Source organism: Tursiops truncatus, chromosome 12, assembly GCF_011762595.2.
Source record: "Tursiops truncatus isolate mTurTru1 chromosome 12, mTurTru1.mat.Y, whole genome shotgun sequence".
In the NCBI taxonomy this organism is placed as follows: domain Eukaryota; kingdom Metazoa; phylum Chordata; class Mammalia; order Artiodactyla; family Delphinidae; genus Tursiops; species Tursiops truncatus.
Genome location: NC_047045.1, coordinates 14,130,429 through 14,202,517, shown reverse-complemented (window position 1 = coordinate 14,202,517; position 72,089 = coordinate 14,130,429). Strand labels below are relative to the sequence as shown.

The following is a 72,089-nucleotide window of genomic DNA, read 5'->3' as shown; positions in this document are numbered from 1 at the left end:
GACTAGGTCATTAAAATTGATTTAACAGTAATTTGTATAGTCACTTTTATCCTAGGAAACCAGGCTGAAAACTGATCTGTTATGTATATGTATTCCTGTATGTGTCATTGTCTTAGCAAGAAATGTTATATATCACTATGACTAAACTTTGTTTAGTTTTTATGTGATCTATTGCTATTTGTGGAAGAGTTATTTTATTTATGCTCCTTTGTGACTTTGTTGATCAATTTTTATAGTTTACTATATAATGAAGAACACGGTCATTGTTCAGAATCTATTCCTATATGTTCAATGTCTTACTTCTCTCTATAAAAAAAATTATTTAAAAACTTGGAAGGTGAGTATGTGGGACAATTGTTATTATTTTCCTTTTCTTTTTTTTCCCCTGAAATGATTAGTACAATGTGGTCTTTTCTCTTTTGGACTTTTTCTTTTGAAAATTTTTATTCTGAAGGGCGAAGCTGCGGCTCCTACCTTCTCTACCATCCATACCTCTTGCTAAAGAAGTTAAGTAACCGTCAAGTGATTGAACAGTTAAGATCTTAAAAATTATCACTTAGATGTTGAAGAACTGATTGAATATATTAACATTTCTAGATTTTGTATTAAGATAATTAATACTCTAACAAAAATTATTGACACAGAACCTAATTTGTGGAAGGACTTTTTCCTTATAGAATAAAAGACCTAGAGGGACTTGCACGTTTTCTCCACCCTCATTTTTCCAGCAACCGACGATCCAAACTATATTAGTTAGCATTTCAGTTTTTACTTTTTGATATTATTTTATTTTAAAAGGTAGTACTCACTTAGACAATCCAGCAAAATACAGAGAAGAAAATGAAAATCACCCATCATCCCATCAGGGGTTACTCTTAATAGACGTCTAGAAATGGAAGTTAGTTCCTGACCTGATTTCAGGGGTTATTATCTTGAAAGTCATAGATTCTACTTTTTGAGTATCATTCCTGTTCCAATTTTGATCTTTTTTCCTCACTGAGAACAATAACTTAATTTCCTCTTAAAATCTTAAATAGTTTGAAAGAAGAATTTAAACATGACACTCGTGTATGTCCTATGTGAAATGAAGCAAATCCATTCAATCTTTGCTCCTAATATGGATATTCCCCATCTACTGGGCAAATCTGTACATCTTTTGGATCTTTCCAGTTTCTCTAAAACACATTTAAATTTGTGATACAATGAAATTAGGACTGGACACAAGCCTGTGGATAGAGAAAGATGAGTCAGCAGTATTCTGATAATTTGTGTCCCTTCCCCAGCCCTACATATCTTTCAGAATTCAGTTGAAAATTCACCTTGTTGAGGATGCTTTCCTTAGCTGATGCCCTTATGGGGTCTACTACACTCATCTTTGTGAGGATGTTTTGGAGAACTGCAGGGATAGGGAGTGTGTCTGCAATTTTCCATTGTATGACCTCTGCTCTTTACACCTTAGCTCTCTAAAATTCAGTTGGTTTTATATTGATTTGTTCTTGTAAATGACTCTGTGTCCTTTAGCCCTTTCATTTTTTTTCTCTGAAGGACATGTAAGCTCATTTTAGGGCCACGGGAGGAAAAGGGCAAGTCAAGTGTTCTGTTTCTTTAATATTTTTTCTTGTTCCCCTTTCTTAACTCCCCAGGAGCTAGTGTGGATTATGTTTTTGGTGCTTATTTATTAAAGTTGAAAGAGTCTGACAAAGACCAGCCTGCTCTATTAACAGTGGCTCCCTGGGCATGATTTCTCCCATTTGTTGTGCCACTCATGGCATTTCTTTGTGTGTTTTTCCTTATTTGCCAGCAACTTCATCTTTTGCAGCAATTATCTTCTGTGTGCTCTGGGTTTTGGAAGTGCTCCTTTGAAGAGGTTTTACGGATGCCAGTTACAGTGTACTACAAGGTTTACCCGTTCTAGACCATTCCCATTAGTTATCTACTTGGGATTTTTACTCTGGGTGGGTTGTGTGAGAACTCAGGCTCTACATCTGCATGCGACACAGGCCAGGTGCTCTGATTTCTTACAAAAGATTCTGGTTTGGCCTGGGCCTGGGATACACTGCCCATATCTGTGTGGGTCTTTACATTGCTGGGAGATGTTCTCCTGGCCAGGCCTCTTCTTGCCTGTGCATTGGGTCTGGCATCTCCACTTCTGCCTTCTGGGTATATTCATTCCAGTTACTTCTGTGAAGTGCTCATAAGCATTATTATTGGTTCTCTGTCTATGGCACTTGAAGATTTCCCTTACTTGCTTCAAGTATTTATTTTCTTCTCTAACATTTTACCTAGTATTATTATGCGTTTGGAGAGGGAAGCTTCCACTTTCAGCTTAACCTACCATCTGAACTTAAAGTCTTAATTATAGATCAATGTTAATCTCATTCCTTATGGTAGATATTGTTTGTTTCTTCCCACTACAGATTTCTCCCTTGTATCTTGCTAATTTTGTTCACAGTGACTGTGCTGAACTAAAAACTCTTCCCCAGCTTCCCTTGCAGCTAGAAATGGCCATGAGACTAATAATGAGAATATGGAGAATAGATGTATCTAGCACTTTCTTTTTTTACTTTGTTCCAATCTTGGCGCTATTTTATTGTTTGGAACTATAGCAACGATTTTGTGATCATGATGTGACAAGCATGAGGACGAAGGTCAGTGTACCAAGGATGGTGAAATGGAAATCTAGAAAGAACTTTAGGAAGTGATGACATTGTTGAGAAATAGAATCAAAGGCAATATATCCTGCTTGTGTAGACAAACTTTTAATTGTTTAAGCCATGGTTAATTGGCATTTTTATTGTTACTTGTGGATAAACACATTTCTACTTGTTATATTTCTCTAATAGTTGGGATATTGGCATTAGATAGTCAAATAAGAGTGGGGAGACTCTCCTACTGACAACTTTCTAAATTGCACTGCGTTATATGGTCTTCTGAATAGTAATTGACTAGTGATGTAATAAAAAAGAATTGTCAGGATTTATAGAAAAAATACAAATTTGCCTACTTGCATTGTTATTTTTATATTAAAATGCTGGCATATGTTTGTAATTACACATTAAATTAAAATTCTTCTATATAAAATTGGCAGCTTATTACTTGGCTGGTTTCAGGATAAACTTGTTAAAGTCTGTTGACTTCTGTTGCTTTAAAGGGTAGAACTGTGCTTTGTTTCTGCTTTATTTATACAATTTAATTTCCATCTTTTGCATTACTCATGCATTTGAATAATATATAATGCTACATAGCATTTCAGTTTACAATAAACTATATATGAGATAATAAATATGACCAGAATAGAATGTTTAAGAAATTAATAGGAAAGGAATTATAAATAATTTGCTAAATGACCAAACTTAAAAAAATTCTGCTGTAAATAAATGGGAAATGGAAAAATAGATATTTAATTTTTATGTGGAAAATGTGGTTGATATACAACTTCCAGAAAGTGCTTTTATTTTTCCTTAATGTATATTCCTCCTTTTGTGCAGTGACAAGACATTACATAAGATGGCAGTAGGAGATTATAAATGTTCCCACTCAGAGAGACACGAATCAGCCAGTGAAGTATAATAAACACAATTATATAATAGCTATTTTGGATTGCCAATTTTCTCACAATTATTATTTTCCTTGGCTGTTCATCCTCCTTTTTAATGGAACGTTATTAAAGGAATCGTATACTGTGTTATATTTTTGTTCACTTTTCTCTGCCTAACTCTCTAAAAATTAAAATTTTGCTGAATTTTGTGGAGCTGTGATTTACTAGGGTAAATCAGGATATCTTAGAATATTTTAGCATCTTAAAAATATGAGTATTTTATTGCGCACTGTAAACCCCACTAAAAGGGTATGTTTCCAGAGATTAACCATTTCCTTTTTGTTTTTTTCCCAAGCGTTACTGGATTGGATTATTTTTTAGAGTATACCATTATTTTAAATCTTAGAAAATTAATATGAGATGAGCTAGGTTTTCCAAGGTGTAGTTAGGTATGAGATTGACAATAGGCTTGATGTCCTTTGCTGCTTTCCAGAAGGATGAACAAATTGCTTTGTGCCACTCTGCATCTGAGAAGCCCACATGTGAAGATGACCCATAATGATTGTGTACTGATAAATAGTGAAGAAAAGTTGGAGGGAAATTTTCTAAAATTAAATTTGCACTTATCTTTTCTGAAACAACTTCAGTATCCCTAACATCAATCTGTAAGCACCAGGGCATCATCTGAACATGGACAACGCTGCACATTTGTCGACAAGCCAAGTTGGGAATGGAAACATTGTATCTATCTATGTAGAATCTTTATGTGGATTTGTTGTCATCCGTGGAGAACTGCGATCCACAATCCAATGAATAAATTACCATGGGAGAAACACTTCATAGGTGACAAATGTGATCTTGTTCAACTCTTACTTTTTGATTAAGCAAACTGCCTTTCAATTCTCCGTATTAACTTTCTAGAATACTAAGGAGTATGGCATTTCTTCTAAAATAATAAACACTGAGGATTTGGGATTCGGTGGACTGGTGCATAGCTTTGTTTTACCACATCATGTACGTTAAACCCAATAAAATGTGCAATTAAACATATGAATTTATAGGCATATTACAAACCTGATATATAGCTGGAATTTTTTAAATAGACTTTATTTTTCTTAGAGCAGTTTTAGGTTCACAGCAAAATTGAGCAGAAAGCACAGAGAATTCCCATTACCCCCTGGTCTCTCACACAGAACCTCCCCCACTGTCAACATCCTGCACAACAGTGGTGTATTTGTTACGATTTATAAACCTATATTGGCTTGTCACAGTAACCCAAAGCCCATGGTTTACATTAGGATTCACTCTTTGTGTTGTATGGGCTTTTTGTTGTTGTTGTTCTACGGGTTTTGACAAAAGTATAATGTATAATAACATGTCGTTATAGTATCATACAAAGTAGCTTCACTGCCCTCAGTAGGCTCTTTGCTCCGCCTATTCATCCCGCCCACCTCCTCAACCCCTGTCTCCAAAGTTTTGCCTTTCCCAGAATGTCATAGACTTGGAGTCCTATAGTATGTAGCCTTTACAGATTGACTTTTCTCATCTTAGTAATATGTATTTAAGTTTCCTCCATGTCTTTTCATGGCTTGATGGCTCATTTCTTTTTAGCGCTGAATAATATTCCATTGTCTGGAGGTACTACAGTTTCTTTTCCATTCATCTACTGAAGGATATCTTTGTTGCTTCCAAGTTTTGGCAATTATGAATAAGGCTGCTCTAAACATCTGTGTGCAGGTTTTTGTATGGACATAAGTTTTAAACTCCTTTGAATAAATGCCAAGGAGTGCTATTGCTGGGTCATATGTTAAGAGTATGTCTAGTTTTGGGAGAGATCACCAAACTGTCTTCCAAAGTGGCTGCACCATTTTGCATTCCCACCAGCAGTGAGTGAGAGTCCTTGTTGCTCCACATCCTACTCAGCATTTGGTGTCAGTGTTCTGGTGTTTTGTCATTCTAACAGTGGTCAGACTGAACTTTGAGACCTGCAAATTGGCAGTTATTAGAGCGTGTCAGTAAATAACTATAACAAGCCATAATTTAAGATGAAATTGTAGGGTATGATTGCTATTATTATTTTAAATTTGAATTTTGTAGTTTTATGTTCATTGCTTTCTGACCATTTAAACTTTATTATTAACCAATTAAAAAGTATAATAGAGTTTATTTCTATTCATTACATGTTTATTATTTCAAGTGTATGTATTAACATTTTTTGATCTTTTCTTTCCCTAGTTACTTAATACTTCTTTAAATATTTCATAGTGTTACAACAAAATTTTATTTTTAATTCAATAGTGTTATATTAACATTTTACCAGATTTTGTTAAAGAGTTAGCAATAAAATACTCTTGAATAGGGGTTTAAAAATATTTTTAAAAGAAACTGCATTATTATTCTGCTTGTGGTCCTAGTTTCACAATCTTTATATTCAGACCCCTGTCTTTTTCTATTGGACATACCCACAATGTACCAATACTTACCCGTGCAGCCTCAATGAGCAACGTGGCTCCACTCACAGTTCCCCAGCAAGCTTCCCAGTGAGTATCGTACAGTATCATTTATAGTGCTTTCCTGGGCGGCTTCTCATAGTGGAGGAATCTATCAATATTGCCTGTTACTTCAGTCTTAAACTATTTCCACAAATTCCGAAGGAAATCACTGATATTGGACAGTTTCAGCAAACTAATTATGCTTTCATTTTACTAGCTTTAAAAAAAGCAATTTCTCATATAACTGTGGAAAAATCTAAAAACTCAGTTTTTTGAGGTCTGAAACTCAAACTCAGCCAGTGCTATCAACCCTGAAAATATGTGAAATGATTAATGTGGTGTTTCCACAGAGTTTGCCTGGGAAGTAAGTAACACTAGGATGCCCCATCTGAAAAGGGCAATGATAAGTTGGTGGTTTGGGGAAATGACCCAGTGGGTGTTAAATGCCAGGTCCTTGATATGGATCTGAGGTGCAGAAAATTCCTCAGGCTTTTGGAACTACAAGGAATTGGGAATACTCCTGCTTCCTCAGTCTTCTACTAAGGATATTTCACCTTCTTTATGAGAGAAACCCAACTTAGGGAGCCATTTCATTGAGATCACAGGAGTCCTTTCTTGGGATTTTGATCCTTAGTGGACAGTTTTCTCTTTAGCTTCTGTTTACTTTGCTACACCTACCTCAGTGGGAACACAATTTGAGTTTTGCCAAAGGAAAAACCGGTGTAATCAAAAGACTTTTATTCAATTCAACTGTCGTATTTGGGTACTTGGCCTTCAAGGAGGAAGAGGTGTTTTCAGGCACAGAAAACAGCCTAAGGAAAAATTTGGAGACTTGAAAGAATATTCTATGTTTGATCAATGGAAAATAGTCTGGTTTGTCAATAATACTGGGGCTAGGGCCTTGGAAGGAGGCCAGTAAAAGGAAAGATGGACTTCTAGATCTCAAAAACAGAAGTGTCTTTCAAGTAAAAGTCACCTCCAACTCAAAGACCTTCTCAGCTGTGTACACTTTTGCTCTTCTTTTTCTTCACAATTTCTTCCTGTCAGTTCTATGCAGTTGGTAACTGAATTACTGTGGTAACTCTGGCCTCGAGGGACAGTCTTGACACGGACCAGAGTCCTGTAAATCATGCCTACACCTGCCTTTCTGTTCCTGTTGCTGTATCTTTCTTTTACTCTTTTACTTGAGACTCTCTTGACTGAATTCCACTTTGCTCCTCAGATACTTTGATTTCTTCTGGATTGGCTCCTAATGCCCTTCTGTTTGCTCACTAATGTCTGATTGTGTATACTAGATGGACTTTCTTTCCCTGGCTATCAGCCCTGTCTGGACCAGATTCTGTCTTCACTCTACCTGTACCTCCCCCGGTGCTCTAGCCATAATTCTCTCAGGCAGAACTAATTCCTCACATAACTTGCTATTGACTTTAACTCCCCGTTTCCTGTCTTAGAGTATAATTTCTCCCTCTCCTTCTCTTTCTTAATTTTTCTTTCTCCCCATTTTCTCTCAGTAAGTTTCTCTATGGCAAGACCTAATTTATCTTCATACTTTACAGGATTGCATATAAAAATATTCAGTAAGTGTTCATAGAGTTGAGTTCTATTTAACAGTTGAAATTTTAATTTCCTGTTCTACACAGTAAATTAAATTACCACATTGCTTTTTTCTCCTCAGGTTAATTAAGATATTATTAACAAATAAAAATTGTATATATTTAAGGTGTGCAACTAGATGTTTTGATATATGTATGCATTGTTAAATGATCACCATAATCAAGCTAATTAGCCTATCTTTCACTTCATATAGTTACCTTTTTCTTTTGGTGATAACACTTCAGGTCTATCCTCTTAGTAACTTTTAGGTATAAATACAATATTGTTAACTGTAGTCACATTGCTGTACATTAGATCTCCAGAACTTATTAATCTTGCATAACTAAAACTTTGTGCCTTTGAGACACCTTCCTATTTTCCCACCCCCCAGCCTCTGGAAACCACTATTCTGCTCTCTACATCCATAAGTTTGACTATTTTAGATTCCACATATAAATGAGATCATAAAGTATTTGTCATTCTACATCTGGCTTATTTCACTTAGCAGAATGTCCTCCAGGTTCATCCATACTGTTGCAAATGGCAGGATTTCATTCTTTTTTAAGGCTGAGTAATATTCCATATTGTATGTATATATCACATTTTCTTTTTTTTCTTTCCCAGTCTTACTGAGATATAATTGATATATAACACTGTATTATTTTTAAAGTATACAACATAATGATTACCACAATAAGTTTGGTTAACATTCATCACCTCTTGAAGTTACAATTTTTTTTGTTTGTTTTTGTTTTTGTTTTTTGCGGTACGTGGGCCTCTCACTGTTGTGGCCTCTCCCGTTGCGGAGCACAGGCTCCGGACACGCAGGCTCAGCGGCCATGGCTCACGGGCCCAGCCGTTCCGTGGCATGTGGGATCTTCCCGGACCGGGGCACGAACCCGTGTCCCCTGCATCGGCAAGCGGACTCTCAACCACTGTGCCACCAGGGAAGCCCCAATTTTTTTTTCCTGTGATGAGAGCTTTTAAGATGTACTCTCAGCAACTTCCAAATATACAATACATTATTGTTAACTATGGCCACCATGTTGTACATTACATCCCCAGAACTTAATTATCTTATAACTGGAAGTTTGTGCCTTTTGATCATCTTCACCCATTTCTCCCACACACCACCCCAGTTCTTCTGGCAACTACCAATCTGTTTTATGTTTCTATGAGTTCATTTTTTTTATTGATAGATTCCACATGTAAGTGAGATCATACAGTTTTTGCTTTCTCTGTCTGACTTATTTAACTTAGCATAATGTCCTTAAGATCCATCCATGTTGTTGCAAATGGCAGGATTTCCTTCTATTTCATGACTTACTAATATTCCATTATGTATATAACATCTTCTTTATCCATTCATACATGAATAGACACTTATGTTGTTTCTGTGTCTTGGCTATTGTATATAATGCTGCAGTGAACATGGGGATGCACATAGCTCTTATCGCTTGTCTTTTGGAATGATAGCCATTCTAATAGGAGTGAGGTGATATCTCATTGTAGTTTTGATTTGTATTTCCCTTATGATTAGTGATGTTAACACCTTTTCAAGAAACTGTTGACTATTAATATGCCTTCTTTGGAAGATTGTTCAGTTTTTCTGCCTGTTCTTAAATGAAATTGTTTGATCTTTTGCTATTGAGTTATATCCATTCTTTATATTTTGGATAGTACCCCCTTATCAGATATATAATTTACAAATATTTTCTCCCAGGTTGCTTTTTCATTTTGTTGATAGTTTCCTTTGCTATACAGAAGATTTTAAGTTTGATGTAGCTCCACTCATTTATTTCTTGCTTTTGTTGCCTTTGCTTTTGGTGTCAAATCTAAAAATCATTGCCAAGTCCTATGTCAAGGAGCTTACCCCCTGTGTTTTCTCCTAGAAGTTTTATGATTTCAGGTCTTATATTCAAGTCTTTAATTCAGTTTGAGTTGATTTTTGTGTTTGGTGTAAGAGAGTGGTACAGTTTCATTCTTTTGCATGTGGCTGTCCAGTTTTTCCAACACGATTTATTGAAGAGACTATCCTTTGCGTGTTGTATATTCTTGGCTCCTTTGTCATAAATTAATTGACTATATATATGTCAAGTATGTTTATTTCCGGGCTCAATATTCTATTCCATTGAGCTATGGGTCTATTTTTATGCCAGTACCATGCTGTTTTGATTACCATAGCTTGAAAATATAGTTGAAATTAGGAAGTGTGATGCCTTCAGTTTTGTTTTTCTTTCTCCAGGTTGCTTTTGTTATTCTGGGTCTTTTGTGGTTTCATAAAAATTTTAGGATTGTTTTTTCTATTTCTGTGAAAAATGCCATTGGAATTTTGATAGGAATTGATTTGAATCTGTAGACTGTAAAATGGACATTTTAACAATATTATTTCTTCCAATCTTGTTAATCTCTTGCTGTGTGCTAACATGCATGGCTTGGCCCAACACACTGTAGTGATACCACTAAATTATCCTGGTACCTATCTAAACTGGTACCTAGATCCTTCAAAAAGCCTTTTTTCAGCCTCCTAGTTTCAGCTAGTCATGCTCAAAATGCCATTTTTATGTTTCATTATGAACATTTGTCTCATTGCTTTGCAGTAATTTGCATACACGGCCACCACTGGACTTCTGAGGCAGGAGTCACAAACAGCCTGTCCATCTTTGGCCATCAATAACTCTTAGTTATCTGAAGTGTCAGACCTGCTGATTTTTAATTATCTGGGAAAGCTGATAGCTCCTGCATGTCCCTCAGGATCAGTTTTTGATGCTCAGAGAGTATGAACCAATATGAACATTTACATAAGCTACACTTGATAAAGTGATTCTTTTGGGAATCCTAGACATGGTATTTTATTAGCCACGTGTAAATGGTATCTAACTTGTTTATTTTAATCACCTTATTTCTGCTCTTCTTTTATGATTTTGAAAAGGAAGGAATAGATCTCTATGTGAAATTATAAATATGTTTTCTTCTTGGGTTAAATTAAACAAATGCAATAGGAATTTTCTACTAATAAACTATGACCACCTTTGAGTTCTCAAGTAACGTAAATGTGACACAAGAATTCTCTGGAACAGAGGGCTTCAAACTTTGTTGACTGCATACACATATCTGTAAAAATAGTTGAGCATATATCCCAAATATAAATTTCTTAAAATATTGATGTTTTAATTTAATTTAATGGTACTTATATAGAATTTACTATGTTGAATGCACCGTTAGAGTTTCACAAATTTTAACTAATTTTTCTTCGTAACAATCCTGTGAAATAGGTACTATTATTATTACCATTTCACATATAAAGAAGTTGAGGCAAAGAGAGATTAAATAAATTGTCCATGTTAAAACAGTAGTAAGTAGCAGAGCTTGGCAGTCCGGTTCCACGTTCATGTTGTTAATCAATCCATTAACCTGCCTTTATAATAAATAAAAAATAACTATAATGAATAATGCTATTATCTTTCATACATTAAAAAACAAAATAAAAATTTAAAAGCATAAGGCAAAGGGGAATGAAAATGTTTAAAAATGTCAGGTTAATTGTAAGAGCTGTATGTTATCAATGACTAAATATCATAAGAAAGAATATATACACAAAAACATTTGTAATTGAATGTGGATATAATTTAAATTGTTGATTGTTAATTTCAAATTTTTTGACCAACTCTTTATCTGATCTAATTATGTCATCTTTGTTTTTAACCTCATTATATGGCCAATGAAGAACTTATACCAGGAGTAGAACTTTCCATGATGCCATTTTCTTGTTCACTTACATCTTTGTATCACTAGTATTATCTTTAACATGTAGTGCCTTTGTGAGAATATTTTAAGGTAATTTGTCCTTCTTGTGATGGTTAGTTTAGATAAAACTCAACAATATAATCTGCAAATCCTCCTAACTGGTCTCTTGTAAACCATTCTAGGGTGTGCATACTTAAATCAGAGAATAAATGCACGAGGGCACCACCATTTAGCCCTCTGTGCCTGGATCCTTCCAGGACATTTTGCTCACTGTATGAGATTTGAGGCCTCTGACCCTACTTACTGAACAAGGATGCAGTGATAATCCATATATTAAATACAGACTCATTTTAGTTTTTATTTTTAGAAAAAATAGAAATTCTAATATTTTTCTTTACATATCCCCCAAAGGATTGTCTTGTGCTTTTCCTGGGGGTATGCACATCCTCCTCTTGGTTAGAAAACCCTTTAATGCAGATAAAGAGTTTACCTAAATGTAAGGACTCAAATATGAAATCATCTGAATATAAGGACTCAACTATGAAAATACTATTATGGCTCAGAGAGGCAAAGGAGGACTTGTAAACATGAAGTACAGTAGAGCTGCAGCAGAAGTCTGGCCTACAAATAAAGATAGATATTGTTAACCTACTAAAAAGTGAGAAAAGTTTAAGTTGCCCTAGCTCTTTCTGGTAAAAAATCTTTTTTTACTTCCTCCCTCCCTCCCTCTCTCCTTTCTTTGTTTCTTTCTTTGTTTCTTTGTTTCCTTCCTTTCTTTCTCTCTCTCTCTTCCTTCCTTCCTTCTTTTCTTTCTTTCTTTCTTTCTTTCTTTCTTTCTTTCTTTTTCTTTATTTCTATCTCCCTTTCTTTCTTTCTTTCTTTCTTTCTTTCTTTCTTTCTTTCCTCCCTCACTCTCTCCCTCCCTCCCTCCTTTTCTTCCTTCCTTTTTTCCTTGTCTGTCAATTCCTTCATGGTTATGTTTAATCTTCAATGCATATCTTTTGGTTGAGCTCTACAGGCACATTGTGGAGTTAACAAAATTGGACACACCCCATTGCTTCTCTCTTTACATTACTGGGCTGGGATCCTTCACTTACTTCCATGCACTAATGAGTCATCAAATACTAACTTCTGCTCATATAATGCAGGGAGGCAATTGGGGATTTGTCTGAACAATTGAGAGAGGAATGGAGTGCTTGGCTTACAAATTAGTTCACTGAAATACATGAGATTTTTCTTCAGGAAAAAAAAAAAAACCCAACAGTCAAAAAAGTTGTATGACAAGAAATAATTGCACAGTTTAAACAAATAATTTTTAGATAAGTATGATATTATTTAGTCACTATTTAGATAAAGAAGATACCATGTTTTAAAAAATAATAAAATGCTAATTTCTCTGTAAATTGCATGGTCTCTATAGTTTTTCTCTTTCTCACCAATCTGAGCAAAGAAATTTCTCCCTAACAGTTTGATGTTTTTCACTTTCCTAACTGAAGACTTTATTCTACCTTTTTGTAGTTCAAGAAATTTATCTCAGAGCAATGAATAAGTCTGTCATTATCGAAATGTAAACATATTTCCCTCTGTTTGGATAAATCAAAACTGAAAGTATCACAGGGAAACTGAAAATTCTCTTTTGTTTGTTTAAATTTAAATATGGGTAGATAAAATATAATTTCAAAAGGACACTTCCTTAAATCTGAAGTGTTATTACATCCTCTATAGTGCAAAGATACTTTTGATAGATGTTGACCAATGCAGAATGAGTGGCACAATTGAATAAAGTCACAAGTTATACTGTTTTTGTAATGTGTTCATCATCCATTTTCACTAAGAGCAAATGGCACAAATATTCCTTGAAAATACAGAGTTTGACTGCTTGATTCATACTCACATGTTTTTCAAAATAATTCATGCATGTGAAAAATCAAATAGTATAATGAACTGTTGTCCTCTACCTGCCCCCTCAAATCCCCAGTCTACTTTTTCAGAGTCAAACATTTTTATTTTTCTTTCAGCTGTTTCTTCTGGCACTTTCCTCCATATTATCTGTTGATTTCCCATCAAGCTAAGGCTCTTAGAATTGGTGTCTTAATTGTTTTCCCCATGCTTTATTTTCCAGCCCAATACCCTTCTTTTTTTTTACATCTTTATTGGAGTATAATTGCTTTACAATGTTGTGTTAGTTTCTGCTGTATAACAAAGTGAATCAGCTCTATGTATACATATATCCCCATATCCCCTCCCTCTTGCATCTCCCTCCCACCGTCCCCATCCCATCCCTCTAAGAGGTCACAAAGCATGGAGCTGATCTCCCTGTGCTACACAGCTGCTTCCCACTAGCTATCTATTTTACATTTAGTAGTGTATATATGACAATTCTCCTCTCTCACTTCATCCCAACTTCCCCTTCCCCCCACCACAGTGTCCTCAAGTCCATTCTCTACATCTGCATCTTTATTCCTTTCCTGCCCCTAGGTTCATCAGAACCTTTTTTTTGTGTGTGTGTGTGTGTGTTCCATCTATATGTGTTAGCATACAGTATTTGTTTTTCTCTTTCTGACTTACTTCACTCTGTATGACAGACTCTGGGTCCATCCACCTCACTATACAGATAACTCAGTTTCGTTTCTTTTTATGGCTGAGTAATATTCCATTGTATATATGTGCCACATCTTCTTTATCCATTCATCTGTCAAAGGACACTTAAGTTGCTTAGATGTCCTAGCTATTGTACATAGTGCTGCAGTGAACATTGTGGTACATGTCTCTTTTTGAATGATGGTTTTCTCAGGGTATATGCCCAGTGGTGGGATTGCTGGGTCATATGGTAGTTCTATTTTTAGTTTTGTAAGGAACATACATAGTGTTCTCCCTAGTGTCTGTATCAATTTACATTCCCACCAACAGTGCAAGAAGGTTCCCTTTTCTCCACACCCTCTCAAGCATGTATTGTTTGTAGATTTTCTGATGATGGCCATTCTGACTGGTGTGAGGTGATACCTCATTGTGATTTTGATTTACATTTCTCTAATGATTAGTGATGTTAAGCATCCTTTCATGTGTTTGACGGCAATCTGTATATATTCTTTGGAGAAATGTCTATTTAGGTCTTCTGCCCATTTTTGGATTGGGTTGTTTGTTTTTTTGATATTGAGCTGCATGAGCTGCTTATATACTTTGGAGATTAATCCTTTGTCAGTTGCTTCATTTGCAAATATTTTCTCCCATTCTGAGGGCTTTTTGTCTTGTTTATGGTTTCCTTTGCTGTGCAAAACCTTTTAAATTTCATTAGGTCCCATTTGTTTATTTTTGTTTTTATTTTCATTACTCTAGGGGGTGGGTCAAAAAGGATCTTGCTGTGATTAATGACATAGCATGTTCTTCATATGTTTTCCTCTAAGAGTTTTATAGTGTCTGGCCTTATATTTAGGTCTTTAATCCATTTTGAGTTTATTTTTGTGTATGGTGTTAAGAAGTGTTCTAATTTCATTCTTTGACATGTAGCTGTCCAGTTTTCCCAGCACCACTTATTAAGAGGCTGTCTTTTCTCCATTGTATATTCCTGCCTCCTTTGTCAAAGACAAGGTGACCAAATGTGCATGGGTTTATTTCTGGGCTTTCTATCCTGTTCCATTGATCTATATTTCTGTTTTTGTTCCAGTACCATACTGTCTTGATTACTGTAGCTTTGTAGTGTGGTGTGAAGTCAGGGAGCCTGATTCCTTCAGCTCCATTTTTCTTTCTCAAGATTGCTTTGGCTATTCAGAGTCTTTTGGGTTTCCACACAAACTGTGAAAAAATTTTTCTCTAGTTCTGTGAAAAATGCCATTGGTATTTTGATAGGGATTGCATTGAATCTGTAGACTGCTTTGGGTAGTATAGTCATTTTCACAATGTTGATTCTTCCAATCCAAGAACATGGTATATCTCTCAATCTGTTTGTATCCTTTTTGATTTCTTTCATCAGTGTCTTATAGTTTTCTGCATACAGGTCTTTTGTCTTCTTATGTAGGTTTATTCCTAGGTATTTTATTCTTTTTGTTTCAATGGTAAATGGGAGTGTTTCCTTTATTTCTCTTTCAGATTTTTCATCATTAGTGTATAGGAATGCAAGAGATATCTGTGCATTAATTTTGTATCCTGCTCCTTTAACAAATTTGTTGATTAGCTTTAGTAGTTTTCTGGTAGCATCTTTAGGATTCTCTATGTATAGTATCGTGTCATCTGCAAACAGTGACAGTTTTACTTCTTCTTTTCTGGTTTGAATTCCTTTTATTTCTTTTTTTTTTCTCTGCTTACCATGGCTAAAACTTCCAAAACTATGTTGAATAACAGTGGTGAGAGTGGGCACCCTTGTCTTATTCCTGATCTTAGAGGAAATGGTTTCAGTTTTTACTGTTAAGAATGATGTTGGCTGTGGGTTTGTCATATATGGCCTTTATTAAGTCAAGGTAGGTACCCTCTATGCTCACTGTCTGGAGAGTTTTTATCATAAATGAGTGTTGAATTTTGTCGAAAGCTTTTTCTGCATCTATTGAGATGATCATATGGTTTTTCTACTTCAATTTGTTAATATGCTGTATCACATTGATTGATTTGCGTGTATTAAAGAATCTTTGCATTTCTGGGATAAACCCCACTTGATCATGTGTGTATGATCCTTTTAATGTGGTAGTGGATTCTGTTTGCTTGTATTTTGTTGAGGATTTTTGCATCTATGCTCCTCAGTGATATTGGCCTGTAGTTTTCTTTCTTTGTGAAATCTTTGTCTGGTTTTGGTATCAGGGTGATGGTGGCCTCGTAGAATGAGTTTGGGAGTGTTCCTCCCTCTGCTATATTTTGGAAGAGTTTGAGAAGGATAGGTGTTAGCTCTTCTCTAAATAGTTGAAAGAATTCACCTGTGAAGCCATCTGATCCTGGCCTTTTGTTTGTTGGAAGATTTTTAATCACAGTTTCAATTTCGGTGCTTGTGATTGGTCTGTTCATATTTTCTATTTCTTCCTGGTTCAGTCTCGGAAGGTTGTGCTTCTCTAAGAATTTGTCCATTTCTTCCAGATTGTGCATTTTATTGGCATATAGTTGCTTGTAGTAATCTCTCATGATCCTTTGTATTTCTTCAGTGTCAGTTGTAACTTCTCCTTTTTCATTTCTAATTCTACTGATTTGAGTCTTCTCCCTTTTTTTCTTGATGGGTCTGGCTAATGGTTTATCAATTTTGTTTATCTTCTCAAAGAACCAGCTTTTAGTTTTATTGATATTTGCTATCGTGTCCTTCATTTCTTTTTCATTTATTTCTGATCTGATCTTTATGATTTCATTCGTACTGCTAACTTTGAGGTTTTTTTGTTTTTCTTTCTTTAATAGCTTTAGGTGTAAAGTTAGGTTGTTTATTTGAGATATTTCTTGTTTCTTGAGGTAGGACTGTATTGCTATATACTTCCCTCTTCGAACTGCTTTTGATGCATCCCAAAGGTTTTGGGTTGTCGTGTTTTCATTGTAATTTGTTTTTAGGTATTGTTTGATTTCCTCTTTGATTTCTTCTGTGATCTCTTGGTTATTTAGTAGAGTATTGTTTAGACTCCATGTGTTTGTATTTTTTACAAATTTCCTCCTGTAATTGATATCTAGTCTCATAGCATTGTGGTCAGAGAAGATAGTTGATACGATTTCAATTTTCTTGAATTTACCAAGGCTTGATTTGTGACCCAATATATGATCTATCCTGGAGAGTGTTCCATGAGTGCTTGAGAAAAAATTTTATTCTGTTGTTTTTGGATGGATTGTCCTATAAATGTCAATTAAGTCCATCTTGTTTAATGTATCATGTAAAGCTTGTATTTCCTTATTTATTTTTATTTTGGATGATCTGTCCATTGTTGAAAGTGGGGTGTTAAAGTCCCCTACTATGATTCTGTTAAGCCAATTTCCCCTTTGTGGCTTTTAATATTTGCATTATATATTGAGGTGCTCCTATGTCGGGTGCATAAATATTTACAATTATTATATTTTCTTCTTGGACTGATCCCTTGATCATTATGTATTGTCCTTCTTTGTCTCTTGTAATAGTTTTTATTTTAAAGTCTATTTTGTCTGAGATGAGAATTGCTACTCTAGCTTTCTTTTGATTTCCTTTTGCATGGAATATCTTTTTCCATTCCCTCACTTTCAGTCTGTATGTGTCCCTAGGTCTGAAGTGGGTCTCTTGCAGACAACATATATACAGGTCTGTTTTTTGTATCCATTCAGCCAGTCTGTGTCTTTTGGTTGGAGGATTTAATCCCTTTACATTTAAGATAGTTATCCATATGTATGTTCCTATTACCATTTCCTTAATTGTTTTGGGATTTTATTTTGTAGGTCTTTTCCTTCTCTTGTGTTTCCTGCCTAGAGAAGTTCCTTTAGCATTTGTTGTAAAGCTGGTTTGGTGGTGCTGAATTCTCTTCGCTTTTGCTTTCTGTAAAGGTTTTAATTTCTCCATTGAATCTGAGTGAGATCCTTGCTGTGTAGAGTAATCGTGCTTGTAGGTTTTTCCCTTTCATCACTTTAAATATGTACTGCCAGTCCCTTCTGGCTTGCAGAGTTTCTGCTGAAAGATCAGCTGTTAACCTTATGAGGAGTCCCTTTTATGTTATTTGTTGTTTTTCCCTTGCTGCTTGTAATATCTTTTCTTTGTATTTAATTTTTGGTAGTTTGATTAATATATGTCTTGTCATGTTTCTCCTTGGATTTATCCTGTATGGGACTCTCTGTGCTTCTGGGACTCGATTGACTATTTCTTTTTCCATATTAGGGAAGTTTTCAGCTATAATCTCTTCAAGTATTTTCTCAGTCCATTTCTTTTTCTCTTCTTCTTCTGGGATCCTTATAATTCAAATATTGGTGCATTTAATGTTGTCCCAGAGGTCTCTGAGACTGTCCTCAATTCTTTTCATTCTTTTTTCTTTATTCTGCTCTGTGATACTTATTTCCACTATTTTATTTTCGAGGTCAGTTATCCATTCTTCTGCCTCAGTTATTCTGGTATTGATTCCTTCTAGAGAATTTTTAATTTCATTTATTGTGTTGGTCATCATTGTTTGTTTGCTCTTTAGTCCTTCTAGGTCATTGTTAAACATTTCTTGTATGTTCTCAATTCTATTTCCAAGATTTTGGATTATCTTTACTATCATTACTCTGAATTCTTTTTCAGGTAGACTGCCTATTTCCTCTTCATTTGTTTGGCCTGGTAGGTTTTGCCTTGCTTCTTCATCTGCTGTGTGTTTCTCTGTCTTTTCATTTTGCTTAACTTACTGTGTGTGGGATGTCCTTTTCGCAGGCTGCAGTTTTCTAGTTTCTGTTGTTTTTGGTGTCTGCCCCCAGTTGCTAAGGTTTGCTCAGTGGGTTGTGTAGGTTTCCTGGTGGAGGGCACTGGTGCCTGTGTTCTGGTGGATGAGGCGGGATCTTGCCTTTCTGGTGGGCAGGACCACATCCGGTGGTGTGTTTTGGGGTTTCTGTGACCTTATTATGAATTTAGGCATCCTCTCTGCTAATGGGTGGGGTTGTGTTCCTATCTTGCTAGTTGTGTGGCATAGGGTGTCCAGCACTTTAGCTCACTGGTCGTTGAGTGGAGCTGGGTCTTAGTGTTGAGATGGAGATCTCTGGGTGAGCTTTTGCCTTTTGATATTACATGGAGTTGGGAAGTCTCTGGTATACCAATGTCCTGAACTCGCTTCTCCCACCTCAGAGGCAGAGGTCTGACACCCGGCTGGAGAACCAAGACTCTGTTAGCCACACATCTCAGAAGAAAAGGGAGAAAAAAAGAAAGAAAAAATAAAATGAAATGAAAGAAAGTTATTAAAATAAAAAAAAATTATTTAAAATGAAGAAAAGAAAGGAAGAAAGAAGAGAGCAACCAAAGCAAAAAACAAATCCACCAAGGATATCAGGCGCTAAAAACTATACTAAAAATACAAAAAAAAAACAAAAGAAACGGACAGACAGAACCCTAGGACAAAATGGTAAATGCAAAGCTATACAGACAAAATCACAGAAAGAAGCATACACACACACACTCACAAAAAGAGAAAAAGCAAAAAAATATATATGTCTATTTAGAAAAAAAGAAGGAAGCGAGCAATCAAATCCGTAAATGAATCTACCAATGATAATAAACTCTAAATACTAGACTAAGATAAACATAAAACGGGAAACAAATTAGATGTAGAAAGCAAACCCCAAATGTACAGTTGCTCCCAAAGTCCACTGCCTAAATTTTGGGATGATTCGTTGTCTCTTCAGGTGTTCCACAGATGCAGGTACATCAAGTTGGTTGTGGAGATTTAATCTGCTGCTCCTCAGAATGCTGGGAGAGATTTCCCTTTCTCTTCTTTGTTCGCACAGCTCCCAGGGCTCAGCTTTGGATTTGGTCCCACCTCTGCATGTAGGTTGCCTGAGGGCGTCTGTTCTTCCCTCAGACAGGAGGGGGTTAGAGTAGCAGCTGATTAGGGGGCTGTGGCTCACTCAGGCCGGAGGGAGGTAGTGTTACGGAATGCGGGGCGAGCCTGTAGCAGCAGAGGCCAGTGTGACGTTGCAACAGCCTGAGGTGCACCGTGTGTTCTTCCCGGGGAAGTTGTCCCTGGATCCCGGGACCCTGGCAGTGGCGGGCTGCACAGGTTCCCAGGAGGGGAGGTGTGGATAGTGACCTGTACTTGCACACAGGCTTCTTGGTGGTTGTAGCAGCAGCCTTAGCGTCTCTTGCCCGTCTCTGTCGTCTGCGCTGATATCTGCAGCTTGCACCCATCTCTGGACCTCATTGGGCGGTGCTCTGAATCCCCTCTCCTCACGCACCCCAAATAATGGTCTCTTGCCTCTTAGGCAGGTCCAGACTTTTTCCCAGACTCCCTCCTGGCTAGCTGTGGCGCACGAGCCTCCTTTAGGCCATGTTCATGCAGCCAACCCTTCTGGCTTGCAGTGTCCTGGGACCCCTCTCCCTGTGGTCTGACCTCCGAAGCCCGAGTCTCAGCTGCCAGCCCCTGCCCGCCCCGGCGGGTGAGCAGACAATCCTCCCGGGCTGGTGAGTGCTGGTCGGCACCGATCCTCTGTGCGGGAATCTCTCCGCTTTGCCTTCCGCACCCATGTTGCTGCGCTCTCCTCCGCGGCTCCGAAGCTTCCCCCCCGCCCACCCCCCATCTCCGGCAGTGAAGGGGCTTCTAGTGTGTGGAAACATTTCCTCCTTCACAGCTCCCTCCCAGAGGTGCAGGTCCCATCCCTATTCTTTTGTCTCTTTTTTCTTTTGCCCTACCCAGGTACATGGGGAGTTCCTTGCCTTTTGGGAAGTCTGAGATCTTTTACCAGCATTCAGTAGGTGTTCTGTAGGAGTTGTTCCATGTGTAGATGTATTTCTGATGTATTTGTGGGGAGGAAGGTGATTGCATCTTACTCTTCCGCCATCTTGAAGGTCTCTCAGGACAACTTTTAAAATTTAGTGCATATCCAAAATTTCCCTTTCCCCTCACATTTGAGTAACACTTTTGCTGGATATTCTATTTTAAGTTAAAGTAATTTTTCCTCAACATTTTGAGTGCATTGAATTTCATTTTAAATACAGGTGTTCTGTATGTGACCAGGTTTTTACTCTGGAAGATTTTAGATTCTTCTCTTTATCTCTGGCACTCTAAAACATCATCAAGATGTGCCATAAATAGGTCTTTTCTCCTTTATTGTATTGAGTAATCAGTGGGACATTGTAAACTCATGTCCTCAAGTCCTTGTATATTTCCTTATATAATTCTCTTTTGGTGAATTTCTCCTCTCCAGTTGTTTCTGTTCCACCTTTCTGTAACTCCTATTATTCAGATATTAGACCTGATGGATTAATCCCGTAGGTCCCTTTTCTCAAATATTTCCCAACTCTTTGTCTAATCATTTTTATATTCTGAGAGATTTTGTTTACTGTGTCTTCTAGATTTTTAATTGGATTTTTTTATGACTCCTATATTTTAATTTCCAAGTGCCCTTTCTTGTTTTTGGGTCATTCCCTTTCTTGGTGGTTTTTGTTTTTATAGATGGAATAATTTATCTTTCTGCTAATATTAATAATAAAATTTTCTACCTGATTCCAGGTTTCCTTCTTTCTGTATGTTTTGATCTCTCTCTTTCAGAGTGAAGGCTTTTCTCAGATGTTAAGTGATCCCTTGCTGTCTGTTCATATTTAAGAGTGCAGCAGTAAGGAACTGTTAAGAAATGGCATGTGAGTCAGTGGGGCTGAGTGATTAAGTGGTGCTTTAGGCTTTTCATGAGGGGATCCTTAAATGTAAGTATCCTTAAATGTAAGTCTTTCCTTTTGGTTGATTGGTTTCTCCAGAGAAAGATCCTCCAGTCTGGTACTTGAGAAATACTTGGTTGCTTGCTCTGGAGATGGATAGAAGATGACTCGGTGGGGTGGGGGTAGGGCATGTCACATCTTTGCCCTCTATTGCATTTAAGTTCCCCAAGTCTACAGCCTTTTCCCAGAGAATTAACCTCTACTGTCCTGCGTAGTGTAGAGGTGTGGTGGCAGTGGGACTGTTCTGTTTGCCTGGTTAAGAAAGATGTTGGAAGGAACCAGTATATAGACTTAACCAGAATTTGTATTCAGCTTGTGTATTATATCTACCTTCTGATATTTCTGAAGTATCAAGTGTGGTGCCTCCAAGTCTTTGGTGTCTCAGGGGTTCCAGATGAATTCACTCACTCAGCTCTCATCAGCTGCCATCTCTGCAGAGACTTTGGATTGGGTCTTCTTTTCCCCTGTTAGATCAATTACCATTCTCCATGTGCTTTCCACCTGCAATATATTTGTTAAAATATCTCATCTACTGATGCATCTCCTGCTGTTCTTGTCCTTGTGCTGTTTTCCCTTTTTATTCCTTTGCTGTCTTTTTGGAGGTATCTCAGGAGACAGAGAAGAGTACTGCATGTGGTCATTCCATTCTGTTTAATTAGACTTTGACCCTTTTCAAAGGCTCTGAACTCTCCCCGCTCACTATTCCTGTACTTGTTAGAGCCAAAGTTAATGCCATTTTTTAAGTTCTAAGTTCTCCCTCAGTGGTCTCGCTCAGAAAGTTCATTATCCTATTTTTAAATTCCCTCAGGGTTTATTACTGTACCCGCAGTGCAATCTTAGGCTCTTCGAAGACAAGAATACAGTTTCCAATTATGCAAGATAAGAGCTCCCTAACTGGTATGCTGGGACATACTGGTATACCACAGATGAATATGGATGTAAGGTGTCTATCCTCTCAGTCCTTGGGAAGCCAGGCTGTTTCTGGGCCTGTGGCCTCATGCATTCCATGTATTGCTATTTGTCATACAAACAGTACCATTTTCTATGTGAGGTATGGGCTGAAAAACGTTGGGAGCACTGCTATAAAGAAATCTAGTTGGTCTTTTCATTTTAGGATTTGACATTTTGGACTATTCAGTCCATCTTTACAGACTATGAGGTTTATTCTTTGGTTAATGCATTAATAGAAGTGAAAAGACTCAAAGTATTCATAAAAAATGTATATATTTAAGTGGATTTTTTGGAGTGCATAACTAGATGAAGTTAACATTGATTTACTCTATAATCTTCTGTTTATTAGTATTGGAAATTCACTACAGATAAAGGACATATTTTAAGGAATCACGCTATGTCTTTTTTTTTTTTTTTTTTGCGGTACGCTGGGCCTCTCACTGTTGTGGCCTCTCCTCTCCCGTTGCGGAGCACAGGCTCCGGACACGCAGGCTCAGCAGCCATGGCTCACGGGCCCAGCTGCTCCGCGGCATGTGGGATCTTCCCGGACCAGGGCACGAACCCGTGTCCCCTGCATCGGCAGGCGGACTCTCAACCATTGCGCCACCAGGGAAGCTCACACGCTATGTCTTAAATCCCAAAGCTGGAAGTCTTTCCAGCCTGTATAGACTGGATCCAGGAACTGGAAAGTGGGGGAAAGACTGCCTTTGGTTCTTCTAGACCAGTCTTCTGCCTCTGCTGTTCTTTCTGTATATACCCTAACTTTTCTGTCTTCCATAGTCCTAGTTCAAGTGCCCAGTGGGGACTGGTAATCATCAACCATCTTTCAATGCCAAATTCAATCTCCCAGGAGAGAAACTGACTGGCCTGACTTAAGTGGATTTCCAAACAATGGAAGTAGTTTCTCTGCAGAAAATGATCAACCCAAAGTCAAAGAGTATGAACATGCCTGGGTGGTTTACCCCTTTCCATAAGAAAAGAGAGGTTCTCATAGTGGACATAAGGATTGGGCAAACACTCCAAACATGGCCACTACAAGCATGAAAGCAATTATCTTTTGCTTTATGACATGTAGGGTGTTGTATCACCACAAATTTCTCACCACAGTTGCCTCCGGATTTGAATTTATTCATTATTTTCATAGTATCAGAACTGGAAAGTATATTTTTGAAAAAAAAGATTTTTTGAGAGGAGAACATACTAAAGCCATTGTTGTAGAATGTGGGTGATCAGTCTGTGTGAAACAGTTTCTGGTTAAATTGTAGTGTGGCTATATACAAGGAAACTGATTATCTGTATGTGCCTTGTACAGGGCTCTGAAAGCAGTGAGCTGGATAGATTGGAAAGTGGTGAGATGAGAGGCAGGGGAGCCTTACATTGCAATCACCCATAACAAAAATAATGAAGTACAGGAATAAGCCAGAGAAGTGGGGAATGGAGGATAGGGGACTAAAATGATGGTATTAAAGAGGCAACTTGGTAGGAGATAGTGTTTATTGGTTTGGGCAGTAAAGAAAATGTAGAAAGAAGAGGCCATGTTTTTGACTTGGTCAAGTGAGTGGATGGTGGTGTCATTTGTTGAGATATAGAAAGTAGGAGGGGAGGAGGTAGGTTTTGGGGGAACAGTGAATTTAGTTTTAGACATTTTCAGTTATAGATTCCTGAAGAGAATCTAGGTTCCAACTGTGTAGTTAGGAATATATATTTATAGCTCAGGAAAAAAATTTTCTACCAGAAACAGAATTAGAATAAGTTATATGTATTTTTATTTCTAAGAATATTTGGAATACCCTATTTTCTAAGTGTCCTTTATTTAAAACTTGGTTAGCTATAGATTTAAGCAATGACATGTCAATAGCATTATTATTTTCACAAAACTTTTACTGATGTATAGCATATACTCAGAAAATTTTCAGTGGATTTTCAAAAATTTATACATCCATGTAACCAGAACTCAGATCAAGAGACAGAACATTGTCACTACCCTGCCCCCCAGAAGACCATGCCTCCCCCTTCCAGACATGATATCTCCCTAAAGAGTAACCACCATTCAAGATTAGTTTGGTCTGTTTTGAATTTTAATAAATAGAATCATATAGTTTGTGCCCTCTCATGTCTGGTTTCTTTTGTCCAACCTGATGTTTTTGATGTTTTTGAGAGTCAGCCATGTTGTTGCATGTAGCTGAAGTTGTTCATTCTCACGGCTATAAAATATTCCAGATAAAGTTGTGACTATACCCATTTTATTTATCCATTCTACAGGTGATAGACAATTGGATGAAGCAGCATTACTTTTAGGGAGGTAGGTTTTAGGGAGATAGGGAGATAAGTTGAAGCTACCATACTAACATTTTTGAGTGAAAAATGGTAAATGGTGGGCTCTGAGTGTCTTTGGAGTCACTGGAGAAGGGGACTGGACTTCTGCAAGTACGGAGGGTGATAGGTCAACCAGGACAGGAAAGAAAAGCTGACTGAGAAGGATTTAAAACCTGGCAACACTCTTGTTACTGTAGTTTACATTTCTGAAATCAATGCCAAGGGGTAAAAAGTCTATCAATAGATTTTCTCTGTCTCAAAACAGTAAATAAGCGAACCACAAATAAAAAAGTGTGAAGAGGCTCTGTTGTTCTCTTGTCATTTGGGACTCAATATTCCCCATGACTGGATAAAAATGAATTCATTTTGAAAAATAATTAAAAAAAATCCATCTGCTAGGTCTGGTGATAGACATCAGGAGGCCTAAGACAATGATAGTTTGGAATTAAAATAACTTTGGTTGTCTCTTTACTATTGGTCATAAAATCATTAAAGACCTGAAGGGATCACTTAAGCACTTCAATTTTACTACATTGCATTTTGTGGGGGATATGATAAGCTATAACTGTAATTGTGGATTGGGAAGTTGCAAAGGACTTGAATATCCCTCACACATGTAAAGATGTAAAGCACTAAAATCAACTTCTCTGGAGAGACCTCCCACAAAAAACCCCAAACCCTAGAAAGGATATGCCCATCTTTGTCAATCATGTCTCCTACAGGTATCCGTTGCTCTACTTACTGGTTGATGCCATGAATTGATTCAGGTCTGCCTGAGTTCTTGAACCATTCCTTTCCAAGGCAAGATGTATAGCCACAGTTCCAGTTTACCATCTGGTTGGACCTGGAAGGAGAGTCTTCTGTTGTGATGAAAACGTTTTCACTGCCCCAGCGATGATCATGGTTACCTCTGTAGATTTTGAGTCCAATGTTCCCAGCCATCTGTGTCTTTCTTCCCTCTTGGCATAGTGTTTGTGGGGCTAGGTAACAGTCTAGTTCAACATTACAATAGAATCTTTGCCTGAGAATCTGGTAGTCTGTCTGGTTCTTTCCCAAGATACACAATGGCCAGCATCATGCTGAGAGTAGACAAATTGCCTGGATCCCTGAAGCTACTATCCACATAACTGACTACTAGAGGGCTGGGACTGGAGTGAATGAGTGAGGTACTTGCTTCAGAGGCCAAATCTAAAGAGGCATCAAAAAGTTCAGATATCAAGATAAACAGTATTTTAATGCAATATTTGAATGATCAAAATTTTGAATAATCAAAATTAAAATTTTAAATATCCATAATGAACAAAATATTAAAATTTTAAATAATGACAGGATCATTATTACTGATTTTTATCTTTTGCCTTAGGCTCCAGTTGACCTTGATGGGGTACTGTTCAATGGTTTGAATTTCCCTTCCGTGAGGTTCCATCTGTCAGACTGAACTCTGCCTGCTTGGAGGTAAGAAATGTCCTAAATATCCCTTTTGGGGGATTAATTTCTTTTATTTTTATTTACTTATTTTTATTAATGTAGAGTTGACATACAATATTATGTTAATTTCAGGTGTATAACATATTGATCCGACATTTAAATACATTGTGAAATGATCACAAGTCTAGTAACAATCTGTCCCCATGCAAAGTTATTACAATATTATTGACCATTTTTCGTATGCTGTATATTATATCCCTGTGACTTATTTATTTATTGTATTAATTGGAATTTTGTAGCTCTTAATGCCTTTCACCTATTTCACCTAACCCCCACCCCTCTGGCAACCATCAGTTATTCTTTGTATCTGTGAGTCTTTTTCTGTTTTATTTAGTTTTGCTTGTTTTGTTTTTTAGATTCCACATATACATGAAATCATACTATACTTTCTCTGTATGACTTGCTTCACTTGGCATAATACCCTCTAGATCCAGCCATGTTGTCACAAGCGGCAAGATTTCATTCTATTTTATGGCTGAATAACATTCCATTGTATATATATGCCACATCTTCTTTATCCGTTCGTCTATTGATGGTTGCTCCCGTATCTTGGCTATTTTAAATAATGCTGCAATGAACACAGGGATGCATATATCTTTTCAAATAAGTGTTTTTATTTTCTTCAGGTAAATACCCAGAAGTGGAATTGCTGGATTATATGGTAGTTCTATTTTAATTTTTTGAGAACCCTCCATACTGTTTTTCATAGTGGGTGCTGCAGTTTACAGTATCACCAACAGTACCTGAGGGTTTAGTGGTGCTGAACTCTTTTAGCTCTTTCTTTTCTGTAAAACTCTTTACCTCTCCTTCAGTACTGAATGATAACCTTGCCAGGTAGAGTATTCTTTGTTGTGACTTTTTTCCTTTCAGCACTTGGAATATATAGTGCCACTTCCTACCGGCCTGCTAAGTTTCTACTGAAAAGGCAACTGATAGTATTATGGGAGTTCCCTTGTACATAACTAGTTGCTTTTCTCTTGCTGCGTTTAAGATTCTCTCTGTTTAAATTTTGACATTTTAATTATAATGTGTTTTGTTGTGGATTTCTTTGAGTTCATCTTGTTTGATACTCACTGTGCTTCCTGGACACACATGTCTATTTCTTTCCCCAGGTTAGGGAAGTTTTCAGCTATTATTTCTTCGCTTAAGTTCTCTGCCTTTTTCTCTCTCTCTTCTCCTTTTGGTACCCCTACAATCAAATATTAGTATGCTTGATTTTGTCTTACAGGTTTCTTAAACTATCATCATTTTTTTTTACATCTTTATTGGAGTATAATTGCTTTACAATGGTGTGTTAGTTTCTGCTCTATAACAAAGTGAATCAGTTATACATATACATATGTTCCCATATCTCTTCCCTCCTGCGTTTCCCTCCCTCCCACTAAACTATCATCATTTAAAAAGATTCTTTCTTCTGTTCGACTTGGGTGATTTTTGGTACTCTGTCATCTGGATTGTTGGTCCATTCTTCTGTATCATCGAATCCACTGCTGATACTCTCTAGTATATTTGTCATTTCAGTTATTGTATTCTTCAGCTCTGACTGGTTCTTCTTTATATTTTCTAACTCTTGAAGTTCTAAGTGTGCTCATCCATTCTTCTGAGTTCGGTGAGCATCTTTATGATCATTACCTTGAACTCTTTATCAGGGTTTTCTTATCTTCATTTTATTTGGCTCTTTTTCTAAGGTTTTGTCTTGTCCCTACGTTTGAAGCATATTCCTCTGTCTCCTCATTTTTCCTAATTCTCTGTGTTTATTCCATGTATTAGGTAAGTCCTTTATATCTCCTGATCTTGGAGAAGGGCCCTGTGTAGGAGAGGTTCTGTGCAGCCCAGCAGCACGCTTCCCTCTGACCATCAGAGCTGGAAGCTCCCGGGGTGTCCTTCACATGGGCTGTGTGTGCCCTTCTGTTGTGGTTAGACCAAGCACTGAGAGCACACTGGTAGGTGGGACTGGCCCCCGGCCCACCTGACTGTAGGCCCCCGCCTCGTGTGGTTGCTGCAGGTGTTGTGGTGGGTGAGCCAGGACCCCTGGCATCACTGGCTGTGAGGCCCAGCTGTGTGTTAGTCCTGCGGGGCTGCTGGTGGGCAGGTCAGGCCCTCAGCACAGCTGGTTGCGAGGCCTGGCCACTTGCCACTGCTGCGGGTGCTCTGCTGGGTGAGGCAGTCTCCCCACACGGCTGTGTGTGAGGCCTGGTTGTGTGTGACTGATGCAGGTGTGCTGTTCGGTGGAGCAAGTCCCTGGCACTAATAGGCTAGAGGGAGGAATCCAAAACGGTGCCTTCCAGTGCTGGTGTCAGCATGGTAGAACAAGATCACAAGACCAGCTGCCACCAGCTTCTCAGTCCCCAGGGGGAGTCCCAGCTGCCTCCTGCCTCTCCAGGAGGCTCTCCAGGATTAGCAAGTGGGGCTGACCCTGGCGCCTTTCAAACTGCTCCTTCTGCATTGGCACTCAGAGTGTGAGATTTTGTGTGCACCCTCTAAGAGCGGAGTCTCAGCTTCCTACAGCCCTCTGGGTCTCCCTAATGTAAGCTCAGCTGGTTTTCAAAGTCAGGTATTTCGGAGCTTGAATTCTTGGTACAGGCTTGGGAAGCCCAGCGTGGGGCTCAGATCCCTCACTCGCCAGGGAGGGCCTCTGCAGTTGTGATATCCCTCCCCCTTGTGGGTCAACAACCCAGGGGTGTGGGTCCTGACTAGACCCTGTCTCCGCCCCTCCTACTCATCTCATTGTGGCTTCTTCTTTATATCTTTAGTTGTAGAAATCTTTTCTTCTAGTCTTCAAGTTGTTCGCAGAAATGGTTGCCCTGTAAGTAGTTGTAATTTTGGCGTGTCTGTGGGAAGAAGTGAGCTCAGGGTCTCTCTAACTCTGCCATCTTTAGGGATTAATTTCTGATTCAACAAATACTAGTTGAGCATCTAATATGTGCAAAGCATGATGCTACGTTATATAAAGAGCTAAGAAAAATCTGTAAGTCATGATTCTTGCCTGTAATTGCTTATAATCTAGCAGAAGAGATATGTATTATAGACAGGACCCAAAGTCTTACACACCATGTGAAAAGTACAGAAGCAATGCTATAGTTCAGAGGGTGGAGAGTAAACTTTGAGCTGGGACAATCAGGGAAAGCTTTTTAGAAAAGGTATCATTTCTAGGGACTATGTAGATATGGTGAAATTTGGACATACAAAGCTAAGGGCAGCAGATATTTCTGTGGAGAAAAATACAACTATGGGAATACTTAATGTATACTCAGAAGTCGTGAGAAGCTCAATTGGTTGGAGTTGTGGGCTTGGAAAAGGAGATGAAGCTCAGGAGGTGAAATGACACAGTTATCTGGGACTTTGACTGGCTTTAGCTTTTAGAATTCCACACGCACATTTTTGAAGGCTGGCATTACCTCCTGATACGACATGTCTTAGTCTGTTTGGGCTGCTATAGACTGGGTGGTTTATAAACAAAAATGTCTTTCTCACTATTCTGGAGGCTGGGAGTCCCAAAGCATGTTCTGGTGAGGACTCTCTTCTGATTTGCAGACTGCTGACTTCTCGTCGCATCCTCACATCAAGGAAAGAGGAGTGAGCTAACTCTCTGGGTGCTTCTTTTAAGGACAATAATCCCACTTATGAGGGCTCCACCCTAATGACCTAATTATGTCCCAAAGGCCCCACCTCCAAATATGTTTTGGATTAGATTTCAAGATATGAATCTGGGGCGGGGAACACAAACATTCAGTCCATAATGGGACACTTTGTTCTTTAAGAATTTGAGACTAAATATCACAGCTACCAACAAGACAAATGGTAGATACAAATGAGTGTTATAAAGATCAATTAAATCATGTGTTATATCAGTGTCTCAATGGTTCAAATAGCTATTAGAAGTAAAAGCAGTGCTAAACAAGATGATAGAAATGAAGAATTAGCCCAAAGTCCCTTTGGCGTCTCTGGCAGTCCCTAGCTGATGTGGAGATCAAAGAAGTGGATGCACGGCATTATAAGTCCCATAATGTCTCAGCGTAAAAACCAGGATTCCCTATTCTGTTCTTTACTTGCACTTTGATACCATTAGCCATACAGATATGTCTTTGTTTAAATGCTGGCTAATAGGTTCTGACTAAAGCTAGGGACTGTAAGCCTCTAATTAGCAAGCTTAGTGAAAAAGCATTTTCTGGTATAATGCTTATTTGCTCAAAGGCTTCATTTTTTTAAAATAAATTTATTTATTTTATTTATATTTATTTTTGGCTATGTGGTGTCTTCGTTGCTGTGCACGGGCTTTCTCTGGTTGCGGTGAGCGGGGGCTACTCTTCGTTGCGGTGTGTGGGCTTCTCATTGTGGTGGCTTCTCTTGTTGCGGAGCACAGGCTCTAGACACGTGGGCTTCAGTAGTTGTGGCACGTGGGCTCAGTAGTTGTGGCGCACAGGCTTACTTGCTCCGCGGCATGTGGGATCTTCCTGGACCAGGGCTTGAACCCGTGTCCCGTGCATTGGCAGGCGGATTCTTAACCACTGCTCCACCAGGGAAACCCTCAAATGCTTCATTTTTAAGCAGTACAGCAATTAGAATCTCCTGTGATAAAACTGAAGTCTGAGCATATTCTTTAAAACGATTGAAAATAAATCCAGATCCAGTTTTAGGAAAGGAAACTGGTTGTCAGATTTAAATCTGTGCCGTATCTTGTGACTCTCCTGTTGTTTTTCCTGTAACCATAAAAAAATGCCTTTCTATATATTATTCCCCAAAACCTCTTGTAACACTCAGACTCCCAAAATATAACACTATCATCTGGGAAGGGCTTTTTATCAATATTTAAGCTCTACTCATTAATTTATGTAAAATAGTGTTCAACCTTGGGTTGGTATCCCAGCTGTAGCTTTTAAACATATATGTTTAAAAATCTTTTTATTTGAAAGAAGCATTGTCAGACTCTGCTGGCTTCTCAATCCCTTGGTTAAGAATTTATAAAATCACTGCTTCTAGCAAGATTTTTTTTTTTTGTCTTAAATTTAGTCTGTTTTTGTGTCTGGATATTTGGCTCTGGATATTCCACATGCCAACACTCCTTAAGAAGAAAACAGAAGGAGAGCAGTGAATGTGCGCTGCAGACAGGGCAGCGGGCAGTGTGGGTCTGCCCCCAGCCCCATGCAGGAGCCAACAGGAACTTTCTCCCTGGGTTATGAGTTCCTCAGTGTGAGTCAACTCTCCTGAGTGCCCTTAGGGACAGACTGGTTACATGAAAGGGGATTTCACACAGAAATCACCTTGTAGGCCAGTAAACAGAGAAACTCAGCGATGGAAGCATTATTTTCCTTTCTCAGCTAGCTATTCAGAAGATAACTTCACAGTTAGGAAGGAAACTTTATTATCAGTTTAAACAAAGTCATCCTTTTCTATTCTATTCTCTTACACATTCTTCATTTCCCACTACCTCTGAAGAAAGAAAACGCCACAGAATACATGAGGAAATAATTTCTTATATTGATAATTTCATTCCAAATATGGAAAAGAAAAATTGGACATGAAAACAACACTCCCCATCCTAATGTACCTACAAGGCCCCATTGGCAGGTTGCTAGGCCCTTAGGCCCCGGGCTGGGGAGCAAGAGAACTGTGAATATTTCTCTTTTGTCAGATGGTTTAATGGTGAGCTCTGTCTGTAGCGGGTGCAGGAGGGGCGCAGGAGGAGAAAGCGTGCCCCTCCTGCCGGGCTTCTGTGGGGCAAAGGGGTTCTCCAGCACCTTGTTCCTGCAGTGTGGGTGGTTCTCCCGGCCTGGTTCTGAAAGTATGGACGGCGTCTGCAGCATGCAGCTTCTCCAGACAATCCCACAGCACCAGTGGCTCCTGCAGTACCTGTTGCCAGGCTCCTGTAGTATGTGGCTTCTCTGGTGCCTGGCGCTGACCGTGCACCACTTCTTTGGCACTTGGCTTTTGTAATACCTGTTGGTCAGCAGCACCCAGTGGCCAGCCACTTCCCCTGAGTACTCTTTGGATGTCTTCTCAGTGTAATGCCACCAGCAAGACACCTCCCCCATTGAAAGGCTTCTCCTGGCGCTCTCTTCGGAAGCTTTGCGGTGAGTTTGAAGGCATAGCACCTCCCTGTGGATAGTCTCCCCAGAGGGTGGATTTTCAGCAGGTTCTGCTTAGTGTTACTTCTCAGTGACTGCAACATCCCATGAGCCATGCTCACGTTATGTCTTTTCCAACGAGGTCTGGATTTTAGTTCTGGTGCAGGGTAGGGAGGGTGCCTCTTCCTACCTCAGCCCTAAGGGTAGGGCCTGCTCTTTATAACTGCTATTCCTGTTTTCTTTAGAGTTATCTTTACTTCTTATGTGCCAATTCCTTATTACCTCAATCTTCTGTTATATTCATAATTCCCTGTATGAAACTTTCTGTGATCAAATTGTTGCATGGATTCTGTCCCTTGATGGACTCTGACCGATGCATTTACTAAAATAAATCTTGGCGGTGATCATTTTGTGTTATTTTTTCCAGAGACATAATGTACTTTTTCGGTTTGTAGATTCAAGTCTTATTTTATTTCTGCAAAGCTTTTTTGAATGATACTTTAATATTTTCCTATTCCCTTTATTTCCATTCTCTCAGGAATATCAATTATATGTATGTTGAATTTCCTTTGCCTTTCATAGCTCTCATTTTCCCTCTGATCTTTAATCATTTTCACTTAAGTTTTTTAAAACATGTATTCTTTCAATCCTGCTGTCTATGTGCCTGCATTTTTTTCATGACTCCTGTGGTCTTAATTTTTGGAAGGGCTTTATTTTTCATTGCACTTTTTTTTGTGTTTTTGCAAACTTATCTTTCACTAATTTTGCTGTTTCACTGTATCTTCCTTGATCTTGCATCCTTCTATTTTGAAGCTCTACTTTATACGGGCATTTGTTTACTAAGTGTTTTATATCTATGGCTTATATTTGGTTACATTTTTCATCTATTCACTGGCAACATTAATATGAATATTCTTCATCTGTCATATGTTTTTCATGCTTCTTTCCTCTATTTTTCTATTATATATTTATATGAATCTCATGCTGATTCTCATTTATTTTTTACACACCTTTAGATGAATTGAATTTTCCCCAGACCAGGACGTTCTACTTAATTTCCTTATAAAAGAACTTTGAATGTGACAGGGCGAGAGAGAGTCATGGACATATATACACTAACAAACATAAGGTAGATAGCTAGTGGCAAGCAGCTGCATGGCACAGGGATATCGGCTTGGTGCTTTGTGACTGCCTGGAGGGGTGGGATAGGGAGGGTGGGAGGGAGGGAGACGCAAGAGGGAAGAGATATGGGAACATATGTATATGTATAACTGATTCACTTTGTTATAAAGCAGAAACTAAGACACCATTGTAAAGCAATTATACCCCAATAAAGATGTTAAAAAAAAAAAAAGAACTTTGAGTGTATATGCCTTCTATAAACCTTTATTTTACTTCAGCCAACAGAGCCAAGTAACTTCAGATATGCGCATGATATAGCGTATATGTCTTCTACCCTGCCTTGTCATGAGGCTGCTTTGTATGAGTATGTGATTCCTCAGTCATCACTCTCTGTTGCTCTTCTCTGGGTGTGCCACTAACTTTGAACTACCAAGCTTTTTCAACTTTCTGAAATTTACAGACATAAAAGTACTTTCTTGAAAGCTTCCCACATTCCAATTTATCTTGTGCTGAACTTAGCAGCCATTTCTCATATTGGAGATGGAGATGGAGTTTGCATTCTTGGAATGACTTCCATTGGTAAACAGGTCTGTCTTTATGCTGATATTTTAATACTAAAGATTTAATGGGATTTATAAACTAAGAACTTTATGAAGACAACCAAAGTTTGTTGTCTTATATTTAGTCTCTGGAACAAGTAAAAATATTAATTTGAGCTAATTAACATGCTTTAATTTAAAAAATACAAATATTATTCAGTTGTGTTATCATCTTTCAGTTCATTCTAGATAGATGTGACCCGAGGAACAGTCTCTGTTCTGATCTGTTGTCCACATGTTACTGAACCAAACCTGGCTCCACTTGCCCTCAGGCAGTAAAGCCAATCTACTGAACCGGGTTGTGGTGAAGGAAAGTACAGCGTTTATTGTAAGGCACCAGACAAGGAGTCCAGGACAGTTAGTGCTAAAAAAGCCCCAATTCCCCTGTAGGTTTCATCAAAGCATTTTTATTTATTTATTTAATTTTTATTGGAGTATAGTTGCTTTACAATGTTGCGTTACTTTCTGCTATACGGCAAAGTGAATCAGCTATACATATACATATATCACCTCTATTTTGGGTTTCCTTCCCATTTAGGTCACCACAGGGCACTGAGTAGAGTTCCCTGTGCTATACAGCAGGTTCTCATTAGTTATCTATTTTATACATAATAGTGTATATATGTCAGTCCCAATCTCCCAATTCATCCCAGCTCCCACCTTCCCCCTTGGTACCCATATGTTTGTTCTCTACATCTGTGTCTCTATTTCTTCTTTGCAAATAAGTTCATCTGTATCATTTTTCTAGATTCCACATATAAGCGATATTATATGATATCTGATTTTCTCTTTCTGATTTACTTCACTCTTATGACAGTCTCTAGGTCCATCCATGTCTCTGCAAATGGCACAATTACATTCCTTTTTATGGCTGAGTAATATTCCGTTGTATATATGTACCACATCTTCTTTATCCATTCTTCTGTTGATGGACAATTTGGTTGCTTCCATGTCCTGGCTATTGTAAATAGTGCTGCAATGAATGCTGGAGAGGGTGTGGAGAAAAGGGAACCCTTTTACACTGTTGGTGGGAATATAAATTGATATGGCCACTATGGTGAAGAGCATGGACGTTCCTTAAAAAGCTAAAGATAAAGCAAAGCATGTTTAAAGGCCAGGTGAAGTGCGGGAGTTGCAGGGTATGTGGTCAGCTCACGCACAATTCTCTGATTGGTTGATGGTGAGGTAACAGGGCGGTGTCACATTATCAATCCTTAGGCTCCAGTAGGTCTGGGGGCTATGAGCTCATGGTCATCAAGTAGTTAACAGCTTCCATTTGGCGGGTGTTTTAGCACCTGTAAAAAAAACTCAGGAAATGTATATTGGATACTGTTATCTGGGTACTTCAGAGAGACGCTAAAGCAGAGTATATGGGCAAGGTGTTTGTCCCGGGAAGGCTCTATGGGGTCCTGCTTGGTTACACACATCTTGGGTTGTCTCAGTTATTCTGATATCCTCTGTGTATTCCATAAAAGTTTGCTCTGTGATGCTTGCACTGGGTTTTTGTTTTCTCATTTTAGATCCCTTACTGTTTGCAGTCATCCCTTGGACTATGATTCTGTCAGTGATCAAAATTCATGCTAAAAAAAGGCTTTGCTTCTTTTTGATATGGTCCGAGAATTTCAGGCAGTTAAATTCCCTGTTAGTGTAGAAATAGATTTTACAGCTTGCTTGGCCCTTCAGTTTTCTCTGCAGCCCAAGATTTATTGTAATAGAGAACCAACCTGACTCCATATTGGATCTATTCCTTTAGCTCTAACCTTTGTGCTCTGTTGCCTGTGCTTAGTCATGCTGGCTCTGTACCTTTTGTAAAAGAATGCTGCCTATAACCTGAAATATACATAATAGCACTTTCTCAAGGCTCTGCCTCCCAGGCTTGACCTTTAATGGTATAACACTTATAACAGAGAATAACATTTGTCTTGTTGGAGGTTTATAGGAGCATCATGATCAGACCTAGTGGACAGCTGCAAGAACAAAGAATTATCACATACCTTCTTGGCTGGGATGAAGAAGTTTGCAATAATCAGTCACACCCCCTCCCCTTTTAGTATAAAAGAAGCCTGCATTCTAACTCGGGGAAGATGGTTCTTTGTGACATTAGTCCACCATCTTCTTGGTCTGCTGGCTTTCTGAATAAAGTTGCTATTTCTTGCCCAGCACCTCTTCTTTTGATTTATTGGCCTATCATGTGGCGAGCAGTATAAGCTTGGACTTGGTAACATTATCTTTGTCTTGATCCTTCCTTCTCTCACTAGTGGCTGCATTTTCTGTGTTCTACCACAATCTGCACTGTCTGCTACAATTGAGCCCTGCAGGGGCTGCATCAGTGGGAAGATTATTTAAACCCCTCTTGGTGGAAATAGTCACTTCCTGTTTGTTATGTGAATTAAGTATGTGATCCCTCAACTTGCAGCAAGAAGATACACCCCTAACATCATTGACCTCTTCTGATTATCTAAGAGAAACTCAGGAAAGAGTGGAGGAGATCTTACTACTTAACTGTTTCCTGCTCAATATTATATAGATTATATTGTCTTTTCCAGGTATCAGTTTTACTTTCACAATCATTCTGATGATAATTCCTACTACAAAGGTATGACTCTAGAAGTTGGAATTTCAGACTCTTTAGCAGGTTAGCGGTAGAAATATTTTGAGAAGAATGGGAGTTTGTGTGTCATTTTATTATACAGGCAGGTAGTCAGCCACATCCATTTGTAAGTAGGAGGAACCAAAGTCCAAGGGTTGGATTTTTCTCCCTTATTTTGATGGGATGTGAATGGACTGTGGGGGAATGTTTACATAAGAGAGGGAAATAAAACAAGTACAAGGAGAAGCTATGGGAAAAAACCCAGTGAGCATATTTGTTGTTGCCTACCAGCAATAATGACACTTCCCGGAAATTCCCTTCCTTGGGCTTTATAGCCCCAGGAAGAGTGACAAAAATATTACACCAAGAGCTATAGGCATACCTCATTTTATTGTGCTTTGCTTTATTGCACTTCGCAGACACTGTTTCTTAAAATTGGAGGTATGCGGCAACCCTTCATTGAGCAACTCTATTGGCACAATTTTTCCAACAGCACTTGCTCACTTCGTGTCTCTGTGTCACATTTTGGTGATTATCGCAATGTTTCAAACTTTTTCATTATTATTTTATTTGTTATGGCCCTCTGTGATCAGTGACCTTTGATGTTACTATTGTAATTTTTTTGGGGTGCCATGAACCATGCCCATATAAGATGACGAACTTAATAGATAAATGTGTGTGTTCTGACTGCTCCATTGACCAGCTGTTCCCCCATATCTCTCTTTCTTCTTGGGCCTCTCTGTTCCCTGAGACACACAATATTGAAGTTAGGCCAATTTATAAACCTATAATGGCCTCTAAGTGTTCACATGAAAAGAGGAGTTTCACAACTCTCACTTTAAATCAAAAGCTAGAAGTGATTAAGCCTAGTGAGGAGGACATGTTGAAAGCCAGGATAGGCTGAAATCTAGGCCTTTTGTCCCAAAGAGTTAGCCAAGCTGTGAATGCAAAGGAGAAGTTCTTAAGGGAAATTAAAAGTGCTACTCCAGTGAACACATGAATGATAAGAAAGTGAAATAGCGATATTGCCGATATGGAGGAAGTTTTAATGGTCTAGATGGAAGATCAAACCAGCCACAACATTTCCTTAAGCCAAAACCTAATCCAGAGCAAGACCATAACTCTCTTCAATTCTGTGAAGGCTGAGAGAGGTGAAGAAGCTGCAGAAGAAAAGTTTGAAGCTAACAGAGGTTGGTTCATGAGGTTTAAAGAAAGAAGCTATCTCCTTAACATAAAAGTGCAAGGTGACACAGCAAGTGCTAATGTAGAAGCTGCAGCAAGTTATCCAGAAGATCTAGCTAAGATAATTCATGAATGTGGCTACACTAAACAACATTTTCAATGCAGATGAAACAGTCTTCTACTGGAAGAAGATGTCATATAGAATTTTCATAGCTATAGAGGAGAAGTTAATGTCTGGCTTCAAAGCTTCAAAGGACAGGCTCTCTTGTTAGGGTCAAATGAAGCTGATGACTAAGTTGAAGCCAATGCTCTCTTTTCTTTTTCTGTTTTCTTAAAAAATTTTTTAATTATTGAAGTATAGTTGATTTACAATGTTTCAGGTGTACAACAAAATGATTCATTTATACATATATACATCCATTCTTTTTCCGATTATTTTCCATTATAGGTTATTATAAGATATCAAGTATAGTTCCTTGTGCTATATGGTAGAACCTTGTTGTTAATCTATTTTATATATAGTAGCCTGTATCTATTAATACCAAATTCTAAATTTATCCCACCCCCCTCCCTTTCCCCTTTGGTATCCATAAGTTCGTTTTCTATGTCTGTGGGTCTGTTTCTGTTTTGTAAATAAGTTCATTTGTATCATCTTTTTTTTAGATTCCACATATAAGTGATATCATATGATATTTGTCTTTCTCTGTTTGACTTACTTCACTTAGTATGATAATCTCTAGGTCCATCTATGTTGCTGCAAATGGCATTATTTCATTCTTTTTTATGGCTGAGTAATATTCCATTGTGTATATACATATACCACATCTTCTTTATCCATTTATCTGTCGATGGACATTTAGGTTGCTTCCATGTCTTGGCTATTGTAAATAGTGCTACTATGAACATTAGGGTGTATGTATCTTTTTGAGTTAGAGTTTTCTCTAGATATATGTCCAGGAGTGGGATTGCTGGATCATATGGTAACTCTATTTTTTAGTTTTTTAAGGAACCTCCATACTCTTCTCCATAATGGCTGCACCAATTGACATTCCCACCAGTAGAGTAGGAGGGTTCCCTTTTCTCCACACCCTCTCCAGCATTTATTTGTAGAGTTTTTGATGATGGCCATTCTGATTAGCATGAAGTGATATACCTCATTGTAGTTTTGACTTGCATTTCTCTAATAATTAGTGATGTCGAGCATCTTTTCATGTGCCTGTTGACCATATGGATGTCTCCTTTGGAGAAATGTCTGTTTAGGTCTTCTGCCCTTTTTTTTTTTTTTTTTTTTTTGTCGGTATGTGGGCCTCTCACTGCTGTGGCCTCTCCTGTTGTGGAGCACAGGCTCCGGACATGCAGGCTCAGCAGCCATGGCTCACAGGCCCAGCCACTCCGTGGCATATGGGATCATCCCGGACCGGGGCATGAACCCGTTTTCCCCTGCATCGGCAGGTGGACTCCCAACCACTGCGCCACCAGGGAAGCCCCTTCTGCCCTTTTTTGATTGCATTGTTTGTTTTTTTGATATTGAGCTATATGAGCTGTTTGTATATTTTGGAAATTAATCCCTTGTTGGTTACATCTTTTGCAAATATTTTCTCCTGTTCTGTACGCTGTCTTTTCGTTTTGTTTATGGTTTCCTTTGCTGTGAAAATGCTATTAAGTTTAATTAGTTGTTAAGGGCTAATGCAGCTGGTGACTTTAAGTTGAAGCCAGTGCTCATCTACCATTCCACAAATCCTAGGGTCCTTAAGAATTATGCTAAATCTACTCTACCTGTGCTGTATAAGTGGAACAACAAAGCCTGGATGATAGTACATCTGCTTGCAACATAGTTTACTGAATACCTTAAGCCTGATGTTGAGACCTGCTGCTCAGAAAAAAAATATTCCTTTCAAAATATTACTGCTCATTGACAGTGCACCTGTTCACCCAAGAACTCTGAAGGAGATGTGCAATGAGATTAATGTTGTTTTCCTGCCTGCTAATAGCCCACGCGTCAGGGTGTAATTCTGACTTTCAAGTCTTGTCATTTAAGAAATACATTTTTTGATGCCATAGCTGTCATAGATAGTGATTCCTCTGATGGATCCAGGCAAAGTAAGTTGAAAACTTTCTGGAAAGTATTCACCATTCTGCATGCCATTAAGACTATTCATGATTCATGGGAAGAGGTCAAAATACCAACTTTAAAAGACATTTTAAAGAAGCTGATTTCAACCCTCATGGATGACTTTGAGAGTTTAAGCCTTCAGTGGAGGAAGTAACTGCAGATGTGGAGGAAGCAGCAAGAGAACTACTATTAAAAGTGTAGCCTGAGGATGTGACTGAATTTCTGCAGTCTCATGATAAAACTTGAATGGTTGAGGAGCTGCTTCTTATGGGTGAGCAAAGAAAGTGGTCTCTTGAGACACAATCTGTTCCTGGTGAAGATGCTGTGAAGATTGTTGAAATGACAAAAAAGGATTTAGAATATTATATAAACTTAGTTAATAAAGCAGTGGCAGGGTTTGAGAGAATTGACTCCGATTTTGAAAGAAGTTCTACTGTGGGTAAAATGCTATCAAAAAGCATTGCATGCTACAGAGAAATTGTTCTCGAAAGAAAGAGTCCATCGATGTGGCAAATGCTGCAGCCATTCCACTTCGGTGACCACCACCATGCTTCGTCAGCAGCCATCAACATCAAGGCAAGACCCTCCACCACAAAAAAGATTACCACTCACTGAAGGCTCAGATGATGCTTCACATTTTTTAGCAATAAAGTATTTTTAAATTAAGGTATGTACATTGTTTTTTTAGACATAATGCCATTGCACACTCAATAGACTATCATGTGGTGTAAACATAACTTTTACATGCGCTGGGAAACCAAAAAGTTTATGTGACTCGCTTTATTACGGTGGTCTGGAACCAAATGTGCAATATCTCTGAGGTGTGCCTGTAATTTTAAAAGGCTATTTTAGAATGAGGTCATTTTTATGTGTTCTTTTAGATACCTAACACACAATGTAGGTCTAATAAATAGTACATAATTACCTCTAGGGAAAAGTTGCATTTTAGATATTCGTTTTCTCTGCCACAGAACAGAATGTGAAACTAAAGCAAGAAAGACAAGGATTTATACAGCAGTCCCAGCTGTACACTTAACATGGTGCTGGAGTATTATGATAAATGTCTTCTGTTTTGCGGGAGATCAAAACAGTCCTATCAGAGATCATTTTCAGACTTTTAGCAATATTCTATTTCAGCTCTGTTTTTAAGAGTGTACGTGCTGTTATATGGATGATTATGGAGAAGCAGAAAAAATGAGGTTTAAAATCCCAGAGGATTAGACTTTGGTAGCTTATTAAATCAATAGCACCCGGAAGACTGTACATGAAATGATTTCCATACGTAAAACCTGTTGTTTTGTACAAGGTGGAACACATCTGGTGAGGAGCAGACCTACCTGTTACCTCTGGATGGACGTAGCTACCTAATGTGTGGGGCCTTGTGCAAAACAAAAATGCAGAGCCCTTTGGAAGAGTTACAGCAGAACATGACACCAGGTCTGCAGGGCTCTGTGTGACTGAATAGGTCTCATGCCCATGAAGCCAGCCCTTCCTCTGGCTGTGCTTGCCCAGGGTGCCAGGGAAGTGTTCTAATCCTCCAAGTGTTACTCATCTTTCTCCCTGTTTCACTAATGATGCCCATCAGTCTATCTTGTGCACTTATATCCTCTCCCTGGTAAGATACCATTGCCCCTAAGGTATCAGTCACTATAACCTCCATGGGTGTGAGTTTTGTAGATGCTTACAGTTGAGAGCAGGTTTTATATATGGTAAGATGGAGAGAAACTAGGAGTGGGAGAGAGAGGAAGGGTGGGAGGCCACAAGAGGCTGCCTGGGCATGGCATGAGGATCTTGAGTACATGTGGAAGGAGGTACGCTGTTGAGGGGGATCCCTGAAATGGCCTAGTAGGAATGGAGTGAAGAAAAAATGTTTTTATATTCACTGTTTTACATGGATTTTATGTTAGGTCCTTTTCAGATTGAGAAGGTGAGTTTGGGTGTCTGTATGCATATGGTAGGTGGTTGTAAACTGCAGGGATTAAAGATGAAAGGAAATCCTCCTTTAGCTACAGATTCTGGGTTCTTCTTTTATGCTTCAACAGAACCTATAGCAGTTTGCTCACTCTCATGCCTAGCAACTCCAAAGATGGTTCCTGGGAAAAGCTTTCACCCTGCCTTACAATACACCTACTCATTACTTCAAAGCAGACGTTGGATGTTTTTAATGTGGGAAAACAGGGAATGACCTCAAATTTTGTAGTGAAGCATCAGTTATCCATATACCTGTGGGATGTACAAATCATGTTGATCTTTTCTGTTAACATATAGAAAGGCAGAATATCAGTTACCTGTTATCACTATAATGCTATATAACAAGCAACCCAAAACATCCCAGTATTTTGCAACAATAAGCATTTATTTAATGCACGAATCTGTGATTTCCCTGGCCTGGGCTGGGCTTCGCAGGGCTTACTCATGTGTCTGTTGCAAGCTATGCAGGGCAATTAGGCAGCTCTGCTGTGTTTGGTTAGTCTTGCCCCCGTGACGGGGCGTTGGCAGACTGCTGGTTGGTATGGATATTCTTATCCCAGTGGCTAACTTGGCTTGATTCCACGTGTCTACTGTCCTCTAGTAGACTAACCTGGATATTTTTTCACGGCAATGGCAGAGGAAAGATGTGGGCAGAGTCATAAAAGTACTTTTTCACGCTTATGCCTGTGTCACGTCTGTTAACATCCCATTGGCTCAAGCAAGTTGCAAGGCCAGCCTAGATTCAAATGGTAAGGAAATTCAATCTTCCTTTTTAGGGAGCAAAACTGTAAAGGCACATGGCAAACGATGTGGATAAAGAGAGTGAAGAATTGAAATCATTTATACAATCAATTTACCACAGTTGCTAATTTGGGCACTTACCAGTTAAACTAATAGTCTATCAAAAGTCTTGCCAAGACTATTAATATTTAGAGTAAAAGGACATGCTAAGTTTTTTTTTTCCTTTGTATTTTTTAAGGTTTATCTTCGAATCAAGTTGGGTCACTCAGAAATATTATACCTGTACACCAGTTTTAAATACATTGTCTTTTAGGCCCAATCCACCATTCTGTGCCCTGCTTTGTGAAACTGTGGATGAACCCTATAAACATTTCTCCTTTGACAGCTGCCTTGATGCTAATCTGTCAATACAAGATGCTGGAAGGACCCTATTGAAGTGATGGTGACAAAAAGACCCTCCCTTTCCAGGCTCCAGTACTCAATCCATTGTATTCATCGTGGAACTCAGTGGGTCAGCCTGTAGATGGCCCGTGGGACTGGCCTCAGGGGCCCTCGTGGACTGGCTCCTGCCTCCCACCTAATAGCTGTTTCTGTGGCAACTCTGGCCACATCCTCAGGTATCTACCTCCTTACCTGGCTGGGACATTTGTACGGACCAGATTCCTCTCCCGTGATGTGGTAGCTCTACCCTCTTCAAAGTCCTTAGTTCTTCATTGCCTCCTTGCTTGCATCTCCTCAGCCTAGTAGTTTCTTTTCTGCAAGTGCTATATCTGAATCCCTTAAACCAGAGGTTGGCAAACTCTGATCAGTGAACAAAATAAGGGGATGTCTACTTATCAAATAGTTAAAAATTCAGAGTTAGGATAATAGCTAATTATGGGAAAGCTGTGGGGAGGCAAGTACTCTAATGCAAGGCTGTCACGAGTGTGCTGACTTTGGGAGGTCAGTATGAAATATATTATATGTAATTATATATGCAATATGTAATGAAGCCCTTACAATGTGCATATACTCCTTAGCTCAGAAATTCATAAAATAATGAGGATGTTTGAAGACTTACATACAGGTCTGTTTATTGCAAGTCTACAAAAACTGGGAAAGCTTTAAATATCCAACAGTTGGGACTGGCTGAATAAATTGTAGCATATCCATGAATTAGACTACTTATGCTCATGTTTGAGAATTACATTTATTAACATGGAAAAATAGTCATAATGTGTTTTAATTCTTGTGCTTGTAACAAAATATATTTTACAATATTTACAAAGCTGGGATTGGAGAGATTTTGCTGTCTTCCTCCATTTCTTCATGAGTTTTTCAGGTTTAAATATTTTTTAAGCTCCCTGTTATCCAGTATTAAGTGATGTCAATCCCTCTATCAGTAGGTCACCCAGTGAAACCCTACCTTTTCTTATTGTTAAGAAGGCTTTTCATCTTCTCCAACTCAATATGTGGTCTTTATTTAATATTTGTTTATATCCATTGTACTGGTCCTGCTCATGGGGTAGAATCCCAGGTATCTCCTTGGCATTGAGTTATCATTAAAGCCTGGCTTTGGTGTTTTGGGAAAGATGCTAAACATCAATGGATACCAAGAGCTCACAAGAAGATAGAGGTGATGGTCAAACACAAGCATCTTCAAATTGGGGATGAAGTTTCCTGACTTCTTTCATTTCTCCTGATAAAGATCCCACCCCTGTTATATAATATAAAATACAGAGTTATAGGGGTGGAGGTGGTATGGACAAGACTTGGGAAGATTGGGAAATATTATTCTGTGGGAGGTGGTTTCTTGAGATACATGTATGTCATAGTCAAAAACCACATCCCTTGAGATTGGCTGTTGGTGTCACTGTCTGCCTTCTGAGGCCTCTTTAGCATCTCCTAGTCTTCCTCACCTCAGCCAATACAGAAGCCACACCTACTAAGGGAGAGAGATCCAGTGTGGGTGATGGTGTATTTTATCTAAAGAAGGCCGAAGAGGCCTCTTTAAGTGATAGAATTATGGATTTTTTTCCTTTGTGTTTTAAAATTTTTCTACCATAAATGGGTAGTGTTTGTGTAAGTGTTAATAATAATAAAAGTAATAAAAAGGTATTTGGGGTTAAAAAAAAGCCTCCATTCAAAGGAATATATCTGAGGTAGAATTTCATGGCTTCTGAATTGCCTGTCTTCCTTCCAAAAATCACAGTGCTTAACTGACTACCTTTCCCATCTATGAACAAGGACAGAGTTTATGAGTATGAAAGGCAGAACAGTATGCAGTCCTGAAAAATCTTGTTTATCCTTGAACTGTCAGGGACACAGTAATGCTCAATTCTAGGGGTCACTACTCACATGTCTTTCACGTGAGCAATGCCCCATTGGGAAATGTAGAGCTGCTGTGCTCTCCCGTATATTAATTTACTTCTAAATTACTTATTTAATCTGTCAAGAAGAAGAAGAAGACCTAGGGGACATTCTAGATTGCTTCATAGTTTAATGGGTTAAAACAGTTTCTCTAAGAGCTATATTAACTTTGACAATTGACTAACTGTCCAAATAGAACAATTTAGTTCTCTAAACCATTTTTCAATTCTTGAAGAAGGTCAGCGTCATTTATTTGATTTCTTACAAACTGGGACTCCTGGTATTAAGTTAGGGGAGGCTTATTAAAATAAATTGATTTAGAATTGTTTAAAGTTTTTGATATGTGTGGTTGGCTCTAGTGTCTTCTAGGTATTGGATTAAATATTTTAAATGGAAAATTTTGGTTTTAGTCTGTAGGGTATATAGTGGACATATCTTTGGACAAAGCAAGATTAATTAAAATATTGTTGTTATATTTTTTCAGTTCTAATCCTTGGAGTTTTGAGAGTGAAAATGTGTATGACTTCCTTATCAGAAAGCCACAACTTGTTACAAGTCTGAGTCTCACTGCTTCTAATTTCTTTGTGTCTCATATTGACATTAATCTGCTCACACAGAGAGAAGGCTGTCTGGCACTGTGGAAGGAACCCTGGCATGGAGCCCTAAGATTCCTGTTTTATTATCTGTAAAATGAGAACAATGAAGTCTCTTTCTCTGACCCTCATTCTTTTGCTTCCCTCTTTCCCTTTTAAGGACCCTTGTGATTACACTGGGTCCAACTGGATGGGTAATCCAGGATAATCTTTCTACTTTTACATCAGCTAATTAGTAACTTTACTTCCCTCTGCAATCTTAATTCCCCTTTGCCATGTAAACGGACATATTCACAGGTTCTGGGGATTAAGGTGGACACTCCGGGAGAGCATTATTCTGCCTACTGCATTCAAACTGCTTTATCTACCGATCTGAGGTTCTAGAATCATGTGAAGAGGCAACAGCTTCACAGAGACAGTCTCCCATAATTTTGTGAGGTCAATCAAATTCATATAATAAAATCTTTCTCTCTTTCTCTCTCTGTCTACACACACAAACACACGCACACGCACATACAGATACACATCTCCTAGGGGCTCTGTTTCTTAGATTAAGCCCTGATTGATGTAGAACCCTTTATATATTCTTAATACCAGTCCTTAGATATGTTTTGGAAACATTTTTTTCCCCCCAGTCTGATTGTCTTTCCATTTTCATAATGATGTTTTTAGATAACAACAGTTTTTTTTTTTATCTCGGTGAAGTAAAATTTATTGGCCAGTGACTTTTTTGGTCTGGTCTAAGAAATCTTTGTATCAAAGTCATGAAGATATTATCCTACCTTTTTCCAACATGGTATAAGCTACTGGTCAAAGTTTTTTTTTAAATGGATTTTCAGTTGTTCCAATACCATTTATTAAAATGACCTTTCTTTCTTCATTGGATTGCTTTAGTATCTTTGTTTGTTTGCGCTTTTTTGGTTTGTCTGTTTTGGCTGTGCCATGTGGCATGAGGGATCTTAGTTCCCCGACCAGGGATTGAAACTGTGCCTCCTGCAGTGCAAGCGTGGAGCCTTAACCACTGGGCCACCAGGGAAGTCCCGCTTTAGTATCTTTGTTGGAATTAATTGACTATATCCACATGGGTTTATGGCTGAACTCTATTCTGTTCCATTGATTTGCTTGTTTACCCTTAGGTCAAGATCACACTGTAATGACTACTATAACTCTATAGTAAACCTTGAAATCTGGGAGTGTAAATCTCATAACTTTGTGTTTTTAGAAACTGTTTTGGCTATTCTAGGTTCTTTGAATTTCCATATGAATTTCAGAACGAGTTTGTTAATTTCTTTAAAAAAATCCTCCTGAGATTTTGATTGGACCTGAATTTGATATGCAGATCAATTTAGGGAAGTATTGGTGTCTTACTAATGTTGCTATGCTATAAACATATAAACATGTATCTCCATTTATTTGGGGTTTTTCTTAAATATTCTCAGGAAATGGTTTTTAGTTTTCAGTGTAGAACTTTCACACATCTGTTATTAAATTTATTCTTAAGTACTTTAAAGCTACTGTCAATAGTATTTTAAAATATTTTCTAATTGTTTGTTGCTAGTACATATAAATGCAATTTATTGTTGTATACTGACCTTGAATCCAACAATCTTGTTAAATTCATTTGTTCTAATTTTTAAAAATAGATTCCTGGATAAAATCCAAAGCACTGACAACACCAAATACTGGCAAGGATATGGAGCAACAGAAAAACTCATTCATTGCTAGTGAGAATGCAAAATGTACAGCCTCTTTGGAAGACAGTTCGGCAGTTCTTTGCAAAGCTAAATGCAGGCCTACCATGTGATCCGGCAGTTGCGCTTCTAAGTGTTTACCCTCAAGCCTGCACATGCATGTCAGTAGCTTTCTTTAGAACTGCCAAAAACTGAAAGCAGCCAAATAGACTCCAACAGATGAATGGATGAACGAACTGTGGTACATCCATACAATGGAACATTATTTAGCAATACAAAGAAATGAGCTATCACCCATGCAAAGACATATAGGAAATGTAAATTCATATTGCTGAGTGAAAGAAGTCAATCTGAATAGGCTGTGTTTTCTGTGATTATGACTATGTGACATTCTGGAAAAAGCCAAGCTATGGAGGCAGTAAAAAGATCAGTGGTTGCCGGGGGTCTGTGAGAGGAAAGGGGCATGTGCCATGCAGACCTCAGCAGCGTGATGGCAGCGGGTGGCCGGGGGAAGGGGTGAGGGTGGAATGGTGGCCATGAGGTGGAGGGAGGGGGCTCATTAACCTCTGACCGGAAGTAATAGAGTCTCAGGCCTCGTGGTGTATAGCTGTTGCAGCTTAATTTTGAACTATAGAGGCTGTGGTTTTAGCAGTGTGTTTGGGCCAAGTGGAGCCTTGTCAGATGACAGCAAGCCCCAGAAGGTTCAGGAAGTAGGTGCAGCTGATGCAAAGGAGGAGGTTTTTTCCCCTTTCAGTATATAGGACTTTTAGATATTAAGGCCTAGAAAAATTATGTGATGCTTGTTCTGTAAAAGTCTACAGGTCAGGACTTAAAACTACAACTAAGTTTCACGAGTGGCTTAGAGCACTGATATGTGTATTTCTAGCAGCCTGAGGTAGGTGGAGAAGAGAGGTGACTTCAAATCTGTTCCTCTTTATGTTGTTTTCAAGTCATTCTGGGCCAAGGGAGGATCATGCAGAGAGACTGACTGTGTTGTGTGTGCCTTGTTGACAGTCTTGTAGGGGATATTCTTCCTATCACGTGGCCTCAGTCGACTCTGGGTTTGTTAGTTACATAAGCCCTGATCATTACTTTAGAATTTAACACAAATTGTATCTTCATCCATAAGTGTGGGATTAAGTAATAAAGAAATAAGTAACATCAACGTTTCTGGTTCTTAAGAAGATGATGAATGAGCCAGGGTGGTTGGCTCCCTCCCCCAAATCAACCTTGGAGAAACTACAAAATCAAGAGGTAAAAATGAATTCAAGGAACTAAAAACAATGAAACCCCATGAAGAAATCCTTGTGAGGCTGAAGTCTCTGTTCACTTACTATGTATATAGAAGGTAGATGGCTGCAGCCCAGGGTGGAGGGTCTTAGTAAAAGGATTTGTTGGAGGAACACAGTGGATAAGATAAACAATAGAAATCTGTGGAGGGTGATTATACAGCCTAAACAAATGTGGGGAGATAGATTCCATAGGCCTACCTGGTTTCATACCCTGAGGCAGAGGCTATAGCGCTGGACTCAAGGCTCCTGGTCACAAGAGTGTAGTAAACACAGGGCTCAAAGGGGAAATGGAAATGAAGAGGTTTTGAATGTACAAGAAAGTTACCTCAGATAAGACCCGGTGACTAAGGCTGACGCCACTGTAAATTTCTAAATTTTGCAAGAACACAGTAATATCTCAAATGCCAGTTCTCTGAGAAACAGGTGGATTTTCTCTCCAGGTATAGTAAACATAATGTCATTATTATTATGAGAATTAAATGCAAAGATGCAACTAAAGTGCTTAGCCCTGCGCTAGGAAAACAGGACTCAACAAATATTAGCTGTCACTTAAAATTATTTTCAAGTTTAATCTGGGGGGTAGCGTACTCCGTGAGTGGTCAACTGAACTCACTTGATAAAACCTCTATTTTGCCAGTGTTTTTCTTCAATATGACTCTCAAAAGAAAAAGTCTTATTATAAGGCAAGAAGAAATATGATACCTATGAAAATGATATATTCTTGTAGAAAAATCTATGAACCTACAAGCAGAAGTACCCAGGAAATCCTTTTGGGATTTGGACATAAATGATACTGTTGGAGAGTAGCAGAGACTGCTTGGGCAAATGAACGTGTGTGATGTATTCTTGAAATAGATCACAGAAATTGCACAGAGGCAAGAGATAATGAAGGCAGATCTTTTCCTTATCTGGACATCTATTAGTTGGCTTATTTAGTTAAAATCAGACACTACTTTGACAATTCATTTTTGAAGGTATAAAAGTGATAAAGTGAATTGCTTTGCTGGGCCTAATTCTGGCCAACAAAGAGCTATTTGCTGGTAAAATGGAAGTGATTGAAACCTTAGGATAAAGCAGCTTTTTATTATGACAATTTAAAAAACTGCAGAAAAGTGAGTGATTAAACAAACATCCATGTACTTATCACCTGGATTTAATAATTATTCACATATTGCCTAGGGATCAGTTCCTTCTCTGGGTTTCTAATACTGCCAAATGCCAATATGGAAAACATTAAGTTAGCAATAATAGTTTGATAAGTCAAAAATAAAGGAATGGAGCTATTTATCAGGATAGTACCTCTTCTTGATATTATGCTGCACCTAGTATTCATTTTGCAGTTCTTTTGCCCATTATGAGTGAATTCCTTTCTGAGTTTTTCATGAGTAATCTTCATGTCTATAATTTCCCCCTTTGAAAAAAGTGGGTGGTCATTCATTCTCAGTGGGATGCACTATTTTTCAATATAGGGAAAAGAACATTTCAATTAAATACTTTGGATCTGAGAATTCCATACAGAGAAAAGTGAAGCAATCGATGGTTTGACTTATTGATATGGAAAGTAATGATTCTGAGAAATATCTGTCTATATACAGTGCAATGGTAGGGTGACTTCTACTTCAAAATAATCTTGAATTTGTAAATAAAATAGTATTTCACCTTTATATGATACTATTCCTTCCAAGAGCTCAAAATTTTTTCAAATTTATTTCTCCATTTATTTTCATCATAGCTCTGTGCTGTAGATAAGAAGGGATAGATATAACTTAATGATTAATATTCTGAAGGGAAAATGTATTTTGGGGATATTTTATTTGAAAGTCAAGAGAATATATCTTATTGTTTCTTACCAAGAATTGTAAAGACCATAAAATATATTGAAACATATAAATATATGTTTATGGTGTAGGTATCCCTTTTTTTCTTGAAAATTTATATACTGATGCTTGTAACCCATAGGGTAGAAAAATGAAACACATAAAAATACTGTATGCTTTGTTTAATGACTGTAGATGATATATGTCACTATACGTCTGAAGGCCAAGCATTTGTCTATCACAAATCCAGGAAGCATAAAATCAGCTTAAATATATGCCTTGGTAAGAGTAGTAGAGAGGAAAGAATGTTAGCAGGCTTGAGGGAGTCCTGTTAGATACTAACAAGAAAGATCATTAAAGCTGTTTCAGACAATACTCTTAATAGTTTCTGACAATTCGAACCCTGTGCATGTAATTCTCATTGAAATGTGTTTGAAATCATATCTTTCACTGAAGGATATACACTAAAGTATTATTAGGTGTAATCTATTCTTATAGGGATTATAGGTAATTTTATTTCCCTATTTATATTTTCTAGTTATTTATTCCTTATTTTTTTACAATAACATTAAGAAAGAGAAGAAATACGTTATTTTTAAAGTTTTTCAGTACAATTTATTCTTCCTACATTTTAATTTACATTTATTAAGTATCTTAGAAATATTACATTCAAAGTAATAGAGCTCCAGAGAGAGGCCATTAACTAAGAGGGGAACAGTCTCAGCGTGCCAACTTCCTAGTTAGCCTGCTCGCCTCCCCACTACACATATTTGCCTTCTGTTGGTTATTACTAGGTAATTATCTTCAAGATGTGGCTGAAACTTGAATCTACATCTGGCATCAGGCCAAGTCTGTGAATCCATGAATATAGGCCACCAAATGCATTTAGGGTACAGCCTGCTGAAGGTTCTTTCTTGACAGTCAATGATGATGAATGTGGAAAGACTGGCTATTCTCTTGGGAGAAGAAAATGTACTCCACCTTAAGTGACAGCTACAGTTTTCTAACAGGAAAAACAATCAGCAAAGGGAGAGAGGATCCATGATAAGGAGGGAACATACTCTGAGAATAGAGTAAGTACAATATATACATAATGGAATAAATAGTGAGGCTGCTCCTGAGTCCAAACTCTTATTTTTAAAAGTCTGATAAAAATTTACTCAATTACATTTTATACAGTAATATTCAGTGAGCTTTGTCCAAAAAGGCTATGTTTTAAGTTTGTTTGTAAAAGTAACAAAAGCTTTATCACTCAGTCTCCGGTCAATAAGAAAGGAAGAACACCTGGCTAGAAATAACAATAAATAATTTCACACAAAAGGCCAGGTGATATAAGAATAGTATATTAATTAATATATTTTCTTTGTATTTACAATAAATCAATTTGTTAATACTGTGATAGAGAAAATAATCAGTCCACATTATGTAGTAGAAACAGGCTTTGAGGATGATCAGACCTCTCACAATAAAAACATACAAGGATTCTTCCACAGCTAAAGTACTTTTCAACATGACAGTGTTGGGTGAAGGTAAAACTGACAGAGTACTTTACTTTATGTCCTAGAATCCAGGAATCGAGGATATTACCAACCATTAAGCAAGCAGCAAAAAGCTGTTTAGTTTTTCCAGGACTATTTAAATATAGTAGTTACCATATGAGAATTTAATTTTACTTTGAGATATAGAAAGTAAAAACCCTAAATAGGGAAACTGCACTAATCAAAAGCAGCCCCAAACAAAAAAGCCATCAACAGAAATGAAACAAGGCATTCTTACATATCATGCATAAGAAGGATAATTACATAATACATGCTTTAATGACCAGACTAATAATAATAAATGAGGTAAATTTTACAGTCATTGGAACAAATAAACTATATTCAACCACTTAAGTGTTGTACCGACACTGCTTTTGTTTCAAAATATAAAGGAATCTAATTAATCTAACATCTAAAAACTGCATACTTTGAATGTTCGCTTTTTTGATCCCCTTTTGAGATAGTAAAGGGGTACTGTGTAACAAAATATTATCTGAATATTAATTATCAACACCAATATGATACAATTATCATGTAATTGCCATTCTGTATATGCACAGTGGAAATATTTTGAAAGCTAGGAAACAGATGAAAACAGACTGGTCAGAATTTTAAATTTCAGACTAATCCATGATAATCTAGAACAGAAGACAAAAATAAAATTCACTAAATAGATATAACTTGATATCTTTTCCAAATTCAGTAGTCCACTAAGATGCAACTTCTAAACAAGTCTATTACCTCAAAGGTAAAAAGGAAGAAAATGCAAATCTCTTTTGAGCTTTAGTTTTCAAGTTTATGCTCTAAACGAAGGCCAACAACAGTCAGAACAGCAATATTGTATCTTTGCTTTTGTATTTGTTCTATTTTAGTTATAGTGTGGAGTAGAGAGAAAAATATTAAATTATCAAGTAAAGGGTAAGGATTTCTGGCCAGTTCATGAAATATATTGGGGTAATCAGTTGGGTCAAGAATTTCCTACTATGCTGCTACATTTATTATCTATGGCCAAGGAATAGTAATTTAGGAGATGTCTATCATAACTACTGACGGCACTTTTCATGGTATACCAATTTCCATTTTTACTTCTCTCCTTTGCCACTTAAATGCATTATTTTAACCACCTGATCGGAAATTTTATTTTACAAATTCCTGTTTCATTTACTGAAGAAGTGATTTTAACACATAAATCTGCCAATCCTGAGAGATGATGATGTTGATGATGATAGGAAAACTAAAACCCAGAGGATTATTCACTCAAATTTCTGCTTTAGTTTTTTTTGGAAGATCGCTGGCAGAATAGAAAAAAGAGCCAAAATCATTAGAACAAATACTGAGTTCCAGGAAACAGCTTCCCCTGCTGTTGTAAGCTGGTACAGTGTTCTGCCTTAATTGCTACGAAAGAGGGAGATGCAACACCTCGAAAAGTGCCAGTAAAAAGAACTTTCAATGGCACGTTTATCACAGGAGACATGAATAAACCAATTAGGCAGAAATGGTGTTGTTCTCAAAAATAAAATGTGGTTAATGAGATGTTCTCTGTGACGTTCAACCTACTGTGACCATTTTACTGCTTTCTCAGTTAGGTATTTATATACAACCGGCCTCCCGACTAAAGAGGGGAGCATATAGCAGAATGAGGCACCGAGTCCAGAACACAAACAAACAAGAAATAAGGCTAGTGGAAAGGGATAAAGAAACCCTGAGAGTGTATTGAGAAATACAGAGCCCAGAATAGCAAATATTCGCAAGAAAATATATGTAGCAAAATAAGCTTTTTAGAGAAAACACACATATGAAAAAGTAGAGAACAATCAAGTGCTAAACTGTCTCACTGAGAGTGCAGAGAATGGAGAGATCAGGATGGAGCAGCCTGAGATTTTATGAAAGAGATGAGATTTGAGCTTGGCTTTGAATGAAGTGTGATTAAGGAGCCTTGAAAGTCAGGACATAGAGGAACTGATTTTATTCATCATCAGTCTTGACTGGGAAAATTATGGGGGAAATTCTGTCTTAGAATTAGTTTGAATATTCTCCGTTGAATAGGGGGCAAGACTTGGGGAAGAGTAGTAGAGGAGACTGGTTGTCCCTGATTTCTAGTCTCTGTCTCTCTATAGCAGGAGAACCCTGGGATTTTTTTTAGCTGGACACATGGCCATCCATTTCCCAGCTTTCTTTCCACTGAACCATGGCCACGTCATTATGTTCCAGCCTGGAAGTTGTGAGGGAAAATGATTTGTGATACTTCTAAAGACATGTCCTTAAGGGAAGGGGCTGTACTGTTTATCCCTCCTTCTTCTATCCTGCTGCTGCTCTATGGGAGAGGGAAACTATCTTCTATCTTTTTAAAGGTATGTTAGCTCAGGTTTGTATTTCATGCAGCTGAACCTATACCCTAACTAATAAAATTTGGTATGTGAAAGTAGAGTACTATATGTAACAGAAACGTAACTAGGTGCATTTATTTGATAGTTTCAAGGATACAGACATTGCAGAATGTAAAAGGGGGTCACATTTTTTATGGTGTGGCAAAACAGTGGCAAATGTACCTCTGACACTTGGATGGATAGATTATGGGCCAAGTGAGCCAATAACTCCAGCGGAAATGGGGGAAAAAAAATAAATGTCTGTTGGCTGCTTCTGACCTCTTTTAAAAGGCCTGGCAACAAAGAGGAGAGCTCAGGCTAGAACTAGCTGGTTTGCAAGTAGAAATGGAGGGAAATACAACTTTGATGAAGGAATTGGTACCTGAGGCAATCTCAGATGACTGGGGTTCTGGTAATTTGGGGCCTCACAGGGCTGAAGAAATAAACTGATTCTGTAATACAAATTCAAGCAATTATAGAACTGTCAGTTTTAGCAGGAGATAGGAATAGGGCCACAAACATTTTCAAGCACCCCTGTTAGACTATGGGAACCAGTCTGGCTGTGAAGATGAGATTAACGGTGTTGCCTTGTCCCCAAGTCTCAGCTGGCTTCCAGTAGCTGCCACTGCCCTAGGCAGGGTACAGAGGTTGTAAGTGAAATGTCAGTCCTCAAGTCTTGAAGCAATTTTTTGATGAAATCTTTGGCTGAGTTCATCCCTTGAAAACTAAAAGATTAGAATCCTAGTAAGTTTTTGAGGGAATGTTATTACCAAATTATCCACATGTCAGGGCTGCAAAAGCCTGTGATTTTCTTTTAACCTCTAAAGCAACTTGCAAATCTTCAAACCTGCATTGATGGGAAGTAGGTTGTGAAAGCTATGTAGCCTCACTTCAGAAGTGTCTAAGGAGGATAACGGACAAGAAAGAAACCCCTGGAAGGCCAAACCAGAGGCCTGTGAGAAAAATGGACAAGCAGACAGAAGAACTGAGGCCTTCTAGATTGGCTAATGGAGACACTTATGAGCTCTGGGAATTTGTACAATATAGGCTCACTTTTTTTTTCAAATTTAAGATTTGTTTTTTAAAGTATACATATTATATAAAAGTTTTATCTCATGAAAATATGCCCCATATTAAATAATTTTTAAGATACATAATTACTTATGGGTAATGTTTTCAATCTAGTTTATCCATTATCATAGTCCCTGAACCTGCCTTTGTTTCCTCTCCTAAGGCTCAGTGCAGAATATAACTTCCCCCATGAGGAGGGGCAAGAAATCAAGGGTACTAGGAAGACCAGTCTCAGTTATCACTGATGATGCCAAGAGGCACTTAACACCATGACCATGTTATTTAAACGTAAATTAGAAGATAAGCTATATGAGTGAACTTCTTGAAGTTTTTCATGTAAAGTGTATTGTATGTCATCAAAGATATTTGATAATTGGGTAGCTTTTATTGTGATTATCCTGTACCTCCCCTACCACTGAGTATATTGGGTAAGACAACTGCTTTTGTTGTTTTGTTTTTTTGGTAAATAACTAGACCACATCTGGACCTGATATAAAGGAGGGCATATCACTGAAAAAAAAACAAACAACAAAACCTGGATTTTGAGCTGATGCAGTAATTGGACACAGCCTTGAGGTGGTGTCCTTTGAGGTCTAGGTGAGTGTGTTGCATATATTGGAAGAAGTATGCTATGCCACTCAGGTCTCCTTTTAAGAGAGTTTCTCAAGCAAGAGGTGCAGTCAACAGCAGCACCTTTGAGATCCACCAAACTCTTGGAGCAGAGGACACGCTCTCCCTCACTCTCTGGGTGACTCTAGCCAGTGACTGAGCATGGTGGGGTTCTAGGTGTGGCCATTGCTGCCCAACATGAAACTCATGCAAAGGGCAATTTTTGCTTTGTAACTTCCTGTGGGGCTGGCTAAGAGTTTTTTGAGTGGGTACCATAGTCTGGGCTCTTCCTATCCAAGCCTCCTTCTTTTTTCCTTTCCTTTCACAGGCATCAGATCTACACTGAACACTGAAAGCTTTTTGTGCCTACTCCTACACCCTCTCCCCTTTGTCTTTCACAGGCTTCTCCACCCAAAACATCTCTTGCCCTTCTAACTCTGCCTTGACCACTGTTTCCCGGAGGGCCAGAGCCAACACAGGCGCATATACATGTTCATTCACTGTAGAGTCAAGTAACAGCCAGTATTACATGTCCTTGTCTGTGGGATACAAGTTATTACTACTCCGCCACTCAATGGAGAATGTTCTTCGTATCACGTTAAATAGATTCTCCTTTTTACACTTCAAGTGCCTTTGTTTTATCCTCAAGTTTTTCCAAACTCCCATCCATATTATTTATTCTATATATTCTCAAAATTTCCCTGAGTCTTTCTATCCCAACCCTCTGTCTCCTGGCTCCCGTCTCTACGAGGACTCTCTAGGACAGCTAGAGTGTGGCCATCACTTTGCTTCACTGCTCTCTTGAGTTGGGAATGACTATTTGCGGGGGGGGGGGGGGGGGCATGGCCTTCTTTCTTTGTTTTGATGGTATACTTTCCTATTTTCTTAAAATACATTTTCATGCCTAAGAAAGATTGCATTTAAGGTAAACTTCTGGGTCCTCGCATGTTTGAAAACGTCTTACTCTGACCTCATGAATGATTATTATGTTGGCTTTAGAAGTCTGGGGTAAAAATCATTTTCCCTGGGAATTTTTAAGGCCTTCCTGTATTGCCTTTCCACATCCTGTGTTCTGATGAGGTGGCTAATATCTTTGATTTTCACTCCCTTGTCTTTTCTCCTGGGTAGCTTTTTGGATCATTTCTTTATACTCAGAGCTATGACATTTTACCAGGACGTGTCTAATCCTGGGTGCAGAATGAGTCCTTTTGGTCTAAAGATTGACTTAATCTTCAAGGAAATTATCAATTAGTGCTTCTGTGATAATTTTTCCCTCAATTTTGTTTTCTCTTTCTGGAATTCTTACTTGGACGTAAAATGTCTTGAAATAATCTTTCGAATCTGTCATCTTTTCTTCCATGTTTCAGTCTCCTTGTATTGCAATCGGGGAGAGTTCTTTAGATTTATTGTCTAACTTTTCTATTGAATTTTTATTTGGGAATCAAATTTTAATTTCCAAAAGTTTTCTTGTTATCTGATACTGTCTTGTACATACTGTCTTGTAGTTATTTATGAATGCAGTATCTTTTTAAAAAGTTAATATTTTCGGGGGAAATACATTATACATTCAAGAGTATTATTATGTACTTTAAATATATAACAAAATGAATCCCCATGTACCTATCACTCCAGGTAAGAAAGGAAACAGCAGCACTATAGAAGCCCCTGTGTTCTCTTCTTTAATCACATTCCCTTCCTTCCAGAGGTAGTTCCTGCACTGAAGGTTGTGTTAATCATTCCTTTTCTTTTGAAAATAGTTTTATCATCTATGTATATATTCCTAAGCATTGATTATTTAGCTTTGCCTGTTTTTTAACTTTATAAACGGATTTCCACTGCATGTTTTTCTTTATGGATTGTTTCTCTTGATTTTGGGATTCTTATTTACCAACAGCTTCCATTCTCTGTTCTTTGCAGTTGACAGTTTATATCTTTTAAAGAAAGCATTATTATCATTTTAATGAAACTTCAGCAGGGGAAGGAGGTAAATGTGCACGCTTAGTCTGTCATATTAAACTAGAAGCCTAGAGGAGATTTCTTTTTAATAGCATGTGAATCATGCTATTTTAGTAATTCATACTTGTTCTTATTGGCATGTTAGCATATATATGTTTATTATATGTGATATATATGAAGGTAACAGTTTAAAAATATTTTATCATTAAAAGATGTGAAGTAAATGCTCTGAAGGAGGTAGTGGGATGTAACAGGGCTTGGGATCGATCAAACCAGAGTTAAAATCCCTATTCCACCACCTGTTAGTTGAGAGATATTGGGCAAACCACTTAGCTTCTAAAACTCCCAATTTCTCCTTTTGTAAATGGGGATAAAAATACCTACTTGGAGATGGGGATTGACATGTATACACTACTATGTATAAAATAGATAACTAATGAGAACCTACTGTGTAGCACAGGAAACTCTACTCAGTCCTCTGTGGTGACCTAAATGGGAAGGAAATCTTAAAAAAGAGGGGCTATATGTATACGTATAACTGATTCACTTTGCTGTACAGCAGAAACTAACACAACATTGTAAAGCAACTATATTTCAATAAAAATTAAAAAAAAATACCTACCCCAAAGTGTTGTTTGATAATTAGATGAGGTAGCGTACGTGAAGGATTTAACCTAGTGCTCAACATAAAGTAAATACTCAATAAACAAAGTTCCTGTTCTTCCCTCTCATTAAAGAAAAGTGAAGCTTTTCTGTCCTAAGAAATCTCGTAAGCAGGGCTAGTTTTATGTCCTGTGCAGTCACACCAGGCTCTGTGCTCAGAAGGACCCACGTTTGGTTTAATGCTCTACTGTCCCTGTCTTGATATTATTAATGATTTTATCTTTGAGCTTATGTTATGTAAGTGAAGCCTGGGGCGATGGAGCATGTATATGAGCAGAAGAGGTAAATTTAATATGTTGTCCACCTTTTCTTACCACTCCATTCACATAAACTGCTCACAATGAGCACAGAATTCCAGCAAATGCATGATGCATGGGAGTTTAGTGAGACTCAAACAAACATAAGGTAAGTTTTATGTCTATGACTAAGTTGGGGTGACGACAGCCCTGAGAACACACTTTTTTTTTTTTTTAAATTTTTTGGCTGTGTTGGGTCTTCGTTGCGGCATGTGGGATCTTTTTGTTGTGGCACATGGGCTCTTCGTTGTGGCGCGTGGGCTTCTCTCTAGTTGTGGCGTGTGAGTTTTCTCTCTCTAGTTGTGGCATGCAGACTCCAGAGTGGGTGGGCTCTGTTCTTTGCCGCACGCAGGCTCTCTAGTTGAGGCACGCGGGCTCAGTAGTTGTGGTGTGCGGGCTTAGTTGCCCTGCGGCATGTGGGATCTCAGTTCCCCCACCAGGGATTGAACCTCTGTCCCCTGCATTGGAAGGCAGATTCTTTACCACTGGACCACCAGGGAAGTCCTGATAACACACCTTTTTTGAACTAGAATTTGTTTTGAATGCCAAAGGAAGGTAATGGTTGGGAATTCCCTGGTGGTTCAGTGGCTAGGACTCTGTGCTTCCACTGCAGGGGGCTGGGTTTGATCCCTGGTTGGGGAACCAAGATTCCGCAAGCCACGTGGTGTGGCCAAAATAAATAAATAAATAAATAAACGGCAATGGCATTCTAAGAAATAGAAATGTCTGTGGAAACCTCTATTGGCTGGCCCTCTGCTAGCTAAGTCCTTATGCTAGAAGTGATAATATAGAAATGGACAGTTATTTTTCTTTCAGTCCTTCTTTACTTACTAGTAAACCAAATGTAGAGTGTTGGTAGAATGTGCTGGTACCAAGAAATGAAATAAAAACAGTTGAGTTAGTTTTGTTCAGTGTTTCTACTTCTCTGCTAGAATGAAGTACATATGCATGTATGAGCTATGAAACATGAATTATGTAATTTCAGTGATTCTGCAACCAGTTAAGTCCTCTTGTGTTTAAAAACTGTTATTACATAATATAAGTATGAAGAGTAAAACTCATAATAATTAAAAAAATAAAATTTAAATAATAATTCAATTTATTAATTTATAATAATAATTTAAAATTTTAATTTTTGTTAACTTAGATGACATTAAGTAGCAAATAAAAAACACTGTAACTAGTCAAAAGAAAGACTATGGAAGAAAGGAAAAAGCTTTACATTTTAGTAACTTCAACAGCAATTTTATCCCCAGTATTTTGAAAAAGGAACTTGTGCTTTCATTTTACACTAGACCTTACAAATTTTGTCGTCAGCTCTGCTCACAAGAACATTTACTGACTTTCAAAGCCTGCTCTTTTTTAAAATTTTTATTTATTTTTAATTTTTTGGCTGCATCTGGTCTTTGTGGCATGGGGGATCTTTCGTTGCGGTGTGCGGACTTCTCTCTAGTTGTGGGGTGCGGATTTTTCTCTCTCTAGTTGTGGTGCACAGGCTGCAGGGTGTGTGGGCTCTGTAGTTGTGGTGCGCAGGTTCCAGAGCGCGTGGGCTCTGTAATTTGCAGCACGTGGGCTCTCTAGCTGAGGCACAAGGGCTCAGTAATGGTGGTGCGTGGGCTTAGTTGCCCCGTGGCATGTGGGATCTTAGTTCCCTGACTAGGGATTGAATCCGCGTCCCCTGCGTTGGAAGGCGGATTCTTTACCAGTGGACCACCAGGGAAGTTCCTTAAAGCCTGTTCTTTATCAGCACAATCTGGAAAATGATAGCTAGTAGGTTGGGTTTGCAATTTTCTTTTATGGCAGATGGAGACAATATCATAGGGCACAATCTACTCTTGCTTTAAGTAATTAACTGTTTTTGCTGAATTGGTGAGTCCAGAGCCAAATAAGCCTGCTTAAATGGGAAAAGTGGAAAAGGGAAGAGACAGTAAATCTTTCATTGGGCTTCAGTGGTTTTAGGAGAAGAAATTAAAAAACAAGATTGTGTGGAGGACATGCCAAACGTGAAAGCTTTGGGGGCTATTTGACTCCCTTATGGAAAGGTTGTGTGTGAATGTGCTTAGAAGGATCTAGAATCCAGCATCACTCCAGGCTTCTGCCACTGTCCCGCTAGGCTGATAGATACTTGGTGGCTGGAGACAAGAAGGGAGAAACAAAATTGAATTGAATGGCTGAGTTGTTTTTCTTTTTCTTTTTCCTTTAAATTCATGAGAAAGAATTCATATGAAGTTCATCATCTAATTAAAGACCAAGGAGTAACTGATGACCTTAGTGTGTCAAATTAAATCCATTTTTGTATTTTTAAAAATAGAGTTTGTTATATTTAAAATAATTTTTACAGATAAGATGCTGTAAAAGAGGAGAGCAGCCAAGATGAAAGCCACTGATAGGAGAAAGACAAGAAAGATTAAGGATCCTGTAAGCAAGGCTGAAGGGAAATTTCAGGGAAGAGTTTTAGGGAGGTTTTTCTTGTGATTACTTATTTCTCAAGAGACCATAAGGGTGATGGATGGTTTTAGAACTTGAGCCATGATGCCTGATTGTGTTATATTTGTTTCCCTTTAGAAAGACATTCAAATGTCACAGCAGTCTGTGTCGTTTGACTACCTTAAAATGGGTAGCTGCCATTAGGTGGCAGTGTTTGCATGTTTGTGCAGTCGAGTTGTTTCCAAGAATGTTATGTTAAGCATCCAAAGAAAAGGATTAAGAAGTCAAAGAAAACCAGTTTTGTTTAAAATACACACATACACAAGCACCTACAAACACTTCTTTATTCAGACATCAGTGCTTTCGATATGGTTGGCATATGGATAAATCCAGAGTCTACAGGAAACATTAAAAGACAAGATCTACATATAAAGCAAGCAAGAAAGTAAAATACTGCCTTTTTTAGATGCTGCCACTTCCTTTTAATTTTTTCTTCTTATTGACAATTGCCGTTTATTACAGTGTTAATATTGCTGGCCTGTTCTTAGTCTTCACTTAGACTATTGAGTCCTTGTAGGGTCTTCGCTCTATGAAACTCTGGAGGCACTTTCTTGCTAGTCTGATTGTTTTAATAACTTGTATGGTGTAAGTCAGCAAGAAACAAGGTGCTTCAGAGCTAAAGGCTTCAGACTGCTTAACTGTTTTTTTTCTAATATCTTATTATTTTAAAATATTTATTTATTTATTTTTTGCTGCATTGGGTCTTCGTTGCTGCATGGCTTATTCTAGTTGCAGCGAGCGGGGGGCTACTCTTCGTTGCGGTGCGCGGGCTTCTCACTGTGGTGGCTTCTCTTGTTGTGGAGCATGGACTCTAGGCATGCAAGCTTCAGTAGTTGTGGCACGTGGGCTCAGTAGTTGTGGCTCGTGGGCTGTAGAGTACAGGCTCAGTAGTTGTGGCGCATGGGCTTAGTTGCTCCACAGCATGTGGGCTCTTCCTGGACCAGGGCTTGAACCCATGTCCCCTGCTTTGGCAGGTGGATTCTTAACCCCTGCGTCACCAGGGAAGCCCTAATTGTTGAATTAATAACTTATCTTCCTATATATCTTTAAAAAAATCTCTTTAATTATGGAAGTAGTCTTTCTTTTTACTTATTTTCCACAGATAAAAACTGAAACTTCAAAAAAAGAAAGATGGGCAAGTTTTGTACATCTTTTGCATTGGCAGCTGTGTAAGATAAAAGAAAGGTAACTCACTGTGAACACATTTTGGCTCCTGACGATCATCACTTTCTTTTCCCTGAAAGCTCATGGATAGTCTTTTTTTTTATTATTTGACGATAGTAGTAATAACAATAATAACAAACAATTTATGGTGCTTACTATGTGTCAGGCATTAGGGGCTTTACACGTAGGAATCCATATAATCCTTGCAACTACCCTATAAAGTATTTACTAGTGTTCTCATTTTACACTCAAATAAAATGAAGCACAGCGATGTTAAGAAATATGCAGAGGCCACACATCTAGTACGTGGTGGGTGCAGGGTTAGAACTCAAGTTGTCTGGTACCACTGTGCTGTGGTAGTTGCTTTCTCAACTTTTAGCTATAATTTTATAATTTCTATATCAATTTATATTGATAAATTTTTTAAATAAAATGAAGTGTTATTGTCATATGATGTTATTACATTTGATTTTAGTCTTTGTGTTCTGGTTATAGTGCATTTTTGAAGGTTAGAATAAGAGTAAAAATATTTCGTTTAAAAATTTGTGAAGATATGGAGAATTTATTACATGCTACCTAGGTTCTGAGAGAAATTAAGGCCTCCTTATTGGCTGCCATACTAGATTGGTAAGTACTGCTGTCGTGGTGCTGAATTTGACTGCATTAAAGTGCCAGGCAGGAAGATTTTGCCTGTTGCATCTCTATAGAGTAGGTGTTCATATAAGTTTGTGTAATTGATACCAGTCAGCAATAGGAGTGTCTGAAGACAGCTCTTACAGACATATTAGAGCCCAACAATACTTTTGAGAGAAGATTGCCTGTCGGCAACCTGCCAAAAATGCAGAATAATACAGGAATCAAGAATGGAAAAGATGGAGCATCTTAATAAATATCTGTTGATTTGATGTTACTTGGTTATAAGTTATTTAAAGATTATCATTCTTGTGCCACTTCGGTTATCTTTTCCTGTGCCCTTCTTCTCATAATTAGCCAATCTCCTCTGCTTCCTTCATGCATTTGTGCAAACTGTATTTATGCATGTTAGTGGTGCATTCTTAGGAAGAGAAGATAATGAGATGGTACTGAATAAATGGCCTTTTAGTTGCAGTTACATAGCATATGTAGTCAAACATAAATAATCAGAAATCTCCAAATCATGGCAGTGTTTTATTTATTATATTATCAGATCCATAGGAAATTCTCCAGTATGGTTAGCAAATGAATTTTGCAGCTAATTAACAATTAAATTATTAAGCAAATTTTCCCAGCAACCAAAAGTGCAAGTAAAAAAGATCCTTTTTTTTTTCAGATTTTGGGGGTAGGAGTTTAGTCATTTATTTATTTATTTTTGCTGTGTTGGGTCTTTGTTTCTGCATGAGGGCTTTCTCTAGTTGTGGCAAGTGGGGGCCACTCTTCATCGCGGTGCATGGGCCTCTCACTATTGTGGCCTCTCTTGTTGCGGAGCACAGGCTCCAGACGCGCAGGCTCAGTAGTTGTGGCTCACGGGCCCAGTCGCTCCGCGGCATGTGGGATCCTCCCAGACCAGGGCTCGAACCTGTGTCCCCCACATTAGCAGGCAGATTCTCAACCACTGCGCCACCAGGGAAGCCCCAAGATCCATTTTTATCTATCAATTTGGCAATAAAAATGAATTTTATTCAGTGATAGACAGTGTAGAGAAATGGGCATTCTCATATTCTCTTGGAAGGAAGTCAACTGATAATTTTTCTAGAAGGCAATTTAGCTATATATATGTATCAAAAACCTTTAGGTATTTGTACTCTTTGACACAGCAATCCCACTTATAGGAATTTATATTTAGACAATTCATAAATGTATATAAAGATAATTATCTAAATACTGTTTATAACAATCCCAAATTGAGAAACAACCTACTATCTAATAATGATAATTTATTAAATTTTGATAACTGTCTAAAACAAAAATATGCAGGAGAAAAATATTCAATGACATAGAAAGATGTTTTATATCTTTTAATAATACATTTTGTATATTTTAACTATATGTCTATAATTATTAGATATAAATATAAAAGATAATATATCTTTTAACAATATATTTTAAGTTAGAAGGTTACAAAACTGTGTATATACTATAATCATATTTTGGGGAAAAAATACTGTGGAGTAAAAACAACAGAAGAATATATATCAAATGTCTAGCAGGATTTATCTCTGGTGGTAAGCTTACAGGTGATTTTATTTTCTTCTTTATGCTTTTTTAACTTTCAAAGTTCTACATAAACCTATATTATATTTGTATATGTAAAATATATTAACAGTTATATATTTTCCCAGAAAAAAGTAAAATAACACTTCATTGTTACTCTAAAAACTAGGTAATCAATTATTGTATCAACATACCTTGAAAGAGTCCTTTTACAAATAAATAGGCCAACTTCCTCTTCCAGATAAGAAAGTAGAATATATCAGACCTACTTCCGCATTGAGACCAACTAGAAATGCTGGATAAATCCCAAACATTTTGGGGGGAAATGTTTGTTTGAAGATATTGGAGAGCTACAAAGCAACAAGGCTTGATGCCAGTATTTCCAAAAGAAATATAAATGCATTGAGATTAGTCCAGTATTCTGCAATGCTTGTCCTTTGAGTGATTTACTAATTTGGAAGCAGCAGCTGAGAGGTTGAGAGACTGAGCAAAAACTATGATTGAAAGACTAAAAATCTAAGTAGAACTTTCAGTTATTTCTATTCACTGGGGAGAAAAAAATTCAAATTTAATGCCCATTAAAGAGCAAGAGCCTTCCTTGATAAATCATGAAGGATTTTATTTGGGAATCCTGAAGGACTATATTCTAAGAATAATGGCAAACTGGAAAAGAAACCATCATAATGACTGAAACTGCTTTGAAATATTGATAGATCAATCATTAAGGTAATCAGCCTCTATTCTTTCCGACAGAAGCATAAGTAAATACTCTGTGGAAGCAGATAACATCTAAAGCCTCAGTTTATTCCTCCAATGTTCCTTCAAAATGCTTGTATTGAATAAAAAGCCTTACTAAGCGTACCAAAGATCAGGCTCAAAAAATGAAAAACCAAGAGAAAAAATAGACAAAAACAAATAAACCGTTAGGCAATCCAGGTACTGGATGAATCAGACATGGACTTAAAAATGACTGTTATTAATATTTTCAAAATATAAATGATGAGATAGGGAATTTGAACAAAAAAATAGAAAAAATACTGAAAAATTAAAAAAAAAACCTAAAAACTCATGGTGAATTTAACACCAAATTAGAAACAGCTGAAAAATAAGTGAATTGGAGGATGAGTCAGCAGAAAATATTCAGACTGAAGCATGGAAAAGAAAAACACAGAAACAACACCAGAGATATATAAAACACTGTTAAAACATCTAATGTATGTGTAATTGGAGTCCCAGAAGGAGAAAGGCGAGAGAATAGAGCAGATACAGTAGTTGATGAGAAATTGAGTATTTTTCATGCAAACTAGAAGACATCAATCTATAGATACAAGAAGCATTACAAACCCCAAGCAGTATGAATACAAAGAAAACCACACCTAGGTGCATTATAATAAAACTGCAGATAAACAAAGACCAAAAAAATAAAAGGAATAAAAAACACCTAAAAGCAGTCAGGGACAAAAAAGTCAAATTTACTGTCAAAGGAGCAATGACAACTCTGACAACTAACATCTCAAGAGAAATGATCAAAGCCAGAAAGCAATGAAAAAGTAAAAAGTGTTCTAAAAGAAAATATCTTCCAACCTAGCGTTCTTTACCCAGTAAAAATATCATTCAAATATTTTGAAAGATAAAATAAAGATGTTTGAAGTCAAACAATCAAACAAACAAAAACAAAAAAACAGAAAAAAAAACTTGTTTCTAGCAGATCTGCACTAAAAGAAATACTAAATAGTAAAAAGAAAAAAATCCAATACAGAAACATGGTAATTCAGGTAGAAATGAAAAGCAATGGAAAGGGGCAGAAAACTTGTTTGAAGAAAAATGGCTGAAAGCTTCTCAGACCTGGGGAAGGAAACAAACATCCAGGTCCAGGAAACACAGAGAGTTCCAAATAAGATGACCCCAAAGAGATTCATACCAAGACATATTATAATTAAAATGTCAAAAGATAAAGAGAATATCTTAAAGACACCAGGGGAAAAACAACTTGTTATGTACAAGGGAACTGCCATAAGACTATCCCCTGATTTTTTCAGCAGAAAATTTGCAGACCAGTAGGGAGTGGCACAATATATTCAAAGTATTGAAAGGAAGAAACTTACAACTAAGAATATCCTACCCGCAAGGTTATCATTCAGAAGTGAAAGAGATAAAGAGCTTTCCAGACAGGCAAAAGCTAAAGAGGTTCATCACCACTAAACTGACCTTATGAGAAATGTTAAAGAGTCTTCTTTAAGCTGAAAAAAAAAAGGCACTAACTAGCAACAAGGAAACGTATGAAAGTAAAAATATCACTGGTAAAGGCACATATATAATAAAGGTAGTGGATTAACAACTTATAAAGCTAATATGAAGGCTGCAAGTCAAAAGGACTAAAATTAACTATAACTACAATTATTATTTAAGGGTTACACAAAATAAAAAGATGTAAAATATGATATCAAAAACATAGAGAGGGAGTAAAAATGTAGTTTTTAGAATGTGTTCAAACTTAAGTTGCTATCAACCTAAAATAGACTGTTATTTATATAGGTTGTTGTTATATGTGAACCTCGTGGTAACAATAGGCCAAAAAACATAGTAGATATACAAAAGACAATGAGAATGGAATCCAAACATAACACTAAAGAAAGTCATCAAACCACAAGGGTAGGGACAAAGAGAAAAATAAAGAAACAGAGAACTACAAAGACAACCAGAAAACAACCAACAAAATGGCAATAAGTACATATCTATCAATAATGTAAGTGGACTAAATGCACTGATCAAATTACACAGAATGGCTGAATGGACAAAAAAGGGAGATTCATTCATATGTTGCCTACAAGAGACCTATTTCAAATACAAGGACACACACAGACTGAAAGTGAAGGGATGGAAAAAGATATTCCATGCAAACAGAAACAAAAAGAAAGATGGTGTGCCTGTACTTATATAAGACAAAAATAGACTTTAAAACAAAGACTGTAATAAAAGAAAAGAAGGGCATTACATAGTGATAAAGGGGCCAATCCAACAAGAGGATATAACATTTGTAAATAAATATGCATCCAACATAGGAGCACCTAGAGGTGTAAAGCAAATATTAACAGAACTAAAGGGAGAAATTGACAACAATAGGATAATAGTAGGGGACTTTACTCTCCTCCTTACATTAATGGATACGTCATCCAGACAGAAACGCAATAAGAAAAACATCAATGTTAAATGACATATTAGACCAGATAGGCTTAATACATATGTATAGAACATTCCATCCAAAAGCAGCAGAATATATATTCTTCTCAAGTGCACATGGAACATTCTCCAGGATAGGTCACATATTAGGCCACAAAACAAGTCTCAATAAATTTAAGCAGACAGAAATCATATCAAGCATATTTCCAACCAAAATAGTATGAAATTAGAAATCAGTTACAGGAATAAAACTGGAAAAAGCACAAATATATGGATATTAAACAACTAATGGGTCAACAAAGAAATCAAATGGGAAATCTATAAATACATTGAGACAAACGAAATTGGAAATACAACATTACAAAATCTGTGGGATGTGGCAAAAGCAGTTCTAAGAAGGAAGTTTATAGCAATACAGGCCTACCTCAAGAAACAAGAAAAATCTCAAATCCTTTACACCCAAAGGAAAGAGAAAAAGAAGAACAAATGAAGCCCAAAGTTATTAGATGCAAGACAAGAATAAAGATCCGAGTGAAAATAAATGATAGAGACTAAAAAACAACAGAAAAATCAATGAAACTAAGAGATGGTTCTTCGAAAAGATAAACAAAGTGGATAAACCTTTAGCTAGCCTCACCAAGATAAAAAGAGATAGGGCTCAAATGAATAAACTCAGAAATGAAAGAAGTTACAACTAATGCCGCAGAAACACAAAAGATCATAAGAGACTACTAAGAACAGTTATACACCAACAATTGAATAAATCAGAAGAAATAGATAAATTACTAGAAACATACAGTCTTTCAAGATTGAGTCATGATAAAACAAAAAATCTGAATATACCAATTACTAGTAAGGATATTGAATCAGTAAAAAAAAAAACCTCCCAACAACCAAAAGCCTATGGTCAAATGGCTTCACTGGTGTATTGTACCAAAAATTCAAAGAAAATTTAATATCTGACCTTCTCAAACTCTTCCAAAAAATTGAAGAGGAAGGAACACTTCCAAACTCATTTTACAAAGCCAGCATTACCATGATACCAAAACTAGATAAAGATACCACAAAAAAGGAGATTATAGGCCAATATCCCTGATGAATACAGATTCAAAAATTCTCAACAAAATATTAGCAAAGTTAAGTCAATATTGTACAGAAAGGATACACTATAATCAAGATGGATCATACACCATAATCAAGTGGGATTTATTCCAGGGATGCAAGAATGATTCAACATCTGCAGTTCAACCAATGTGATACACCACATTAATAAAATGAATAAACAAAATCATATAATCATATCAATAGATGTCAAAACAGCATTTGACAATATTGAACATCCATTAATAATAAAAACTCTTGACAAAGTGGGTATAGAGGGAATGCACCTCCACATAATAAAGGCCATATATGACAAACCCACGGCTAACATCATACTGAACCGTGAAAACCTAGCTTTTCCTCTAACATCTGGAACAAGACAAGGATGCCCACTTTCACCACTTTTATTCAACAAAGTATTGGACATCCCAGCCCCAGCAGTTAGGCAAGAAAAAGAAAGAGATATCCAAGGTGGAAAGGAAAAAGTAAAATTGTCCCTATTTACAGATGACATGGCTATATATAGAAAACCCTTTAGGCTATACCAAAAAACTATTAGAACTAATAAATGAATTCAGTTGTAAGATACAAAATTAATATAGAGAAATCTATTCCATTTTTATACACTGATAATGAACTATCAGAGAAGTTAAGAAATCAATCCCATTTACAATTACATCAAAACAATAAAATACCAAGGAATAAATTTAACCAAAGAGGTGAAAGGCCTGTATACTGAAAACTATAAGATACTGATAAAGGAAATTGAAGAAGATACAAATAAATGGGAATATATTCTATGCTCATGGATTGGAAGAACTAATATTATTAAAATGTCTATACTACCCAAAGCAATCTACAGATTCAGTTTTAGCTCTATCAAAATTCCAATGGTTTATTCCATAGAACTAGAACAAACAATTCTAAAATTTGTGTAAACACAAAAGACCCTGAATAGCCAAAGCAATCTTGAGAGAGAACAAAGCTGAAGGTATCATGTGCCCTGATTTTAAATTATACTACAAAAGCTACAGTAATCAAAACAGCATGGTATTGGCATAAAAATAGACACACAGATTACTGGAACAGAATAGAGAGACCAGAAGTGAACTCACACATACATAGTCAATCATTTAGGACAAAGAAACCAAGAATATACAATGGGAAAAGGACAGTCTCTTCAATAAATGGTGTATTTTTCTTGAATAAATGCTCTCTGGGTTACTGCAGCTTTTGGTTAAGTTCTGGAGTTCTGAAAAATTTGATACTGACAGTTTTTTCCATCACTTTTATGGAGGGGCAGAATTTTGGAGTTCCTTACTCCACTATTTTCACTGATATCCTCAAGCGTATAACTTATAGTCAAAGAATATATTGCAATAAAGTTATAAAATTATTGTAGTGTATAAAAATATTGTCTACATAAGAATGATAATACAATATATCAAATATGTGAAGTGTAGGTAAATCTGAGCTTAGATAATCTTACATTCATATATTAGAAAAAAAGAGGCAGAAAAACACTGAGCTATATATTTAACTTAAGAAGTTAGAAAATTAAACGCAAATAAGATTGAAGGAAGGAAAGGATAAAGGGAAGAAATTTATCAAATATAAAAAATTGAATAATAAATAATAATAAAGAAAATTCAAATGTTTGTTCCTTGTAAAGATGAATGTAATTGATAAGCTATTTTCAAAGTTTATAAATAATATAAAAGGAAGTTAAAAATAATCAATATCAGGGATGAAAATGACAATGTCTACTAAGGTTAAATGTAAGCATATCCAAAGACCCTGCAATTCTCCTCTTAGGTGGACACACATAACATACGTACACCTAAAGACATGCACAATAATTTTTATGGTGGCACTATGAACAAATTCATAAGTGGAAAAAATCCAAGTGTCTGTCAACAGTATAATGGATAATTATATTCTGGTACATTTATACTATGGGATTCTACATGGCAATGACAATGAATGAGTCATAATTATACCACAGCATGGAGGAATCTTAGAAAGCAGAAAATTTATTAATAGAGTTAAAAGAATATTTCTGTATAATTCCATTTGTTTGAAGTTCAAAAACTTATCTGTGGTAATAGAAGTCAGGATAATGGCTAACTCTGGAAAGGAGGAGGTATATTGATATCGAAGCCCTGGGGGAGAGGAACAGTGCTTCAGAGTGCCCATGAAGTCCTATTACTTGAACTGGGTGATGGTTACATGGGTGGGTATATTTTGCCAAAATTCATTATGCTGCCCATGTGATTCTCTATATGTATACTTCAACCAAATGGTTTATTAAAAAATACATAAATTCCCTGAAAACAATGAAACATTTAGATTTATATATTGACAGTGGCAGTGGGAAGACAGCTTTTGGGCAGGGGACCCTTAGTTTTGCCTCTCAAATCATGTCATTCAGGTCCCTCCTCTTAGAGCTATCTCCTCACGTTCCTGATATAGGCTCCATTATTCTCATACTTGCACTTTAAATTTTACTTCCCTTGCAGGATTGCTTTAGGGAAGCTCATGGTTAACCTGTTGCCAATTACAAGGATGTTAAATACTACATATTCTGTAATATATTAAAAACATGAAATATAATTGTTTGCAAAGAAGAACAACAAAATAATTTAAAACCATAAGAAGGATAGGAGTATTTAAAAAACTTGTCTTACAGGCAGGTGGCAAAAGTTTTTAAGTATAGATTTTTGCTAGTATATGAACCTCACGTTGACAACTTATATGTCATTTCATGTTATTCAAGACCTGTGTTTAGACTTAGAGGATTCCTGTCTACAGCTTCATGTACTTACTTTTCTTTTATACAAGCACACTTCTGTGAAAACCAAGAAGTTAATAGTTAATACATTTCGTAGGTCTAGTGGAAAAAGTCTTTTATG

General features: G+C 37.4%; 1 pseudogene; it reads right to left on the bottom strand.

Annotated features, from left to right (window-relative positions):
• Positions 1–53,319: 53,319 nt before the first annotated feature.
• LOC117307540 (transmembrane protein 41B pseudogene) lies at positions 53,320–57,500 on the bottom strand (annotated as a pseudogene).
• Between the last annotated feature and the right edge of the window lie 14,589 nt (positions 57,501–72,089).